This window comes from Perissodus microlepis, chromosome 7 (assembly GCF_051167445.1).
Source record: "Perissodus microlepis isolate ML-2025 ecotype Zambia chromosome 7, ASM5116744v1, whole genome shotgun sequence".
Lineage (NCBI taxonomy): Eukaryota > Metazoa > Chordata > Actinopteri > Cichliformes > Cichlidae > Perissodus > Perissodus microlepis.
Genome location: NC_140467.1, coordinates 30,737,447 through 30,809,535, shown reverse-complemented (window position 1 = coordinate 30,809,535; position 72,089 = coordinate 30,737,447). Strand labels below are relative to the sequence as shown.

Below are 72,089 nucleotides of genomic sequence, written 5' to 3'. Positions count from 1 at the left end.
GAGCGATAAGACTAAGAAATCAAGGGATTGCTCGAAGGCTAGCAGCTTGTCAGTTACACAGTAATCAATAAGTAACAAGTTGTACTCAGTACATCTATAAACCAGTGACTGAACCCATACCCTCATCAGGACAGTGTTTGCTCAGCTCATAGAGGAGCTGAGGGTTTTTCCACAATCTTCTTTAAAACCAGAAGAGTTGGCCATTAAAACAATAGAATAGAATGCCTTAGAATAGAATGCCTTTATTGTCACTATACAGTTGTACAATGAGATACAGAGCATCTCCTACTCAGTGTAAACATGCTGGGGGGGGGTACAGTTCTGCAGCGCTATGTACATATGGACAGTATTAACATAAGGAAAAACATATATATATATATATATATATATATATATATATATATATATATATATATATATATATATATATATAAAAAATGTACAATATACAAGCCGTAAGTAATATGTAATAAATAGTGTTATGTATATACAGTTGAGTTATTGCACATGGAATTGGTATAAATAGTTATGTATATACAGTTGAGTTATTGCACATGGAATTGGTATAAATAGAGTTATGTATATACAGTTGAGTTATTGCACATGGAATTGGTATAAATAGTGTTATGTATATACAGTTGAGTTGTTGCACATAGGATTGGTATTGCACAGTGGTGGTCCATAGAGGAAGTGGGAAGTGGGGGGGGTTTGATGCTGGTCACCGATGTCTATGAGGCTCTGGCGGGTGTAGCAAACTTTGAAAGTAGAGCCGATAGTGCAGAAAAAAATAAGAAAGACATATAAACTAAGCAAACTAAACAAAAAAAAGGAGTACTGAGACGGAGAGCCGTAAGCCGCTGCAACAGTGTGCGCCGCCAAATGTAGGTTTAAGACACATCTGCATGGACTTCACTTTTCAGACCCAGAAGGTACAGCCATCTATTACGGAAAGACCCATCAGACCTGCTGGAGACACAGAAGTCTGCATTCACTTCCCAAAACCTGAAGACAGACTTTGTCACGTCTCACTTTCCAGCCACCGAAAACTGCTATCGACAGCATGAGACAGAGATAACAGCATCTGTCAAAGCTTCTCACACCGACACACAAACAAACATCACAAGTCTCCTCTTAGCAGCCTGAAATCCATTATTACAGATCGATGGCAGTCTGTGAATATGCAGGAGGTCAGAACAAAAACCCCGAAAACGGACACAAGCTGTATTCCCACAGTCTGAAATTGTAAAACAACGCACACACACACACACACACAGACAGTAACTGCTGGTAATCTGTGTCATAAAGCAGAGTCCGACTCATTAATAATGCACCCTGTCTGCTCGCAGCAGGATGCATAAAATGGAAAATATTTAGGTTCAGTCACTCAGATTTTCAGCACAATTTGACTCTGAGTGGATTCATTCTCTTCTGGAAACATTAAGGTAATCCCTGGTGATCATATTCTGTATTTTATTTTCCGCTAAAACAACCAAGCCAACAATGACTGTATCCTATTGATAAATAGACTGTGCTATCTAGAAATTAGTTTCCCTTTCTACCTAATTTCCTGTTTTCTGAGATGCTTTTAATGTGAAAAACTCCATAGGAAACAACTTCACAGTGCAAAAGAGATGCAATATAAATACATGTTGAATTTGTGGTATGTAAAAGGAGAAAAGAGGGATCATTGTTGTATCATTACATGCATATTACTCTGAATAAACCATGTGAATAGCGGTTCGTTGATTCAACACCAATTTGCCCATCATTTTCCTGTCATCCATAATTCAGTCGCAGTCACGGGCGGACTCTGTCCTCCATCCAAACAATGGACTCCTCCTCCTCCTCTCTTCCTCTCTCCCTCTCTCCCTCTTCCTCCCTCCCTCCATTTTGCCTGGTTAACCCGGCTGTGAGGTGAAGAAGAAGTGAAGTGAGCAGACCGAGGCGGGTCACGCTGAGATTCCCATCAATAATTCATCGGGCCGCTGCTGCCTCTGCTCTTGTGTTCAATTCCCCTGACGATCACATAATACCTCCACCCCCAAAAGAGAGAGAAGAGGATGGAGCGAGAAAGAGGTCCAGGGGACGAGAAAATGGTGAAAGAAACAGATTCAAAATGAGGGAGAGGATGAGGAGGAGGCGTCAAAAGAAACGAAGTAAAATATTTAAACAAGCACATTTGTTTTCTTTTAATATATTGTGAGTGTGCAAGTTTATATTGTTTCTTTAAATTTCAGAATTAGGATTTGTATGTGACTTCTCTTTAAACTGCCGTTGCAAAATGTACTTGCCTTTATAGAATGTGGACACAAAGATACTAGCACATCTGATGAAGAGCAAATCCAAAGGCTCTAAAATGTTGGAAATTGCCTTTTTTTTGTTCTGCCAGACAAAAGTGACTGATTCATCTGTCCTGACAATTACTTTTCAAGTGGAGACAGAGGTTAATAGGAACACATGACTTGGTTATTAAGATTTATTTATTATTCCAACCAAAAAAAGGTCCTGGTGGTTGATTTTCCATCCACCAATTGAAACAAAACCTGCTAAGGGGTTTTCGTGAATATAACGATTTTTGTCACCACCCAAAAATCCAAATCTGTGATTTTTAAATATTTTTTTGTGGGTTGTGGGTTCAATTTACACCAGCGTGAAATAAATACTTGTTTATTACATGACTGAGAACAGGGAAATGCACAGACTCTTTGCCTTAATCCAACCCACACAGGCCTCTTTAAAGGCAGGAACTGTTTTCTTATATGAAAATGTACAAGTACAGGAACTGGGGCGTCCAGTTACATTGTTACACTGACAGTCATGTCAGTGTAACAATGGTTAGAATTTTAGTTAATATTATTTTGAAAAAGTAAGGAGAAATTGTGACGTACAATGATTAATACATGCACTGATGCATCAGCATCAGTGCTGAAAGCTACTTAAGTGTCTCAAGAATACTTAATCTTAGTCCAAAACAGCAAACTCACTGCCTTTATTATTTTGTCTAATGTTTTTGACCACTCAAAATTCTTTACACAAAGCCACAGTCACTTATTCTGGCACTTATCCTACCGGACACTGGGAGGAATTTGGGGTTTCAGTATCTTACACAAGAACACTTCAAAATGCAGGCCAGAGAAACTAGGCTCTTTCTATTTCTATTTCTATTGGTTATTGAGCCACTCTACATCCTGAACCACAGCCAACACCAGACCTTAGCTCTCTCCTGCTGTACACAGAAACCCATCCGAAGCCCATTTACAGCTCAGTATCTCAGTTCCTTTCGTTGTGTGTGAAGAAAGCTTTAATAGTGCAATCAATTCAATTTTCAATTCATTTGAATTTTATTTATATAGTGGCAAATCACAAACAGTTGCCTCAAGGCACTTATTACTGTAAGGTAAATAATGCAAAGACAGATCACACAAAACGCAAAGCTAAAAATTATAGACAAACTCGGAACAATAAGAGTGATACGTACAGAAAGTTATTCATGTTTGCTGGACTTAAAATGTTTACATTTTGGCAAAAATTTGCTTCACACTAGGTTCTAAAAAAACCTTCTCCAATAATTTGCAATGCGGGACAAGCGTATGATCACTGAGTTGGGTTCACATTTGCAGAATTGTAGGCTGATTCACGCTACTGGTTATTCTCTTCCTCATCACATTAGCGATTAGGGACAAGTACTTAGAGCTTTCCAATGCAAATGTATCCACAGACATAGCACAAGGAAAAACTTTGTGGGCACTGGATCTGTGAAGTCTGTATCATTGACTTCCTTGTCACCGACTTTTCCAAACTGACCTAAGTGTATGTGCTGAACATTAACCGTCATCATTTGAATTTCTCTACCTACTTCTATGCAGCATGTAATACTTGTCTAACATCAAATATATATATACAGCATTACTGAAATTCTGCTTTCTATATCCATCCATCTATCCATCCATTTTCTTCCACTTATCCAGGGCCAGGGATACTTAAACACCTCCACTTGGGGCACTAACTCGTCCGACTGGGTAATCCGCTCTTTTCCGACTGAGGACCTCGCCCTCAGACTTGGAGGTGCTGATTTTCATTCCCCCTCACTTCACAAACCACTCCAGTGCAAGCTGGAGGCCACCACCTGATGAAGACAAGAGAACCACATCATCTCTGAAAAGCAGCGAGACCGCCCAAGTGGAAGCCATCCACTACTTGGCTATGCCTAGAAATTCTGTCCATAAAAATTATGAACAGAATCGGTGAAAAAGGGCAGCCCTGGTGGAGTCCAACCCCCCCGGGAATGAGCCCGACTTATTGCTGGCTATGCGGACCAAGCTCTTGCAGCGGTTGTATAAGGATCAAATGGCTTGAGGCAATGGGCCAGACACCCTATACTCCCTCCCGAAGCACCTCCCACCGAACACTCAGAGGGACAGAAGTCCACAAAACACATGTAGACTGGCTGGGCAAACTCAGATTCACCCAAGAAACCACATTGTTCCTCCTGTATCCGAGGTTCAACTAACGGACGGACTCCTTTACAAGACCCTGGCATACACTTTCCCCAGGAGACTGAAGAGTGTGATCCTCCTGGAGCACACCGTCTGGTTCCCCTTCTTAAAGATGGGGAACCAACACTGCGGTCTTCCAATCCAGAAGTACCCCACCTTATCTCCACGCAACATTGAGGATGAACCTCATCCACTCCCATGGCCCTTCCACCAAGGAGTTGTTTAACTGCCTCAGTGACCTCACCCCTGGTGATGGACGACTCATCCCCTTCATCCCCAGATTCTGCTTCCTCTATTTTAAGATGTAGAGAAGTTGCTTGATGGTTTGTCAGAATCTCTTCGAGGCAGTCCAAAAGTCTCTCTAACTGGCCTCTCCGAACTCCTCCTACAACTGAGTGCCGGGTGGCGGCCAGACACGGAGACCCTGGCGGACAGAGCCCCAGCTGCCAAGACTAGTGGTTGGGACATGCTTTTTAAAATTAGAAAAAAATGATAATGCTTTGTTTTTCCATGCCCACAGTCTCACAATAATTTCCTGCAAAAGACCCTGAACAAAAATATATTTATAGACTGAAAAGCATTCAACCCTCATTTATTACTGAAAACTTTAGTTTCCAAAGTTTAGCTGATGGTTTATTGTCGAGAAATAAATACAAAAAATAAGCAAATAAGTGGACTGAATGAGATGAAAGTGTATCAACTTCCTTCTGTAGTTTTCCTACAGTTTGTTCCGACCTGCATATTTTTTCCCCAGAAATATAATATGGATCATATTCAGAATTTACAGACAAAGGCATTACTAAGACATTTCTAGACAGAGTCTGAGATGATAGGGAGAGTAAAGAAATTGAAATATATGCTTAAAATAACCACATAATTATTATTGTTATTGTCCTTCATTGCTGTGACTGTAAAGACCATTATGATGGAGAATTTAGCTACCAGATAAACCTGTCTCCAAGCTCTCAATTCTTTTCTTTTCCCCGTGCATGCTGCTCCTCCCTCTCCTCTCTGCTCATCTCAGGGTCAAGGGAATATTTGCTCCATCTATTGTCTGAGTGTTGCAGCTCTGACCTTTGACCCCACCTCTATTGGTTGCTTGTAGCGTTGCTGATCTAAGGATTGCACCTCCCTGTTTCTGCGGTAATTTTAAAATCACCGTAGAGGCGAGAGAGAACAATGGAAAGAGCAAAAGTGCAACACCTGGCAAACACTCAAATAAAGAAACAAAATATTGACCCATTCTCTGAGAAACCACAGGATGCCAATTACACATCAAGAATCAAACAGAATTAATATTTAAAATCAAGGCATCAACATGTAACATCTCCAAAGCTGATTTACATTATACGGAGAGCGCTTTTCTATAGCCTAGCTTAGCCCAAAGAGCAGACGTCGCAGCCAAGTCAAACCATGATGTTTAGACTTTGTGTAAAACTACCATTACTTTCGTGTGCACAAGAAATGTAAGAAACAAAACAGGAGCTGGAAACAAAACAAGGTCAATAGATAACAGCAATTTAAAAAATGATGGCGCTGGATGAGCCACAAACCCCAGTTTCCTGAGTGAAAGTCCAGTGTGGGATGAGGCCAAAAGAATTTTATAGCCTTTGTTGTTGTCTCGTACATTTTATTCTGTGAACCAGCTTCATAGCTATTACATAATATTTATAGTAAGCCTATTGCCAGAGGAGGAAACTACTGGCTTAGCAAAAGAGAGAGAAAAAAACACTTTTCCACTTTTACTTTTACAGTACTATTATGTCATCAGTTCTAATGTACTAGTTTCCTACTTTAAACTGATTTACAGTAGAGAAGAATAACAGCAGTATCTGTATATTTCCCCACACTCTTTATGGTAATATACTGCGTAAAAGGTTATGCAGTATCTTACACATACTACAGTTGTTTAGATAAATGACAGTATGTTATCATAGGTTTCTCAGTATACAGCCATTTAAATTACATGAATTCCAGTGTAGCTTTTGACAACTGCTTTAGACAACAAAGACACTAATAAACAGAAAACTTAATTACCTTTTACTCTATAAATCAGACATTGTACACTTAGTTAACTACCTAAATAAAAAAAAGGATTATATTATATTTCTCAATGTTTAGAATTAAATAAGAAGAATCTTTAGCATTGGTATAATAAACTGCAGGCTTTGCAAAGATTTGAAGTTAAAAAAGACCGAGAGTGTGAGATATGCAGTTTAATCCTAGGGAAAGCAGATGAGTGCAGCTCACTCAGACAGAGGTATAACTGTGAGGCTGTCCTGTGACATTTTACAACACACAGGGGAGCACAGATCACATGAACACTCCCCTGCTCTCTTCCAGCTCCAACCTCCACCCACTCTCTCCTGTCATTTTCTATTAACCTGTATCGTCAAATACCAGCATCGAAAATCAAAGAACCCCTAATGAAATTACAGTCAAATCCTGCAGAGATAATCTCATCCACATCAGCAATCTACAGACAAATCCAGCCTGCTTAAATACTGATTTCCAATCAAATGTTAAAGAATCAGCGCTCCATGTTGGGCTGATGTCACGCATTGTTATAGTCAAGACCTTTTCTCTCTCTGCAAAACTCAGAAGGATAATGAACTGGTTGCATCATATTACAAAGTACATCATAGGATGTGTCAGATGAAACCACGGCAGATCTGAAGGTTTAAGAATAAGATAAAATCTTCTTAAACTCTTAATAAAAACCCTGCAAAAACACTGACATTCACAAGGTATAAAAAGGGTTATCACAGCGATAAAATAAGAGAGGACATAAGTTCATAAAATGCTGTTAGGATGTTATTATTTGTAGGAAAAACAACAGAAGATATATAGTTTTAGGAAAAATGTAGGAACACCTTTACATTGACATATTACTAATAAACAAGCTGTTTGTTTTAATTAACTGCGTACTCATTTCAATTTCTCAAGTGCAATTGTTTTTGTTATTTGGATAAATCTTTTAATAATATTTTGTTATATGACTGCATTGTATAGATGAATAAATACATTTTTAATTTCAAATTTGACCCAATCATTCATCATTTGTATATTTTTGCCTCATTTATTTTGATTTGTGTTCTTATTTGGTAGATTTTTTTCTTGACATAAAGTGTTTGTTTTTTTTAATCTCTTATCTCATTACAGCAACAATAATTAAACCTAATTAAAATATTATGATAATATGAGTATTATAAGAAAGCTGTAATGATATAAATTGAAAGACATATGGGCTGTATGATAACAAACATATTTTATTGGATTAGACCATATCTATTATATTTCTGGATAAATAGAGTTTATTAAAAAGGAAAAAAAATAAATGAATGAAAAACTGAAGAGACGCACACACATGACAAATGCACATATCCAGGAGTGAAAGGGATCAATTTCAATTTACTTAATTTCACCCACAAAATCCAATATCAATATCCTATATTCATGGAAAGTCCTGGAAATGTATATAAACAAAAGAAAACCCATAAACAGCCATGCTGAAGACTTATTGTTGGATATTACACCGACTCTATAAAAGCAGCTAGATATAACATTTAAAAATGTACTAATCTATAAACACATTAAGCCGGTGAAAACGATTTAATGTATTTATCTGTGACTTAAAGAAATGTATAAAATGATTATTTGAATGCTGTATGCTATCATCTTAGTGTCACTGTATGCGCTTATAATCATGCAGGTTTTAGAGGGTTCATTAGTCTGTGTGGGAGATTTTACAAACTTATAATGAAGCATGTAAATGTGCAACTTATCAAAACGTTATAGTTTTTATTACTTTTATAATGAACATTTTCAATTTACAGTGATTATTTACGGAAATTATGAATAAAAAATAAAATACAAAAGGTAAGAATTCCTTATAATGATCATTTTAATACAAAGATTTTAATTTAATACTACTTCCAGGTAAATCTGCATTTGTTCTCTGGTATCTTGTATGTACTTTTGTTTGTTTAGAGCTACTGAAATCAAGAGCATAATTAAAATGAAAAAGATAGTGATCCCCTAAAACAGAGTATTTACCAGATTTCTTTATTTAGACTAATTCGGTGCTGATTATTTCTCCTATGAAGGCAGCTGGGATTAATTAACTTGAGTCAACCAATAAAACTGAAGTGGATTTCAGCGGATAGCAAAATACAGGCAGACATTGTTCCTGAGAATCTTTTTTAAGCTTTTAAAGATTATAATATTCCCAAGTATCCCAAACTCTACAAAGTCTATTAGTCAGAAATCCTACCAAAGTAGCTGCGACTGAATGTTTCACAAATCTGTCACTTTGCTGCTCCACATGTCACTCTTTTTATTTGAAAGTGAAAGACGTGCCTCCCAAATTTAAAAACAAGGTATATGGTTTGTTTGTTTTTTATTAAAAAAACGAATTAAAATACAAATTGATGCATTTTGAAAACTATTTATTATTTAAACTTGAAACATAAAAAGTTGATGTTTAATGGTTTACCTAAGCAGTACAGTGAAAATACTACTACTACTACTACTAATAATAATAATAATAATAATAATAATAATAATATCCTTGTTGGGGCTGCCACACAGTTTTTACATCCATTTCATTCTTATTTCCTCTTCTTTCTTACTTTTTAATCTCATGTTTATTTGTGTTTTCTTTGGAATTTTGCATAAATAAAAACAATGTAAAAGCATATTTACACAGAGTGAGGCACTGACACTACATATATAAATTAAGCTTATAGGTTTAACACAACAAGGGTGAATGCACCACTGAAAATATGCAGGTTATAGCTTAAATATGCAATAATTACAAACTTCACACATCAGGTAACTATAAATACCGTTTCGCTTAAGCCAGGACACCATGACGATAAAGTATGCTTAGTATAAATGTAATAATTTGTAATATTTTGGATTGTCTTTGTGTTTTCTCAGCTTTTGAATAGTTATAATTTTGCATACATAAAAACAATGTGAAGGCACATTTCCTGCACCTAAAATATCTCAGCACAGAGTTTTGGCTTTCCTTCCAAAGGAAAATCACCAGTTTTATGATTAAAGAAAAACATTTTTAATCTGTGTTTTTAACAGGGCATAATTTACTGAAGTTTGAATTCATGTTTGTTTAACAAATGGTCAGAAATAAGAGGAAAATACAAAGATTTCTATCAGGTGAGGTAACACACACTTTTTGCCTTTATGTATATGCGAAGCATTTGTACTTATCTGCATATTTAAAACTTCAAAATGAGTTTTGAAGCCACAAGAAACTCTGGCATATATTTTTAAAACAAACAAAAAGAGAATAATTTTAACGATTTAAAGTCTTATGGTAAACCAGATAAATATAAACACTCATCATTTGTGCTTTTAATGGGACATAATGAAAGTAAAGACACAATTTTAACAATATGGGATCTTTTTTAACTTATATAAAAACAGCAAAAAGTCATATGTGTGAATGACTGTGCAAAAAAAGTAATTTTAAATCACTCACAGTGCATAAATCATGCAGTTTATAGCAAAAAAAAAAAAAAAATGCAGCCCTAATGAAAAACACTTTTTTTTTTCAGATTAACATGAAAAAAATCATTTTTAATGTGATTTAAATAAACTGGCCTCTCTTTGTTTTTTCTGTTTTTGCATGTAAAAACAATATAAAGGCATATTTGTATCGTGGGAGACACTAAAAAAAAAGTTTAATAAAAAAGCTGAAATGATGTGGAGCTATAATTTACTCCCAGCAAGCAAGCTATGAAGTATGCAGGCATTAAGACGTGGATGTGCAGTGGGTAGTTTAAAGTCGTATTCTAAACCACGTAAATACAAATACTGCTGTCACTTGTGCTGCGCTTTACATTTTAACATGAAAATAAAGAACCTTTGATATAATTTAAGACTCTAAAATTACTACATATTCAAAGAAAATGTCTCTGTTGTGATACATAGATGACCAAATCCCAATAGAAACATTAAACGTTTATCACATCTTGGTGTGAAATTAAATGCAAGCCTTTCCATGACCTGACCTTTAAAAAGGGGGAACTGGCCCGTTTTAGTGCTGCTCCTGCAGACAATAGAGGCTGGGACAGGGAACAGGTTCCTCACTAGAGGGGGCACCAGACCCACCGATTCTGCAGACCTTCGTGTGTTTATGTCACAGCTTTCTGATTGCTTCAAGCTCCACACAATCAAAAACAGATCCTCCTGAACGCCCCCATCACACTTCTCCACCCAAATGCTAATGCAATCGCAATGCAATAAGCATTTAAGGAGCTAATGACAGTAAAAACACCAGCATTATAAGAATATTCAACCCTGAGAATATATATTTACACCCGCGGATGCACATTAACAACCACAAATTATACCAAAAATATTGTGCGATGTTTAGCAGCTTTTATTGTTGTTTTATTTTCTTGGAATTTTAAATATATTTATTATTAATCTGGGTGTTATTTAAAGCAGAATAACTCGTAGATTTTTTGTGTTAGTGCAGCGTTTTCCTCGCTGCATTGGAGGGACTGGAAACTGAAAGAGGAGGATTGTTGGAGGGAAATCCCATGACCTTGTCATTTCCCATCGATCCTTTTGTGTTATTGATCAATAATGGTAATCATAACACCGGTGAGTCTAAATAAATCCCAGTCACCTAAATTGGAGTGGCGCGTGAGGAGCCACGAGGAGTGAGAAAGAGAGAGAAACCAACCAAAATAAAGCCAGTAAGAAGATTAAAAGTCAGCTAGTGATAAATGCTGAGGAATCATTTGAGGATATTTTGTTTTAATGTGGAGGATTTCTCCTTTTTCTTCTCGCTGTGGCACAAAAACAAAGCAAAGCAAAGCAGCAGCAGCAGCAGAACAGCTCAGGTTGTTTTCCTCTCTTACCTGCCAGTCTGAGCGCGGACATTCTCTGAAACTCGGGCTCCTGCAGCCACTTCCACATCCTCCTGAAGGTCTCCCGGCCTGACTTTAGTTTACTCCAGGGTTTGGGGTTCCTCAGCAGGTCCGACAGGGTCCCCTGGGAGCGGCACAGCACCCTCTGGGCGAAGATGGCCTGGGGGATGCTGTACCTCTTGAGCTCCGCCGTGATCCTCTGCGCAACCTCCTTAGTGTTGATTTCTTCCAGCTGTCCCGAGCTGTTCCCCCCCTGCGTCCCCGAGGAGGAGGGCGTTCTTTCCCGGGTGGAAGCCAACACGGGCCCGTGGGATGGAGACTGGAGGTGGGGGTGAGAGTGGGGGTGGTGGCCCGCCGAGGAAACGACCGGGTGTCCCGGGTGGTGCATTCCGTTCAGGTGCGGCATCATCCCGCCAGCCGGAGCGCCGAGGCCTCGGTGCTGGTGGTGGTGGTCCCCTCTGGCCAGCATAGAGGCTGTGTGGTCGAAGTTCAGCATCTTGTCGTGGCTCCCGTGCGTCGTGGTGCCGTAATTGTGGAGACCCTGTTGGGTGTTGTGGATGGAGCCAAGGCCGTTGCCCAGCACCGGGGAGAGGTTCTGACCCATCCCGGACATGTGGTCCTTGTGGTAGGGGCTGTAAATGTTGTTCATCCCCGGCAGTCCCCGCTCGTCGCGCATCAGGGTGAAGCTCCCGCTCACGTTCCCGGAGAGCCGCTGGTGGTGGTGGTGGTGGTGATGGTGGTGGTGGAACTTGTCGGACACGGTGGAGATGGGTGGCAGCGGCTGCAGCGGGGTGAGCGTGGTGTAGGTGCCGCTCATCCCCATCCCGGGAGAGGAGGTGTCGCAGGGCACGCTCATGGCGTGGTGCAGCGGCAGGGACAGCTCCGGCCGGTACTCCCCGCTGCCGTCAAGAATCGTGGCCATGCCGGACACCATGGCCGAGCGGGAGGACGCGGCGGCGGCGGCAGCCAGGTCCTGGTGTATCCGCAGGGTGGACGCCGCCGCAGCCGCAGCCGCCGCTCCGGGTCCCGACGAGCCTCCGCGGCCGTGGTGCGGGCTGTGGCCGCTCATCAGCTCCGCATCAGGGGCCACGGAGCTCACCGCCACCCCGCCATGCAGGCTGCCGATGCCGTCCATTGTCATGTCCGTGTTCATGGCGTAAGCGTCCAGGTCCTTGGCCAGGCATCTATAGGCGTTAGTGTAGGCAGTCTTCATTCATCTGTCCTCTCAGTCCATCAGGTCGAGCAGAATTATCTCTCCTTCTTCTCCTCCTTTCTCTCGCCGCTTCTCCCGTGATGCGCCGGGATGGGTCAGTAGCCGTGTCCCCGTGTTTCCTCCACTCCCTCGGTGTGTTTCCCCCCCGGTCCTCCTTAAGGCCTCTCCAGCTCGCTCTCTTTGTAAAAAGTGTTTTATCTCGATCATACGGGCCTGTGCGGTGGCTCCCCCATATCCAGCCCTCTCCTCCTCCTGTGTTGCTCTGCTCCTCAGACGGGAGCTGTCCACGGTCCCCTAGCCGACCTCTCAACCCAACCTGCTGGGTGAGGAGGCGGAGGGGGAGAGGCGAACTCGTATACGGGGTGACTGACGGTGGAAGAGATCAATTAGAGGGACGGAAAGGACTGTGGGGGCGTGGTTGGCTGAAAGATAGGCCAATCAGCGTTTTTAATGATTGCAGCTGTGGGCGGGATCACCGCTGTTATGATATCGGTCTAAAGAAGACTTCATACATATTTTTATGTACTAGTTTAACATTTTTGATTAAAAAATAAAGACCAGTCCCCTGCCATTTTATGTGCTTATTTTAATTATCTATTTATTTATTTTCTTTTATTAAAGTTATTGAGATATTTTACTCAATGAACTTTGTACACCACATTTTACTGTATTTTAGTCTGATTTCCACGTTTTGATCTTCTTACGTTGTGATACTCAGCTTTTACATAGCATTTTGCTGTATATCATATAATTGTTTTAAAATGATCGCGCTAGTGGGCTTCTTAATATTATATTTTCAGTTCTTTATATAATATTTAATTGTATTTAATGAGCTGTTTTACTCTATTTAGCTTTAGTTCTTTTTAAATGATAATTTATAGCATTTTACTTTAAATGTTTAAATGTTATCGAATTACACTAATCTTTTTGCATGGCCTATTGAGATATTTTATTTTGATTTTTACTCGTTAAGCTCCTTACTTTACTATATTGAGCTGTTTACATGATATTTGATTAAATTTGTTGAGCCATTTTACTTTATGGAGCCAAATTAGAGTTGAATACCAACTGTCTTATTTTCTTTAATCTGATAACTACTTATTGAGCTCTTATTATAATAAATAAACTTTTTTGCTTTGCATGTCATTTATTTACCTTCTTCAGATTTTTGGTTTTGTCATATCCTGCTTCATTTAAGCTTTTTTTTTTAATTATAGATTTTCTTTCGTGTTTTGGCTGCTGTACCGTTATTTGCTTTTTCCCAGCTTCTGGCATAAAGAATATATTTATCTTGTTTTCTTATCTAATTTTTTTTTAAATATATTTTAATGATGTCACCAAGAACATGTATGACATGTCTCCTCCTGAATTTATGGTATTGCAGTATTGTCTGTCTGTATATTACTCCCACAAACTGTGATAAATTAATTCTGAAATTGTAAAGACTGTGCTGTACTTGTGCAGTGCAAGGCTTAAAGGTCATTATTGACATTGGGAAGGAGTCTGTCTGTTCTGGGGCTTTCTGTCATGTTACACGGCCTTCAGTGGCACATCTTGTCCAGTTTTAAAGACACCACCATGAAGAAGTCCTTCATATTCAAATTCAATTTTTATTGTTAACTTAACTGACAGCCTGATCTACTGGTGACACAACCAGAATATAGTGAGACCTATTCCAACCAAAATTTGAAATATAAGGCTTTACAAGATTTAATTGTTCCTTCTAAACAAATCTGTTTAATTATTTATGTCATATAGGGCTTTACATTAGACATATAAATAATTTAATACACATGACTGAATAAACTAGAAATAAGGAAAGGAAAGAGTTTTTAAAAAAAAAATAAATAAATAAAGAGGTGTTGAAAATAATACAGAAAGCTTGCTCCATAGTTTGCCAAAATTACAAGTGCTAACATAAATGTGGTGTAAAATCATTATATGGATTTCTGAGTGTGAGCATAACGGCCATGAAACATTTCCACTGATATGAATGTGAACTGAGCCTTTAAGGCCAGTTTGGTTGAAGGTGTTCAGCATTAAGTGTGCAGATTCCCTAAATCACTTCTTCATCCTGCAGGCATTCGTCTTGGTGCTTTCCTGCGAGTGAAACCCAAAAAACAAAGACTTTAATCCGTGCGTTCTTTGTAACAAACCAAGGATGCTGTGTTTTCTCCTCAGCTCCTGCAACAAAAGATGCAATTTGCCCACAGGGATCATTAAAATTTGATCTCATCTCAGCTCTCATCGCATCACCTGCTGTCTCTGACTGTTCACCGTCAGTGTGGGGACAGGCAATAACACATGACAAAAACGTGAAGCACAGAGGAAGTGAGCCTTTATGCTTGTCTGATATTAAACAAGTGATGTTTTTGCAAAATACCACATGATTGTAACACTGTTTAATCTCAGCAGTCTTTTTGCAACTTTTTGATGCTGATATCTGAACGGACTGCAACAAAACGTAAAAAATGATACCTATAATTGAGACTCACCATGTATATTATATTTATTATCATTAAAAACTACCAGGTTAGTTTTAGCCGATAAATATAATAGATTAAGTTTGAACGAAAGTCATGGTTTGGGTTAAAATGAGTTTTTTCAATTTTTCCTCCGTCGCCAAGGTGATGCACCCCCTCTGAAGAGTCCAAAATGTAGGTATTTCATGCACTGAATATAAATATTCCATGTTCCAATTACCACTTTTTACAACCGAGAATCGGATTGTGAAGGCCTCCATTTCTGAATGCTGCTTTATCCAAATTGCAGCAGATCCCTACAGGCTCTCCTGAGGGTGGTACGCCTACAGGAGGGCTGGCCCACAGAGACCAATGAGCCACACAGACGAAGGCCTGGCCAAAAGGCCCTCACCGATTAGCTCCTCCCTCAGGCTTAACTCCAGGGAGGTTCCCCTGGTAACCCAGAGCCCTGGCTGGGCAAGGTAACATGGACTACTGTTGTTCTCTTCAAAGTGGTCTTCTGAATCTCACATAGTCCTTTCCCCTCATCCTGGACCATTTTACCTTTGGAGACCCCACAAGGAGAAAACTGGTGCTGAAGGACAACACAGCTCCTGGGATCATTCAGGCACACAAACCTTTCCGCCATACTAAAGTGGCATTTCATTGGACCATGGACTCTGAGAGGAGCCGGTACTCCTGCAAAAGGAGCCAGAGCCTGAGGGGTTTTGGGCATGTCCAACCTGGAGGAGCTCTCAAGGCTGACCCAGGACACAACACAGAGATCATGTCAACATGTACACAGCATAAGTTATCAGTCCCTAAATGCAGTATCAGCACCTTCAGCAATTCTAGAGCTAGTCACCATGCAGGATATAAAAGACATACTGACTGACTAATAGAAGATTTTCATTAACTTCAAACTATCTAAAACGCATTTGTGAAAGTAATTTGACCCATCACCCTAAAAACATGTACTTTACACAGTTATAGCAGAACAGGGCAGTTTAGCCAGCTAACTCAACTCAGCGCTGAGGTTCTGCAGACATTTGACCGCTAACCACATGACATTTACTTATTGGCCACTTTGGATGTGTCACAATGTAGGATCATCACAACTTTTACTTTGATGGCAAACCTTCTCCAGTTCCAGTGTTCGTTGTACTTTTTCAAGTTTTATTACCACGTGGCTAATAATTAGGGACTGTTTGCTGACAACCATGAAAAACCACAGGCAACGTTCTTTCCAGTGAGAACCAGAAACCTCCAGGAACCGCTGCTAATCAGTCAGTCAATGCACATCTTTCCCCAGAAACCAGTGGTTGTCCAGCATGGCTGACAAATATGGAACAATCTGCAAGTAATCTCACTTGAATTACCTCAATACAGGAAATCTAATGGCTTGAAGAAAGAATTGACAGAAAGAAAAAGAATGGGGAAGTATTACAACATAACATTACATGCTTTAATATTAAATGAGACCAGAAGTGTCTTAGACAAGGCATCCCCACCAAAGTCAATACTTTATTTTCTAACTTTAAAGAAAATTATCTCAAACCAAACCAGATCTTTATGACTTTTTCCTCAAACTCCACCTCTCCACCAAAATTCAGTTGGGTAATAATGAACCTATGTACCTCATTTAACTGGTAGATGAATATTGTGGGTGTTAGTGCAGCTGGACTGTAGTTTGATGCTGGTTGGATAGATGTTTGCAGCCGTGTAGCTCACAGTGTTGAGCGCTGGCTGCTGCAGCGTAAATGATGTGGTGGTGTGTCGGGACGTTATCGACAGACTCCGGGTGGAGTGATGAGCGTGGGAGCTGCACTGAGAGAGCATTATAGCCTGTAGCCAGTTCACTTTACAATTCATTACACTCCCAAGGACAAATGACTGCTAAATAACTCTGTCTGCCTCTCTGTCTCTGTGCCCTCTCCAACTGATCACTGCTATTGTTAGATAACAAGAAAAAAACATGCAGTTATTTTAGATCCAGTCAGTAAAAGTTCTGCTTTTTATGGCTATTTCTGTGGCTTCATGAATCTTCATGAATCTCATCAGTGCAACATTTTCTAAAGTAAGGTTTTGGATGGTGAGAGTGCTGATTGTTGGAGAATAGCTGCTTGGTGGAGCATTGCTAATCACTATTTTAGCTTTACTTTGGCTTTGAGAGAGAAATATCCAGCCTGTTCTCATTCTTGTGTCATGGATGGAGCTGAACAGGTAGAATGATTTTTAACACCGGCTGCTAAACAAAAATATCCACCTTTTTATTTCTCACACATACGATCGGACATTTAATCTGTGCTAACACCCATTCGTTTTTCTCACAGGGCAAAAAAGACATTAGCATTGTTCTAAGCAGCCTGCTAAGGAATTACAGTACTGTGCAAAAGTCTTGAGCCACCCCTTAGTTTCTGTACATTTTGCCAGGAAAATGTAAAAAGCAACAGTAGCGTTTGTTCAGTTCCAGTAAGCTTGAAAGTCTGCATTTGGCAAGACAACCTTTGTTCTTCAACACAGTCTGAACTCTCTCAGGTGAGCATTCTTCTAATTTTTTAAAGTAGTCTTCAAGAATAGTTCTTCAGGCTTCTTGAGTTACATTCAAGAGGACATTTTTAAGGACATGATTTTCAGACACTGCTCATCTGTTTTAGAGATCTTTTATCTTTTTTGTAAGCCTGGCACTTCTTTGCCTCCTCCACTTGTCCAGTTGATAAAGTAGCCACAGCTGGAGGCCCAAAGAAGAAGTGGGAGGACTAAAAAAAAAAAACTATATACAGCAGATGAAAATCACGTCTTTAAGAAATAAGAAAAATCCAGCAAAGACCTGACTTTCTGAATGTCCTTCAGAAAGTCTGGAGAATTATTCCTGAAGACGACTTAGTAAAATTATAGGAAAGCTTCCCTGAGTAAGTTCAGATTTTGTTGAAGTATAAAGGTGATATATTGAGATATTGACTTTCAAACTCATGAAATAGCAAAATGGATTTTAAAAAAGGGATAGCTAAAGACTTTTGCACAGTTTTGTGTATAATAGAAACATAATCTAAAACAATCTGCAGAATAATCCAAATAAAAACAGAAGTGGTAAAGTGTAGGAAACAAAATTTGTGTCACTGCCAAGACTTTTGCTCATGACTGTAGCTATACGAGACGGCAGGAAGATGTCGTACTTAAAGTAAATAAATAATAGTAAATGTAAGTAGGAAGTGTTTGTGTACACACTGTGAAATGTCTTTAATAGACACTTTTGATATTTCTAGTAGGGAATTATAATCACTCAACAATATTCTCAACGTAAACAATTATACTCAGAGCGTTTGTGATGACTATATATATGACTTTGTAAACATTTAGCACTAAAACAATATTACTAGTTGTTTCTATTCTCAGTGTATCTGAATAAATGACCAGGATTTGCTTCCACTTACAAAAAAGTCAAAGTAAAAGTTAAAGCTGCTCTAAACAGTTTTTTAAAACATGATTACTTATTTTCTTCTTTTTTGGGGTTTTTTTGGTTCTCTTTAGTGGACTATGGTAATTATATAAATTACATTTATTTAGTATTACTGGAAGTTTTATTCCCCACGAATATATATATACAATATTTTCTTTCCTCAAACCAAAGTTTATTTTTTGCAAGTTCAGCTCTCCGACTGGGTAAAAGTCTCCCTCAATTATTCTGTATGTTTTATATTTTTTCAGCTAAGGGCCCGTAAAATACAGATTTTGAGAATTCACTGATGAGAAGGAGGATGAACCACAGAAGAAAAGGTGGTGGATGAGACAGAGAATGGCGAGAGGAGCAGTAGGAGGAGGAGCAGGATGGGTAGTTGGGCAGATGTTGCTTTGTTTAAAGACTATTGTGTAATTAAGGCCAGAAGAACAGAAGCCTGACCCATTTTCTCCTTTTGATCAGTTGTCAGAGACTCTGCAGGGGGTCTGCTGAGGGATAACCTGTCTGTCTGTCTGTCTGTCTCTTCTTGAAACTTTCAGCTGTCTCGCTGAGGAAACACTGCAGGAGAAGCAAACTGTTTATGTTTTATGCTCCACTTGATATTTTTAACTGCACGGAGAGGAAGAAAAACCACAGAGAAAGGTGACGTGCCGAGCAGGATGAGCAAGCGAAGAAGAAGATGAAGAGCAGGAAGAAAGAGGTGAGGTAATAAGGAAGTTTGGGGTCGGTCAAGGAGATTGAGGAGAGAGGAGCAGCTGTAGGCTGAGGTGGTGGTGATGGTGGGTTGAGGGGGAGGGAGGGAAGTGACCGAATTTGGAGTCAATATGGGGGTGTAAACAAAACAAATCACTTCCCAGCAAAACTTTAAGCTCCGCCCCTTCTGAAAAAGTTCATATCAAAATTTCCGAAACATGCATGAACTTTTATAAATGACTGGCAGACACATTTTGTCTTAAAACCAGTAAACTTGTATTTTCCTCCAATAGCTCCAGCTCCCATGAGACACGTACGTGAATCATCTCAGAGGGGTACACTGTTGGCAAACATTAGCTAAAATAAATAAATACAAATATTTAGTAATTAATAAAATCAGTGATTAAAAGATACATGTGGTGTAATTCTGACTGTCAGTCAATCTGTCAGTTGTTTTCTGAGAAACGGTTTAACACCTCTGTTGTACTAGAACACCAACCCACTGGAGACTGACATTTTAACAATTCACAGATATGAAGTTTAATTATTAAAGTCTCAGTAATGTCCTTAAAGAACTGCGCACTGTACTCTTAAATAATAGTTGTACACCGTTTGATGATACGACACCATAAAGAACTATTTTGTGCAGGCGAATGATACACATTTTTTTATTCCTTACAATTTGAGTCCACAAATAACAAAAACAGAAAGAAACATGTACCAAATACTATAATAGGGAAAATCATAGATACACCACTGACCCAACCGGTCGCAGCAGATGGCCCCTCCCTGAGCCTGGTTCTGCTGGAGGTTTCTTCCTGTTAAAAGGGAGTTTTTCCTTCCCACTGTCACCAAAGTGCCTGCTCACAGGGGATCATTTAATTGTTGGGTTTTTCTTTGTATGTATTATTGTAGGGTCTACCTTACAATTTAAGTGCCTTGAGGCTGTTGTGATTTAGGGCTGTAGAAATAAAATTTACTTGAATTGAATTGAACTGAATTAAAAAGCATTATCAATAAAGTAAGAAAAAAGTAAAAGCATATCATTTCTGTGTGAATCTGGTCCTCACCGAAGAACAACATTTTATCATCAGAAATACAGAGTTCATTATTTCAAAGGCTCAGGAAAAACAAGCATTGCAAATGTTAAAAAAAAAAAAAAGTTTAAAAAGAAAAACAGGAGAAGGAAAGTCACGGTTTTATTGTCAGTCATTTCTTTAATACTTGTTTTGTATTCCAGTGAATGATGGACTGAGAGCACATTAAGTAATTTCCAATGAAATTATTTAACATAAATAAATAAATATAAATAATACTGAGCAATTAATTTACTGACTATAATTTTTTTTCATATACAAACTGCAGTGCTGCTGACTTGTTTTGCATTTATTACATTTTTTTTACATCACCACAACGTTAAATCTTACATTATTTAATAACAGTTATGTGATTGTATTCAGTTGCATGTTACATTATATAGAATTACAACTACATTACTTTACCTTCACAATGATAATAATACATTTTCTGTGATGTTTTACTGCATGTAAATGTTTTGTACATTTGGAGCACATTTTTGCTTCTATACACTAAGAAGACATCTTTCTGCAAACTCGAGGAGCTCTTTAGATCTCTGACCTGTCAGTGTTGCGCCTTTGGTGTCCCTGTACATGAGCACACACAAATCCCTCAGTGATGACGCATTTAATTATGAACTTATCTGGCAGAGAAATTACTACCTAAAGCAGCAACTTACTGAATGCTCTTTGCATGTAAAACAGAACATCCATACCTTTATTTTATAAGGAAAACGGTCAATTTTAGGTCTGGTGGTCGTCACTGTTCCCGAGACTCTTTTTCTTATTACTTTTATCAGAAAGCACTCTTATGTTTTATCAGAGAAACCTGATCTTCATCCTGTTATTAAATTAAACACACTACAGATTTATAGAGGCTTTAACACATCATTGCACATGTTTGACAGACTCAGTTGGCATCTTCTTGATAAAAGACTAATTCACAGTGCAATTTGTGTAAAGGCTGGGAAAACACAGCAGGTTCCTCTGCCGTGTTTCCTGGTGAGTTTTAGTGGCTACGGCTGGTTGTAAAATGTGAATGAAGCTGAAAAAAAAAGAAAAAAAAGCTGCAGGTTGATCTGGATGCTTCCTCCTCCTGCTTCCTCCTCTCTCTCGCTTCCTCTCTCTCTGTGTCCCGGGCCATCTGCTGTGCACAGAGCAGTAGTATTGATCTGCAGCTTTGTGCTGGAGACCACATGCTAATCTATAGTGTTAGTGACAAACACTGCTCCGCTTTGCCTCGCATCTGTCCCACTGACTCTCTCTCTCTCTCTCTCTCTTCTCTCAGTATAACTAGTGTCATCCTCCCTCTCCCTCTCTCCCTCTCTCCCTCTAAATGAGCCAGCAGTTTTTAAACGGGGGTCCATCTGTCCGGTTGTAAACTCTTCCTCCTCCTCCTCCTGCTGCAGTGGTTGGTTGCTGGTGAGTCCTGAGTCGGTAGGCTTGTGTTTTGGTGTTTCATGGCAGCCATTTTTGGTGTTGCATGTAAGACCTGATGACGAGCGGAAGCAGAGGTAATAGAGACATGCTGTTGTACATATGTGCTGCATATAAATAGATGTGTGTTTATTTTAAAAACAGGGATATTTCAAATTAACATTTCTCTATTTACAGGCATATAAAGGATTTTTGCTCATGTATGCTCTCTTAAAACAAGCAATGATTTCATACAAAGATTTACATAAGTGCATACATGCATATAGATAAATAAGAAACTATTAAATGTAAACCTAAATGTATACAAACCAATAAAGTGGCACTTTTAAGACACAAAGATTCAGCTGTTTACAGATTGTCATGTATATAAATGGATTAATGGAAATATACAGAGAGAATACGTCTAGAAAAGATACACAGGAAAAACTGTAGAGCTTGAAGCAAAATGTAAAGACTCAGATATTTCTGATGTAAGTTTAGAGATTTACTGAAACAATGTGAAGGTTGATATGCATAAAACAGATTAAAGCAGATTATAGGAGATTTGAATTAATTGTTGGTTCATAAAAGTGATACACAGTACACAGTATAACATTTAACAGTAGTAACATGTTTTAAAGTAAGATTCTGTAGAAATATATACAGCATATGCAATTTAAAATTAAAGGCACACACAATCAATATAATATGTAACAATTTGTGTAGCTGATGACATTTTGTCAGGTGATTTGCATTTAAATAGCGGTTTCTATTCATAATATAGAAGAGGCATAGACAAACATACACAGTATTTGCATATTTATATGATTATAAAAATACAATTTCTGCCATAAGTCCAATTCATAATTAAATGTGCATAAAAAGACACCAGGATAGTATCACCACAGATACATCCATAATTTGTGTAACTGATGACATTTATTTAATTGTTTTGCAATAAATTGGATGTTTATATGAGTATTTATATCCAAAAAGTTGAAATATGAACAAGTTTAAAATGAAAAATAAACACAATATAGACATTAAAACCAATATAATTTGCATAAATGTATCAATACGTAAAAAGACTATGCATAGATTTTTATGCTTAGACCTATTGTTGAACTTCACAGCATCCTTGCTCTCAGCATTTGTATTTATAGTGCAGTGATACAGCCTATTTTATGCTGCATGCATTGTATTTTTACAGTTTTTCTGAATTGCTAAAACACATTTCCTAAAATCTCATCTCTTTGTCTCAAAACACTAAACACAAACTCCAAAATTCAAGCTACACACGCAAAACCTTCGACTTGTCTCGCAAAACCAAACATTTGACCCAAAACTATTTTAACTTAACTCAAAATCAAGCACTACTGTCAAAAACCACATAAAACCAGCCAATGTGCAAACACAACTTAGCAACGATTACACACTACAGAAATAAATACAAAACACTGTGAGATAGCGGAAAATAATATGTAGTTATTCATTCATTTATACTTGTACTCACATTTTAACAAAAAAAGAACAGCAGCAAAAACAAGATATATATATGCATACATATTCTATATTTTTACAGCATAATCAGATTATTTAATCTGCCTCAGCATCAAGCCTCTGTGCTGGGTCAGGCCACAGGACTTCATCCACATCACATGTTATGGTCTCCCTTGCAAGGCAACGAGGAAAGAATCCTTTAGCATATTGAATCCAGCCCTAGCAAGATTCCAGTCCTACCTCACAACTTGCTCCATTCAATGCTTGAAGTAGATTTTCCTTTGTGTAAGGGTTTCGGTCGTATACTTTCCATCACCATGCTGAGAAAAACTCCTCGATAGGGTTCAAAAAGGGAGAGTATGGTGGAAGAAACACATTGATAAAATGCTGCTCATTGTGAAACCAATTGCGTATTCTTGGACCATGGTGAAAGCTCGCATTGTCCCAAATGATATGGGATGCTCTGCCTACTCGCGATCTCTTTACTCAAGCAAAGCATCCAGGAATCTAACTAGAAGTTCGTTGTTGTATGGCCCAACAGTAACATGACTGTGGAGAACCCCATAGCTGCTGACGGCAGCACAGATAGTTACATTTCCACCACGCTGACCAGGCAGTTCAATAATGGCACGTTGACCTATGACATTGCAACCTTTTCTTTTCCTTTTTGCTAGATTCAAAATGTATGTTGTCTTCTGCTGCATTTCATGCAGTCAAATTGCATTATGCATGTGGCCGTCTTTCAATTCTAAACAAAATACCATTTTGTTATAAGTATACTTGTATACATAGCACATGTATAGATTATACTATTTCATTTACAGAACTAAAATTAGTTTGTTGTGTAAAGAGAATCTTTGAGCTTGACTCAATGGTTAGGCCTCATGAACACATCTTCGTGGATGAAGCTGTATTCAATCTCGCAAAAAGCAGAAGAAGAGGTTACAATATGTGTTTTCAATTTGTGTGTTAATCATGAAAACAGTGTGTTAGTTGTGTTTCACTTCTGTAGCCTGTGTGCATCGTTCTGGGTACAAGTGCACCACACTGCTAAATGTGTGTTGTGTTTGAGAATGTGTTTAGAGTTTTGGTAAATGGGAGATTCAGATTTGCAAATGGTGTCCTAACCAGATGAATAGTGTTTAAGATTTTGGCAACTGTGCGATTGATTTGATGAAAGAGTTTTCATAGTTAACAGTTTAGTTTTTACAATGGGATTTAGTGTTTCAGCAATTCAGAAAAACTGTAATTTTGCATGGCTGCAAATAGAATAATAATAATAATAATAATAATAATAATAATAATACATTTTATTTATAGGCACCTTTAAAAACCCTCAAGGTCACCTTACTTTAGTACAACAAAATTAAAAAAAAAAAAAAGGGTAAAAAAACAAGTATGAAATATAAAAGGTAAAAATAGACTCAGAAGGAATCATGATGAAGGATGTGCAGTTTTTGCAGATATTTTGAGTTAGTATTGAAAAAATGAAACAAACAGCTAATTTAGAGTTATGTCAATAATATATAATAATTATAATAATAATATAGATCTATACATGTACAAAGATCATATATGGACAAACATATAATGATAAAACAGAATATTTTAATGAGAAAATATGAATGTATGAAGCTAACATAAATATAATGAACATATCTATGGACACATAATACATTCTGAAAAATCCTTTTTTTCCTAATTTCTTTATAGATATATAGAAATGTAGGCATGCAAGGTTGTATGAGATCTATAAAATACTGCTGTTTTTAACATGATATTTGTTGTAATCTGCTAAGATCATTTATAAAGACAAGAGAAGAGATGGTTTAATTATGGTTAAATGTCTACATTATGAAGTGATTTATAGATGCAAAATCTGCAGCACAAGTCCGCGTCTTTATGGAGAGAAGACTCCGTCCATGGCTGCCTGTATAACAGCATTGATAAATGTTTTAGAGGCTTTAACTTTCTGCTGTAAAGAAAAAAAAGAGCTTTCTGTGTGTGTTCTGGGGATAAAAATTCGAGCAAACTTCAAATATCTTCCTTCTTATTTTCTCCCATCTTCCCCCTTCTCTTCTCCTCATCCCTTTTCTCTTCCTCCTTTATTCTCCTCAAGCCTTTTCAAACTTTCGGGACCTGCTGCCTCTTTTGTTGCGGCTCTGTTGGCCATGAAATCAGTCTTTGATGGGAACACAATGGCCGCGTGCAGAGCCGACCCGCTGTATTCAAATGTGACCGCACGCCATTATTGCTGCATTTCCAGCTCTAAATAAACACTCCCATAACAGCCTTTTATCTCATGCTTTTATGAATTTCTATATTAGCTGTTGGGCATTCTTGAACTGCTGCTAAACTCCAGCCGAGTGCAACAAATCGGCCGTTTAAAAACTTGACACTGATGGTCAGGGTTGGACCGACGCGCCTCGCAGTTTTAACTGGTAAAAAACATGTTATAAGGAAGTCAGCCTTGTTTTTAGAAAACAAAAAAAGAAGCAAATGAGCAAACTTTCATAAATAAAAGATGCTGGATTCATTATTTTTTAATGGAGAAGGGCAAGGCATATAAATGAGTATTTCTATAAATGTATCACTGTTAGCGAGCTAATTATCTCTTGCAGGCAAATGGCGGGAGGTTCTTTAAAAATTAAAGTGGGAAAAACACAAAACAAGACACCGAAATATCATCAAATTGTGTGCAGAGGCGTGAAGGAGCAACAATATAATGAAAACATCCACTGTCCATGAAAAACAAAGACAAGAACAATAAACTGCAGTTATGCCAGCCTCACGTGATGTGTAACATTAAAGGAAAACAGTGACTCAGATAAAAGTATGAAGTATAAGAAATATAAAATATAACAATAGTAAACAAGATATTCCCAAAGGGACAATTAAAGAGGGTGTGAATGCATCAGCAGCAGTGCAGTAACGGACAGAAAGTGTAAAAATACAAAAAAGATTGCCGCTCCATGTCGTCAATGTTTGTTTGTTTTTTTTAATGGACTGTTTGCCTTTGTTTTGCAGCTACAGCACCATGCTGTCATGCAACATCAGCAACACGCTAAAAAGATCAGAGCTGCCATTAACCACTCTTTATTTAAACATGCGGATATAAAAAAAATGCATAAAGGTAAGGAGCTTCATCTTGTATCACTATATGATGACATGTTTTAAAGGTAAAATGATTAACAGACATATACATTAAACCCGTGCATAGCACTCTTACACTATACACTCTTAACTGAATATTAGAAAACATTACAGCTTGGAAAGTAAAGCACACAAATGCAGGAATTCAACCAACACAAAGCCAAAGAATCTTTATCAGGTCATGTGATGAGTCCACTACAAAGTCCAAAACGGGGTAAACAGAAATACAAATCTTCACAGGGAGAATGAGGAACAGACCGAAGCGTTTCCACACATAACAAACCCAATAATTAAACCTGCACTACGACATGAAGTGAAAGCTCAAAATCCCAGCACGCATAAAAATCAAATCTTCAAACAATGAGCAGAAACAAAGTGAGAACTCAGAATCATGATAAAGCTGAACAGAAAAAAAGCCCTGAGAACACAGAGTGCAAAACTCCAAAGAATCCACACTTTACTCTAAGACCAAAATTCCTTTACAGAAGATTCAACAATATACCCAAGGATCAAATTCACCACACACCCAAAAATCTAAACTTTACAGTTTAGACAAAGCCCCACTGAGCGTGACAACAGAATTTTGTTGTTTCAAGGGGTAAACACAAGGGTGAGGGTGTTTATTAGTTTTTCCCGTAAATGTGAAGACTCGAGAGAAACATTTTAAAGGTGAAATATTTGAATCTGTAAAGTTCTTTAACTCTTTTGAATTAAATTAAGTGAATTTATGTTTTTTTATAGTATTTACCATCTTTCTAGTATTTATATATAGTACAGACTGCCTTGAAAAAAATGATGTATGTTACTTGTGTGAGTATTATAGTGCTCAGTATTTTTAAACAAGGGGACGAGGTAAAGTAGAATCAGGAAGTAAGTTGATAAGTTGGTAAATTATATTTTCTGCTTATTTCTATTTAAATTTTAAAATTAGTTTTCAAAAATGTGCACTCACAGTAAAGATAACATAACCTCAGTCTTCACACATTTTACAATAATTAACTTCCATACTGTTATTCTATCATCTGCAACTCATAACATACATTTGAAAATGTACAAATCATAAAGTTTTAATAGCGCTGCTGCTCGGATAAGAGAGGAAACAAAGAGGGCACAAATCAAACAAAATGAAATATTATTAACTCGTCTTGTCTTTAGTTAAATATTGAGCAAGTAGATATTTTTACATTTTTTAACCTGCACATGGAAAAGGAAGAAATATAGTATTTTTCATGATTATTAATGCACTTATCATTTCTACTCATTAACTAGGTTTTATACACACACGCGTACACACACACACACACACACACACACAGATTTGTGTGTGTTTTAGCAAACATCAGAGGGAACATGGCCACAGGCAGCGACAGCTCATGCTAATTCAGATCAATATTGGTGATGAACTTCCATGTGAGCTCAGTTTCCTCTCGGTGATCTGAGGGCAGCTTTACTTCTCATCTCTGCACTTTGGTTCACACTGCATGACCTGGTGTGTGTGTGTGTGTGTGTGTGTGTGTGTGTGTGTGTGTGTGTGTGTGTGTGTGTGTGTGTGTGTGTGCAGTATAATGCAGTACACAATGTATAAACAGTCTTGTGATCAAGGTTGTTTTTGTTGAGTAAAGTGTTGTTTACATTTTATAATTTACAGGTTTCTTTTTTTCACTCTGAAGAGAAGATGAACTTGATTTTAACCTAAAGTTAAACAAAACGTTTTGCAGTGCGTTTCATCTGTGCTTTCTCTGGTTTTGCTGACAGTGCACAGTTTGACAAACAACACGTTACTGTGTTGGCCTAATGGAGGAAAAAATCATTTGTTTTATTAGTTCAATTATTTGAAATAATAAAATTAAAAAAGATTTTGGCAGGCACAGTAAGTATTATCTGTTTGAGATTTGCTTTTGTTTAAAAAGTTTTAAACAAATTTCTGTGATAAAGACTGTGATGTTTTGATTACCAGCTTTAATAAATCTTTAGTTTAAAAACAGAAAATGTGACCCTTTTTTTATGTGCAGTGTTTTAGAAGACCCTGTTTTTGAATACCCCCACATGTGTATTAATTTCAAAGCCAGACCAAGTTTTTAAAGTTTGGTATTTCTGTTTGAACTATTTGGAGCCTTGTGCCATTGCGATGCAGGGTTTTCTGAATGTTCCTGCAGCAGGGCTCGTTTCACAGAAATGTTGTCATTTTTGATTCTGGACTGGTATGTTCTATTTGTCCATATTGTACTTACTGTAGAAGTCAAAACCAAGAAATATATTCTGAAAAAATTGGAACCTTAATTTTTCAATTTCTTCCCTTTACGTCTTTTCCCTTTTATCTTTATCCAGCATTTTATTTTATTTTATTTTATTTTATTTTATTTTAGCGTTATTTGTGTCTGTGTCATTACAGTTACATCAAAAACAATAAATCAGAACTGAACACCAGATTAGATCCTAGGACTAAAAGCTTAATTGTTCCTGGATTCTGGGTTTATGTTGTGTTTGATTCTTCTTTCATATTATTGAGTTTTGGTTTCAGAGGTCTGCACTATGAGGCAGGAATTGGGCTTATCCTGGTAAAGGGTAAGGGATTCACTGGGGTACATCGCTACGTTAAATTATGCTGCAAACCTAACCTGCTTCATAGCAGAGACCGACGCTGTCACTGCCTACTGACAAATCAGTTCTCTGGAAAACAGCATCACCATTCCAGGAAAATCCTTCAGACCTCTGTGTGTGGACAGTAGGAGGGTCTAAAGTCTTTGTGTTTCCTTCATAAGCATCAATCATGAATAGAAATTCTTAGATAAAACTTGATTCCTTAGTATTTTTTTTCTGAAAACTGCAATTTTATAACAGTTTCATTGTGCTATATGCACTAGCACCATTGTTGCTAGTGTCAGTATTGTCTGTTGTCTATTCTGTTAAACTGAGAGCAAAGAAATAGCCCAATTCCTTGTATGTGACATATACCTGGTCAATAAAGCTGATTCTGATTCTGATGTCTGTCTAAATCTATTTGTACTTGTTGACCTTATAGCAAATTTGCATATAGACTAAGCCTAAGACTAAAGTCTGATATAGACTTGTGCCGATGATGTATCCTATGTAAGTGTCCCCATGTTTCTAATGCAATGCCAGCCGAGATTAAAAAAATGTCATCCATCCATTCATAAAATCCTGGGATTTTTTCCTCCTGCTCTTTATAATGGTTAGTTTTTTGATGTCGTTGTTTTTCATACATTCCCATCCATTTGGGCAGTTTCTGAAATCTCCCTCCAGAAATCTGCTGACATTTTTTAGGCCTTCTATTTACACTACAATCATCGTACTTTATACTGAGGTGATGATTGTTATTCTCTCACTGATTACTGCAAAAACTACAGTGAAAAGGTAGCCGGAAATGCAGGAGGAATCGACGATGCTGAACTGGCCATTGTGGGAGGGTCACGTGTATTTACATTTGCAACACAAACAAAAAAAACTGACACACAGGACACCAAAATAAATAGACATAAACACATAATTTTACACAAAATACATGTAAAAACATTACAAAAGTAAGTAAAAAATTGGACTTCCAAGGAATAACCTGCCTTATAAACCAGCTGTAACACCATTATAAAGACAGAGGGCACACACACACACATTTTAAATGCCAAAAATAATTTTAAATAATTCACAAAGATTTTCCCCCTTCTTATCTTTTTTGTCAATAAAATGGCTCATTTTCCAAAATCTGAGCATCTGAAGCTGATTTCTGCAGAGTATCAGGTTTAGTTAGAGACTCGCCCATTAACTACAGGACTGAAAGAGGGGGAGGGCTCTTCCTCCTCCTCCTCCTCTCCTTCCTGCATGATTATTTAATGTCCTCTGGCATGTTGCTCTTTTAATCATAGCATTTGATTTATTGATTTCCACTCGTCAAGAAGACGGTTGAGCGTCTCTGAGTTTTCACAACACTGATCAAAGAGAGGAGAAATAAGGGAAAGAAGAGCCGAGTTTAATATTTCACGAATCGACACGTTTGAATTGGAGACGACAGCTGAAAAAAAAAATCATCTGAGGATTTCAAGACTAATTTTTCTCTTTTTGCTCTTTTTATATATTTACAATATATATATATATATATATATATATATATATATATATATATATATATATATATATATATATATATCTTTGGCTTTTTATTCTTATTTTTCTCATCTGCGCGATATTGGCTTTCGTTCTTCTACACATGATGTAATTTTTTTTATCTGTCACTTTGAATTTTATGGGTTTATTTTGGTTGGGCAAATAAAAAGATCTATATATCTCACTTTACTTCAATGAGACAGACCTGGTTAATCATTTTAGCCACTTTTACTTCTTTAGGAAGGAAGGTGATTGGTGCCAAATTTATCCTGACGAAGACGTCCTGAATCGGACTCAGTGAGAGATTAAAAGAATAGAGGGAGGACATTAAAACAGCCCTACTCTGTGGTAATAGAACAATAAAATACACCAGCATGAAAATCCAACTACTAATATACACAAAGTGCTTTAATCACTGAAACTGAGATCGACTTTTATTTTTACAGTATGTAAAAATATGAGTTCATGTTTCTCAGTTGCTTCTTCGTTTTACTATGAAAATTTAAATTTGGGCCTCTGAAGCCATCAAACGTCAGCAACTAGTGTTTATTAAATATGCCTTCAAATTTTCTTTTATTCTTTTTCCAAACTGCATAAAAATGCAGACAATCAAATAAAACAAATTCCAATAAATTTCAGTTTATTAAAAAAAAAGTTTTGATTCTAAAATAATTTTATTTCCTTCAAATCTTTCAGGAGTTTTAAAGACAGAAACTAGCGCCATCTGAAAGTAGGTCAGTTTGCATGTAAATGAGACGGGTCAGATGGCGTGCGCCGGTGGTGGCTAACCTCTGACCTCTGACACTTTCAGTCCTCCCTGCCCCGTGTGAGCAAAGCCTAACAAAAGAAATTCTGCAGAAGTCAACAGCTGGATTTAACACACCATTGTGTAGATCGTTAATCGGTGTGAAAAAGGGATTATTAATTTAGTCATAAAATAATCAAATGGTGCTTTAAATAAAATAAAATAAAAACAACTGTTTGTGTGATTAATGTTTAATTTGGTATGAAATCTTATCTTTTTTTTTTCACATCTACTCTCGAGCTTTAAAAGTCATCTGGGAGCACAGATATTTTAGATGATCCAACTTTACTGACCTGCTTCTGAAGATGCGTCAACAGTCAAAGACAGCTTAAAAAGAAAAAGGTCTTAGGGGAAAAACCTTTATTGATTCCTGCAGAGAGTTTATATAAATAGATACTCAACAAACAAATACAAAATTAGATAAACCAAAAATCAATAGATATGCAAATCGCTAACTGAGTTAATGAATACCGACATAACAAAATGAATAAAATATCTTAATGTTTTTTAAAACATTACAAAAATAAAGAAAACAATAAGTGGGTTAGTGTTATAAATAAAGACCAAACATTGATCAACCACAACATTAAATACACTCACTTCCACCTAATTCTGATTTAGTTACATTATAATAACAACAATTAATAACTACTAAAGTAGTGGTTAATTAAGTATTACTTAACACCTATTTTCTGCCTTATTTTGTGGAATCAAAATGTATTTATTTTTTTGTCTATTTGAGTGAGTGGACTGTTTTTGTTTCATACAGAAATACATTTTCTTATTGGACCTGTTATTGTTCATCATACCTAAACTTTGTCTGTGGCAGATATTCGAAAAAGCTCTAGTGCAATTAATCACAGTTTTATTTGTTTCCTGAATCCTGATTCATCTCAGATGAAAATGTGTCCTAAACATCTTCACAAGTATTTGTGGCATATCTGTAAATGTGCAGAAATCTTTCCTGAAGCAGAGCTTTTAAAATCCAGCTGTTTTCTGAGGGTCCTCTCAGCAGCTTTGCAGTCGTTCTGAAGACCCTCGACAACCTTTGACCGCTGCTGTTCACAGAGTATCGGCCTGCAGGGCGTCGCAGCCTCGTATCACTTCTGTTTGCATTGTGTGTTTGCCTTTGAACTGTTAGTGCTGTGTGCATTTTAGACAAATAAAATGACAACACTTTGAAAACATCGGATCCTGCAAATGTGATGATATTTTAAGTAACTTTCATCAAATGTATATCTTTATAAATGAGGACACTCCTGAAGTACAGGACATTTTGGAAGAAGACATTTCTAGGGACAGAGGGATACGCTGTACAGCAGTTCTCTGCTCCTACTGTGGACTCTTGCTTTTGGAGACTGATTCATTCACACAGCACTTTATTTTTCAATGTCTTTAAACACTTTTAAACACACCAATCAATGATCAAGCCAATTTAGGGTTTGGGATGTTGCTCAAGGACACTTCAAAATGGGGATTGCAAGATTTAAACTACTTCCCTTCTGTTTAGTAGATGAAAGAGGCCTGTTTAGCCTTCACAAGAAACTGTGCGCCTGACTTTAGGTTGGGCTTTGTAACTCACATGTTACACACAAATAAAGGAATTATGTGATGATGGTTGAAAGAGAATAGGGTCCCAAACATCTGGATCTAAAACATTTTTTTAAAAATCCAGTTGGAAATTTTATGCTGAAGGAAGAGAGAACGAGGCTTCAGTTTAGAAAACTCTGGACTCAGAAGTGTGCTGCAAATCACTGATGTCATGACTTTACTTGGTCCGAACAGGTTGAATCATTGTCACTTTTACATTATCCTTATGGTCCATGCCAGACTGAATTCAGTGATTAAGCAGTTGTGCTGAAAGTTGAGTTTCTTTGTGGTGGCTGCACTTACTTTTCTCAGGCTTCTTCGAGAGGAAACTCCAGAGCCGAAAATCCAGTGATCAAAAAGTGAGTGAATCTCCACACACCTCCAGATTAAAATGTCCAAATTTACATCATCTAAAAGCGTATTTACAGCCTAGTACCAAACGGTTTGGCCTAAATAGTTTCATAGTTTTCCATAGTTTTAACAGGGTTGTTGTTGTTTTGGTTTTTTTTACTATTTTTTATAAACATGCCATTATAACCCGCAGTAATTGTAATTGTGTTTATGTTTATGTTTATGTTTGTCATGTTTTATGGTAAATCCTTATGTTATAATTTGATCCATCCTTTAAGTACACCTAACCTCATTTTGAGTATGAATCTCATGTCTTTTGCCCGAGTGAAATGATTGCACAGCATACATCTTCAATGACTTTAAAAAACAAGATTTGGATGCACAATTTGGAATTTATTTGGGTTTTTCTGCAATCCACACAGGGTCACAAGTAAACATACGGCCTCAAATATATACATACATTCACATAAATATGAGGCTTTTGCATCTTTTGTTTTCTTGTACTGTTTATGCATTTCGTGGGACAGACTGTCAAAGGAGACTTTTTAGTTATTCCAGACCTGGGCTGATGTATGAGATACCGGCAGGCTTCAAAACTATTCAGGTACCCATGAACAAGGCGAGGATTTGTGCACAGTTCAGTCACCATTGCAGTGCACTTTGAAAACAGTCCAGAAACAAAGAGTATTGTCTAATTAAGCTTTAATCAGTGATTTGATTGCACTTTGACAGGTAGTGCACTCACAGTGGCCGAGTGAAGTGGACTTTCTCAATGTCTGAGTGACTGAATACGCTTTTTTATCATTAAATCAAATATTCATTATATCAGATATTTCTATTTGGCTTCTATGTTAAACATAAAGCATGTGACACATAAACTCTGTGTAGATACACAGCAACAACAACAAAAAACAATTTCAAAAACAAAATGATAAAATTGTAATAACTCTGGATCAGAGACACGGGCTGCTGGAATGAGTTGCAGTTTTGTTGTTTAAGCAGAGGTAAGTTGGTGCAGGGTTTTGTATCCATCCACTCATTCACTTTCTACCACTCATCTGATTCAAAGTAGCAGTGAGACTGAAGCCTATCAAAGCTGTCATAAGGCAAACGATGGACCCTGGACACGTCGCCGGTCTGGTGCAGGGCTAAAAGAGAGATTTAGAATCACTCATTAACCTAGCATGGATATCTCCGAACTGTGGAGGGAAGCAGACAGAATGAAGAACTTCCAAAATCCCAGGCCCAGGATATTCCTGCTGGGAGGCAACAAAGCTATCCACTGCATCTCCATTTGTTGCCCTGTTTTGCATAACAGTTATAAAAATTTCACTGGAAGGCAATGATGTGCAGTCACATCAGCGTTAGACGTGTCGACGTGTGATGGCACATGTCCTCCCTCGTGTAGATTAAAGGTCACTGAGCGGGTTTTACTCTGTGCGACGTGGACAAATCAGTGTTTACTGCTGATAACATTGTGCAGATTATTATTCCCAAGTCAGCAGCTTCCAGCTTTAGGATGATTTCAGTTTGTGCTGACTAAGGAAGGAAAAAGATGTTTTCATCTTTTTAACAAACAAAGGAGAAGAAGACACCACTCACATTGTCAAACTGATCATTTAATTCATTTAATGACTAAATAATGAAATAAATACAGAGTAGATATAGTTTCTTTCAAGTACTGGATGACTTAAACTTATTATTAAATCTACAGCATATTGTTTATGATATCTAAAAGTGGTTCTAGTTTATGTTATTCCTGCACGAATCTTCCTCCATTGGTCTCTGAAGACATGGACGTGAATGGAGCCGGCCTCAGTTTCATTCACAATGCGAAAAAATACATTCTGTAAAAGCTGTTACCTGATATTTTACTATTATTTTACACTATAAAAATAAAAGATGACAAAAGAAAGAAGAAAAAAGACAAAAATAAAACATGAGAACATCTTGTAAAACTCAGCTCAAGTCAGAAAATAGCATAACCTTCACAACGACAATCTCTATGTCTTTAATTCCCTAAAACATCATATTTAATCTTTCTGGAATAAAATTTTAGGACACTAAAAGGAAAAAATAAGTGAAATCCAGCAAAAATTGAGATGCAGATTACAAAATTAGTCCCAGTTTCCCTCATTTTTGCAAAACACAAAAAAATTTTAAAAATTAAAAATCCACAAAGACACAACTCTCCCTTGGAGATAAAAAGCATGTAAAAAAATTAGAATTCATATTTGATGTGCCTAAAAACAAAACATGTTTATGATGGAATTCCTCTCATGTAGCATGTGGTGTCTTAAATCATCTCTAATTAACTACAAATGAAAAAGTATTTGATGGATTTGTAAACACACATACACAGAAGCAACAGCAAAAAAAGAGAAAAAGATTAACATACCACAAAACACTCAGGGAAGTAATGATAAAAGAAGTTTGTCCAACTGTACCTGTTCACAAAAACCTGAGTATGTGGATGCAAATATGTATGGAAAGGCAAGAGTGCCAAAACTTTTACATCGATGGTGGATTTTTCCCATGAAATGAAAAGTGCCTCCTGGGATATATTGTGAAAAATGTGCACATTTCTGTAACAACTACAAACAGGGATTAATGACAGTAAGAAAATTGATATTTTAATTGTCTTATCTTTGTGCTTGTTATACTTTATAAAACCAATGAACAAGCCGACAAACAAAGACTTTGTTGTGTAAGCACAAAAAAACCCTTTATAATAACTTTATCTTATTTCAATGTTAAAGTCTCAACTCTCCACAATTACATCAACAGATAAGCAACAGAGTCTCGTGCCAGTCACGACCTTTAATCTACCGATTCTTGATCATAAATTGAGGTTAAAACCACTTCAGGCTCTCTCCATTGTCTTACTAGTATTTTCTAACAGTAAAGGTTCAAAATAACAGCGTCTCAATGGACCCACCAGTGGTCAGTCAAATATCTGGACTTGCATCATCGTCATTCTTTTAAAAAAAAAAACAATATGGAAGAGGGAACACATGTCTTCCTGCTAAAATGAACAACCTGTACATTTACCAGTGTTGTCCCTTTACACAAAATAAAATTTAGACATGATTTAAAAAACTAATAAATAAACACAAATATAAACACATCTTATTCTTATTCTTAAACTCTTTCCATTCACTTGTGGCAGGTTCACTGTTTTACTGAGTAACAAGGTAAATCTAAACACCACTGAGGAAATGTTACCACACAGCCCATTTTACAAAACAGCAAACAAGAATTTTAACATTGTGTCGATGGTGCTGACAATGCTAATTCCCTCTTGAATGTCTTCGTGGCTCAATCTGATTTTTTGAAAGTCTGTAAAAAGTCTCGTTGTTGCTGGCATAAAGTGGTGAATTGTACATGGCCCAAAACACGATGCTAAAGACAAGCAGCTAAAAGGTTCAAGTGATGTAAATTTCATCATCAGAGGGAGAAGGCGAGGCCCCGTGTGGTCATCCAGGAGGCACTACACTACAATGCCACAACTTCTATCAAAGTGGACTTGAATAAAATATAATAGGAACTATTTTCCATGTAAAAAGCAGAAGAAGAAGCTTTGCTGATGCATCTTAAATTAACTTTTTATTAGTCACCTTAAATTAATGTCTTTTTATTTCTTTCTAGCTGGGCTGGACTCTTAAACTGCATTTAAAAAAGCTGGACGTAGCTTCTGGGTCCATACAGAAGTACCTTAAATCTACATTACTTCTAAAAGCCAGTCGGGGGCAACTTCAGCAGTTCGGCTTTCTTGCCATGTGAAGTGAACACTTTTCTGATGACTTGGCTCAGTTGGTAGTTTCAGGTTATACTGAATTTATTTAAAAAAAAAAAAAAAAAAGAAGTTAATATGGTAAATTAGCTTCCTTGCCGCACTAATCAACTGTGACTTCACAATTTCCATCATTTAAATACAGTCTGTGATTGAACTTTACAGATCAGCTGGGATTTGGGATTGTTTGTAATTGTGATTATTTGATGTGATTATTGATTCAAGAATCATGCATTTATTTAATTTAATAAATAAATAAATAATTTTAAATATTTTAAACAGTTGTAGAGAATTGAATTGCTTTTGACTGCAAAGCAAACTCTGCTTTGTACCAACCTGCCTTTCAGAGCTTCTAGCCTTTCCTAAACCTTGTCATAACTTACTTCTACAGAAATTGTATTGACCAAAGTAGCTCTTTTCATCGTCTTGGCTCCATCTCCAACACTTAATCCAATTATCTTGTTTTTCCTAAATGATATTCAAAAGAATCACTCAGCCCTACTATCCCTATGAAACGTATAGTTATTTGTTTTAAAAGTAGATCTTTTAAAGTGACGTTCACTCCACGGTTTACTCTGTTTATAGCTCTAACATTAGCAGGAGGTTCACTTTAGAAATCAAAGGTTATCAAACCACTCATACGCAACAAACAAATAAAAACAGCAGGGTAGAAACGGGAATAAGGAATGAGCTAATGAGACTAAAAGGAGAAAGAAAAACTCAGATAGAGTTAAGTGAATATAAAAAATACTACTTCGTTTTTGGAGAGTGAAATACAAATGCAATAAGTTTTTTCATACTTTAGTGCTTGTAGCACAGGGCGTTTATACTATATCATACCTGCTGCTTAAATAAACAAAAAAGAGACTTCTCCAGGCACCGATTGCACTACTGTAGGATATACTATATCCTTTCACTGTGCTAAATATAGAGACTGAGCGTTCTTATATATATATATATAGCACAACAGCAGACATGGCAAAAGGAAAGACTGATAATGATGTTGGAGCTGTCAGGTGGAGCAAAGAAAGCCAAACCTGGTCCCTCCTTTTGTTCTCCTTTGTACGTGGCACTGTAGAAGTTTTGAAAACAGAAAGATATGTAGTCTGATAATGTATCTTGGTCAAAGGCAAAATACTGTGTATTTTGATCTCATCATCATCTTCATCAAGCTTCATCTTCTTTTCTTAATATGACTCTAATGTGCAAAAATAAAATCTAGGATATGTCAGGACCCTGCATACATCCAACCTCCAGACTTTGTCAGTGTGGTCCCTGACATGCGGATGATCCCAGCATTGTTGTTTTCAGACCAGAAACAGCAAAGAAACCAAAGAAATAAAAACCCCAAAATGTCAGAGCTCTGAGTTTGAGGGTTTACCAAACCCCAGCGCCACACAGCTGTTTATTATAATATATAACGAACGTAAGACAGCACTTTGCAATTTTTGAAAACAGCCACAAAATCATGTTTTTTGCCATGCCTGGATCTATGTGCTTGAATCTGATTGGCCTACATGCTGTCATTTCTGGATGGAGCTGTTTTATGTTGCATGTGTCTGCATTAGTTCTGTGAAAGACCACGATTGCAATTAAAACGCTATTAAATGATTCAGCACTGTGACACTCGTCTGAAGACCAGCTTTTGCATGACAGTCCACCTTTCTGTGGTAAAATGAAACTAAACGCGGTGCTGTTCAGCTGTAGATTTATGAGCAGTAGAAAATTAACACACTGCTTGTTTATTGAGCTGTCACAGTTCATCTTGAGCGCACGATTACGAGCCTTTGCTCTGGTATCTCAGGCTGATCTCCACTGCACCAACTCAGCCTTACAGTCAAGCTGTTGCCTTTGACTAAACGGCAGGAGTCCCAACTTTGCTTGTCTCACCCTTTCTGTAATTCCGGCCAGTGGAAGTGCTGGATCGGAGCCTGAAGGAGCACGGTACCTGCCACAGTTTTATCCCTAAGCACAGTGGGAGAGGGAGAGCTTCAGCAGTCCTTCTGTGTGCATCTTGTAGAGGAGTTTAAACTCGGCTGGCAGCTGGTGGGACTCCTGCCACTTGGTGGTGAATTTGGTGCCCTTCTTGTCGTAGTAGTGGTAGGGGAGCTCTTTGCCTGTGTTCGGGTCCCAGCCAAAGGGCCAGAAACCGTACAGGTGGATCTGGTCACACATGGAAGAAGCCAACGTGTACATCAGAATGCCTGTGCTCAGGCGCTTCGGCGACAGCTGCTTGGTTTTCCAGTAGCTGTGGAGTATGAATGACAAGAGACTAGTCACAGATTAAATTAATAATTCAGGCACTCACAACTTTATTTATTCACTCTTAAAGTGAATTATATCACTTTTACTATTAAACACTTGAAAAATGCTATGACCTAATAACTAAGTGGCAAATAAATGCAAAGCGATTATTAGAATGAAAGAATATTAGAATCAAGGATTTGCAACAAACCACTGAGTTTATCTGTGACATGTTCCTTGTACTTTTTTTGCAATGTTTTTGCTGCGTTTTGATCCTTTTTAGCATCGACTTCCTGCTTTTGTTCCTAGTTATTTCCCCCTTGTTTTGAACAGTTTAGGCAAAAACCTAAATTTTGGTAAACGGAGATAAAGGAATATCATCCTGTCCACTTTTTTCTGCTTTTTTCTAGAAATCATTCCCAAAAATTCTGAAAATAGGACTCTATTGATAGGACATAATCTGCTGAAGCTTTAATGTGGCAGTTTTGCTCTGAAGAATCACAAAGGGGGAAACTCTCCAAACTGGCCTAAACAAAAGCGGCTTCAAGAGTCCTTACAGCGCTGAAAGCTGTCTGAGCTGCTTAAAAGTGGTAATTCTTCCAGAGCAGGTAGACTTAATGGGATTGGTAAAGATTAGACTACTGTACGGGCAGCCCTATTCTGCCACTACAACACTAAGAACCCAACTTAAACCCCCCTCTCTCCACACACACTGTTACAGCTGTGTGCCATACCTTTCACTAAATAGCTGTTTCCTTATAATCCGGCTTTGGAGCCTAAATCTCCTCTTTTGACATATAGAATACAGCTCAATACAAAACAGCTACGTGTCAGCCAGTTTCTACTAGTTTCTTTAAACAGGATTGAGGTGGATGAGGGACATTTAAAAACACAGACAGAGAGAAAGCACAAATAGCTACAGCCTTTAAATGCTAAGAGACAGGGACGACCAAGCTAACCGGGCGGAAATGAAATCCAGTTGTGAGCATGTCCACTTTTAACAAGCAGAAAGCACCGAATTTGATCAGCTGTTAATCTTAATGAGCTATGCAATAAACTCAGAGACTAATTCAAGTAGTGGGTTGGACCCCATTTTACCTTCAGAACTGCCTTAATCCTTCATGGCATAGATTCAAAAACATACTGGAACCATTCCTTTAGATTTTAGTCTATATTGATCTAATAACATTATCAATAATGTGAAACCCTAGAGATGGTTGTTTGGAAAAAAATCACAAATCAGCAGTTTCCAAAATCTCAGAGCCCGTCTGGTACCAACAGCCATGCCACGTTCAGCATCAGATAAATCACCTTTCTTCCACATTCTTCCACAACTTCAACAGGTCACTTTGACAACCTTATGAAATGTGAGTATCATCATAGGTAAAAGGTAAATAATTACCAATGACAATGACAAGACATATTTAGAAAAAAGTTATCTAGTAAACCTACTGTTCACGTTGATGATGGAGATTTCCTTGTCAAACAAATCAGCCAACAACCCTACTGTTGTCCAAAAACTATTAAAGTCATCAATAAGTTGCGTTGTTGGACTGAAGAACATGTTTCCTCATTACTGTGAACACAAATATGTACCCTAGAACAAAATTTGTAAAAACTCAGCTACAACCTCAGAAAATAAAAGGCCAAAACTGCAGTTCATCTAACGGCCACTGGGGGGTTATATTCAAAAACAAATCTGTCCACACAGACTCCTGACTTAAAACCATCCCCCTATCTTCTTAACCATTTATTCCCTTCAGGGTACTCCACACAGAAATGATGGCCAGTCCTAATTTGGCCAGTCTTGGCCATCAGGGTTGCCTCCTTATGCAGCTCTGCTCCTCTTCCGGCTTGGCTTTTTGAAGTCTTCATTAATGTGAAACTAAAGTTGTAGAGTTTTTGTTTTTATAACACAATGAAGACAATACAGTGTACGTCACAGACATACAAATATAAGTGCAAATTCCTCATCTGGAAGAGGTCCAGAGGTGCACAGGGAGAAGACACTGAAGAGGAGATCAGCCAAATTTATATTAAGTATACATCTTTATTTTTAATGAGTAGAGTTATAAAATGTTTTACTGCTACTAATGACATAGTGATCACATGTGGACATGTGGACTGATGACGTACTAGACATTAATGATTTAACACCTGGATGTACTTTAATAGTCTGCTTTTTCTTACTTGTTGACATATTTCATGATGTTTCCAGGCCAGGCGAGCTGGACCTTGAGCTGACCTTTATGCTCCACAAAAAAGTCCACCAACGTTCTCGTCACTGTGGCCGACGTGTGGAAGAAAAACGCCGGGATCCACAGAATGGCGCCATCTAGCTTCTTCAGGCTAAGGAAGAAGTTATTTCTGTCCTGCACAGTTAGTAAGTTGTTATAGTATTTCTCCAGGATACTGGGGTTAAAGGTCGTCATGTTGGTGCGACGCCCAACATCTTTTTTAAAGATCTCAGTCGGCGCAAAATTGCAGCGGAAGACAAAGTCGTATTTCTCGATCTGGGGACCGCAGCGTGAGCCAGTGAGGATGCCGCTGTTGCCAATCACAGCACATACGTTATAGTGCTTGTTGAGGATTGGTGAGACCTCCGGGAGGAGAGAGCGAAAGTTGTCGCTGATGGAGAAGACGTATTTGTGGCTGGAGTAGTCATAATGCATCAGCTGACCGATTCGGACTGAGTCTCGAGTCAGCGTGAAGTTGTGGGGTATGTCGATGTACTGAGAGATCTCCTTCCTGCAAGATGGAAATATATTGCCTTGTTAAGATTTTTTTTAGCTACAACAGACAACACAGAGAAAGTCAGCCAGGTAGAACACTACAAAAGCATGTGCAGTGAAAGTGTGCTGGGAGTTGTTCCAGGTGGACAAAAATAAATAAACAAGACAAGGTGATGGCAGTAGGACTGGAAGCTGATATGTAGTCGATCTTCAGGAAGAAAGGCTCTCCTCCCTCCACTTTGCTGGCACCAGAGTTCTTACCCTGTATCTTGTATTTGTGTGGGCACATTGAACTCTATTTTGACACAAATAGATTTGGGTCTGAAAATTGGTGGTAACCATAGATAGTATAAAAGATGGATGTAGCTACATGATGTCAACCACAGTTCCAAAGTCCTGCTTTGATGGCTCTATCTGAGTGTTTTCATAATGACCATCTTTGTCTTTTGAAGCCAAATGTGAGAAGCAAGAGGCAGATCTGATTGTAGGATTGCCTTGAGTAACCTAAATCTGAGACTATTATTTGACTAAGCCCATAAACTCATCAAGAAACTATTTACTGAGGTCAGGTTAGAAGGCCAATTTCCCGGAGACTTCTATAGGACCAAAAATCTTTCTTGCAACCACAGGTATTGCCCCCTGGTGGCCATTAAAAAGAATCTTAAGAGGTTTAAGGTATATCTTCATTGGCTGATAGCGAACTCTACTAAACAGTTAGGAGTCTGTTGAGAAAAGTGCCTTCAGTTTTAGAGCAGGAGGTTGTATTTTAAAATGTGACTAAACACTTAACTGACTTAAGTGATACTCTAACTTCAGACTTGAAACTTCTTTAGATTAGCATCAAACTTCTGGACTTTAATGTGACTTGCTATGACTACACATAGCTTGGACTTGTATGTTTTTGTATTGTAGAATATAGGTCAGTAGCAGCCCTATCCACAAAGAAAAATCTACTAAATGAATTTTAAGTTCATGCTTTTATTTAGCAAAAAATATCTTGCACTAATCCAGAAGAGTTTCAAAATGGTCCACAATCAGTAAACAGAAGTGATACTGGGCTCGGATTCAGTGAAGTGTTTCTGAACAGCTACCCAAAGCTTTCACTAACACAAAAAATGTGGCAAACTTTTTCACAACTAACACTTGCTGTTGGGAGTGCTAAAAGCATGTTAAGCTTTCAAGACCATCAGAAACCAATGCAGGAGACAGTTTGTGTGTGTGTGTGTGTGTGTGTGTGTGTGTGTGTGTGTGTGTGTGTGTGTGTGTGTGTGTGTGTGTGTGTGTGTGTGTGCGCGTGTGTGCGCGCGTGTGTGTGTGTGTGTTCTACCTCTGCTGGTTAAAAGCAGTGCTGTTGTGCCTCCATTTAGATGAGTTCTGCAGGTCCTCGCTGAGAGCATTGGTCAGAGAAGTAAAAGCTGGATCCAAATACTTCATCGCCAACTGGGAGCTACACAGAGGAGGCAGAGACATGTCAATTAACTTGGTCCTCTTTTTAATAAAAGTAAATCATGCAGTTGCACTTAGAAATATTTTATGAAGCATTTTAGCTTTTTGGTAAACCATTAAGCAGCTTTGAATATCATCAAATGGACATAATAACAAAAAGTCAGGCAATCAGGCAGGTTTTGAACAAGCCAGGATATAAACACATTTTTATTTGGTAGTAAAAACTGTGGCTTAGTGGCTTCTGAATAAAACTAGAAACTGTACAATAGTACAGCAACAGTCTGAGAATAAATATACTAAATACACTTTTAGTGTGTCAGAAATATTCATCCTGTGCATATCTTTACATGAAGTCAACAGGCGTGTTTTTTTAAGAATAAGCTAATTATTAAAGAAATCTTTTTTTTTTTTCAAACATGCATATTATACTGGTATGAGTGCCCAAGTATTTTGAGATTTTTTTTTTTCATATAGCATTTAACACTTGCATGCTGGTCAGCTTTGTGCTCTGGTGGGTCCTCAGCACCATTCAGACACCGACAAGTGCCTTGAACTGCAGCTGGCGACTGTAAATGTTGTTCTGTTCTGGAGAGAGAGTGTCCAATACCACCAACTACAGAGTGTTGCCCAGTGATCCATAAAAGGTAAGGAGCTGATGCCACTACGCTGAGCTCACCAAAGCTGCAGAGCAGAACATGGATTACAGTCACTAGCAGCAGTCCAAAGCGGTGGAGTTGGAGCCCATCCAGAGAAGCAGCTTCTTGCACTGTTATGTTGTTATGTCTTCTTGCACAAAGTATGCGAGGTGTGATCAGAAAGTTCTAAGGTAGTCAATAAAAATCTAATTTGAACAATCTTTCCATCAAGATCAGCATGACTCCTTCTACAATAAGCACTTGATTTCTTTAACTGTGTCAAAACTTTAGTCATTCCACTTTTATTTGCATTTTTAAGAAAGTTTAAGAAAGATGAAGTTGCAGGGATGCAAATCTGGCCAGTAGTCCAGTTAATGAGTAGGGACTGCACTGATATGGCCAAGCATCTTTTGATCGCACCTCGTGCATGCAGCATGCATGCCAGCCTTTCTTGCTACAGCCACAAATATTCAATGATATTTACTTGGGCAAATACCTGGAACCAAAAATGCTGAATTGTTTAAAAACCTGTCTGATTGTCAGCTGGTGTTTTTTCACAACTTCTTTACAGTGATGTTTTAATAAAAGTAATAAAAACAATATGGCTAAAACTATTACATGAAAATATAAATAAGACAGGAACTGTAGATGGGAACTCTCCATTCATAAATCAGATTTTGTCTTTTTCTCCACAAAGCTAAAATGCTTCCAAAAGAAACTTACTGAAATGTGCAAGACTTTAAAGAGCCATTTTGCAAATATCTATCATTCTGTTCATTTGGAAATCAGCTGCAGTGAAAAACAGCTCATTCATTTACACTCAGCTCAATGTAAATGCAGACTTTCAGTCTCTTTCCTGCATGCGAATCTGGTTTAGTCAAAGAATAGACTCTTCGGGATTCTGTGGAAAACTGAGCAATAAGGCCAAACAGTTGCATCAACTCTGTCCATCTTAACAAGTTATTCATAGTGACATTGAGGAAATATTGACTGTTCAGCCTAATACAGTTTCATTCACTGTGTCTGTGTTTGGGATGCTTTTAAAACACTGATTCACATCAATGACAAAACAAACGTGTTAAGATGAACATTTTTATTTGCAGTGCAAGAAGCCTCAACTTTAATTTCTCGGTAAAACCTAGACTCAACAAAGAGATTCATCAGGTAAGTATTTTAAAAGAATTTCTATACACCGGGTTTTTGCAATGAAAACTCGACATTTTGTATATAGTGAATTAAGCCTAGACTAAAACAAAAATTCAATGAAGGTCTCCACTGGAAAGTTTTATTCCAAGGCTTAATCCCTGTCTGGGAAAACTGAGTCATTAAGACTAGTTTCCTGCCACAGACTAAACTTCAAAATGTCAAGATTTTAGGTCTCTAGTATGACATAGGCAAATAATAGTTGATCAAATACTGTTTGAAGTCCTTGATGTTTATCCTCCATGAAGAACCAGGTTTGTGCAGGTGACTGCATTAGGACAGTCCAGAAAGCAACAGAGGTAACTTGGACTGTCCTACCAGGCAAGCCAGTAATGACTGGTTGCTAGGGAAAAATATGCACTCCCTGACCAGTTGGCATGGAGTTGCTGGAGATTTTTGAAAGTCTATAGCTGTGTCACAAAACGTAGGCCGCATCCTTCGGAGGACCCAGCCTTTGCAGTCTACGTGGGCTGGGTCCTTCGAAGACCGAGAAGGCCGGAAGTGCGAGGCTGTGAAATAGGACGGTCTAGCCTTCAGAAAAATTACATTTTTAAGTTATCCGAGTGACTTATATATCATGTTTAACCTGAGTAGTGAAAGACAGCAGGGTCCGAAAACGATGAAGCTGGGAGTCTGCTGCTCTTGCCGGCTCGAGTGACCATTGAACCCCCCAGCTAGCTATCAAGCGGGTGGGTAACAGACATGTCCGAAAATGTCGGAGCACTTTTGCAAATATGCGATGTCTTGATAAACCAAGCAGATATTTGAAGTTTACATGGCTACTTTCTCGTCTGAAAATATGTTAAAAGTTTATTTTGTGACCCAGAAAGAGTAATAAGAGTAATATTAAAACTTAGTAGCGGCCGCCATTGTTGGAAACTGAAATTGGCTATTTATTCTGGGATATGGTGGGCCACGAAGGACACACCCGACCCATCCTTCAAATTCGGGGAAATGAAGGACGCATTTGTCAGCCGTATTTGAAGCAGTCGACGAATTGGGACAGCCTTCGTCGCCTGGCTGTCACGTAATTGGCCTTCAAATGTGGCCTCCGAAGGATGCAGCCTACGTTTTGGGACACAGCTTATGACTGCTTTCTTCACTAGCAGATGGTTGCCTGTAGTTTGAATGGAAGACACCAACCTGTCTGCAAACACTTGCCAACTACTCTCTGAGCAGCAGTGAAGCTAGACAGTGCAACACAAGATTTCCACAGCAGGTAGCTCTGCATATTTGTTTTGTTAGACTTTAAAACCAGATACCCTTTCTGACATAACCCCAAAGGTTATAAAAGTTATAAAAGTTGGCATCTTTCATGCAAACTACAGGCAACAATCTGCTAGCAACTAAAGCAATCATAACGAAGTTCTTTGCAGCCACCTAGTCACTTGCCACCAATTAGAGAATGCACATTTTCCCCTAGTGAACTGGTGGCTCGGCCTCTATTATGTCTGTGCAACTCAGGCGTTGCTGTAGCATCTGACATTTTTGCAGACATTTTTTGCAGTTTAGGAGTTGAATCTGAATCAGCATGAAATACAATTTTTACCATTAAAGCTCTACAAACTGGAGGTTGGAAAGGATCTAAGTTTGTATGTAAGACTTCTTATTTTTGAATGTATTTAGCTGTGTATGCTCAAATTATAATGCTCACAGATTACAATGAAATGCTGAATCATTTTGCAACCTCTGCTTAAACTGAGTAAGGTTACAATATACAAATATACATCTAATATATATATATATATATATATATATATATATATATATATATATATATATATATATATATATATATATATATATATATATATATATATATACGGTACATTTCTTCATGCCATGTCAAATTCAGCACCACAACATTAACAGGGCTCAAGTGAGCATTCGGGATCTTAATTTTGATTTGACTTGAAAGATGGTAAGTAGGCTGGCAGGTCAAGCTTTAACAGCAGTCGACTGACATACATATACCCATTTGATACATATGTGATTGACATAAACCCGGATATAAAAAAAGAAAGGATTGCACTGCATCCTTCCGTTTTTAGCATCAGCACTCTTTATTCACCTCAGGTCGGGTTTGCGAGGTGGCCTCTCACTGCAGGAGGGGCGTGAAACAAAAAGAAAAGATAAATAACTCACTCGTTCTTCATTGACATTTCAAAAGACACCCTTGACTTTGGAGCTGGAGACCAGGCATGCAGAGGCTTTAGTGCGTTTCAAATACTCACCGCAAATCATCTAAATGGCTCAACAGCACATTTATAACTGTGACAGCAGTATCAAAAATAAGAAGACCTCCAATCATCACACACAACAAAGCACAGATTTAAACAAAATACTTTCACTGTAATGGGAAAGTGAAAACAGGCATTTTCAATCAAGAACAGCGGTACATTTTTTTTTTCTAAGAAACTTCCGCATTGGCAAAATGGATCGGTTACAAGAGTCTGAAAGATGTTTTTAACCCTCTGATGTTTCAGCGAGTACAACTAAGAGGCTGGTACATGTGGTTTTGAGTGAGATAGCTCTTGGTTGAGATTACATCACATGTAGAGACTATGCAAAAAAAGAAAAGCTCCATAACTATAGCTCCCTGCATCTAGCTATGTTTGTTACTGTATACAAAGCAGGTGATTTGAGAGATAGCTTGAAACCTTGAGATTATTTATATCTTAACAAAACAGCTCATCAGAATGATTTACTTTCAGAAGCTGTGGCATTGCTTTCATTCCTCTTCAGAAAGAAAGCAATGACAAACTAGTGACATTTTCTGCCTGATTAAGATATAACAGCAAAGATAACTAATATCATTTGAATTGTAATATTGATTGGCAGGCAGAAAGTCCATGACATGGACTAAAACCTTCTCCATCCAATATGGCTGCACAGTGATCAGAGCAATCACCAAGTTCCTGATGGTAAATTAGGGCTCACGCTGCAACAACATGACAAGAAACTTGTCCACTAACAAACCACTTTCTTTTAAAAATGCTGCTCTGCTCCACATCTAACTCACTCTGAGCGTAACCTTGGCCTGCGATGGCAGCAAGCGAGGGGGAAAATTATTACAGGCGGGAGGAAAATGAATGCGGCACTCGTGTTGTAAATCAAATCAGCCAAGGACGGCCGGCCGGCCTACAGAGCCCTCATCAGACCTGCGCTGTTTGAACATCACACATGACCCAACATGTCGGACAGCAAAGATTTACAGATTTCTGTGGAGCTCAGCTGCACTGTCCCTACTAAAACCTGCGTCTTCTTCCTTTTTTTTTTTTTTTTTTAGCACAGGTGATTTCTGCCATCAGTCTTTGTGAAAAGCAGCTCCTGATGTTTTCTGTTCATATTCTAAGATAAATGACTGTCTGCTGCGTGACTGGACAGAAAAATGTCAACACCTTTTTAAGTGCATTAGACCTACTGATACTGTGGTTCATTGTTTCACACACACTTGTATATTTGGTGACTTTTTTATCATTCTTTCTTAGTTATATTTTTATCCATCAGGTCTGTCAATCAGTAGCTGCTGACCAGCCATCCCCGGTCCACACCAACTGCTGGCCAGGCCACTGTTGTGGTAGTCCTCGATATCATCCAGGTTTTTGTTTGCTACTTGTATGGGCTCTAGTTCTCCAGCACTGGTGTGAAATCTCACAAGGGGGATGCACACAAATGCCAATTAAACTATTTCAAATTTAGGAAACAAGGAAAGAACTTAAACTAACTGGTGTGTGTAATCAATGCAATCAGTGGTATAAATGATTGCTTGAGTAAAGAAATGGTGTATGAAATGTTGTGTAGTGTAGAAAATCAAATAAAAGACCAAACAACATCCAAAAGATGGCTGAGGGAGGAGAACCACACTGAGGGCTTAGAGCACTGCCAGACTGGGCCCAGGTGGCGCCAGTGTGACTGATTGGAAGCAAACCACACCACATCTCCAGTGTCTACAGATGAGACCTGCCACACAACAGGCTGAAAGGAAAGTTTAAGGAACCAATCAAAACATGAAACATAAGTCGCTAAAGTTGTTGGGAATCCAGTTTAGAAAACTGGGCACACCTGGCCACCTCCAAGGTCTGGGCTGTGTGGACCACTTTTTGTTCATGGGGTCGGAGGCAGAGTTTTAGCTCTAATCATCAAATCTAAGGCGAATGAATGGTGAAAAATGGAAAGGAGCTATGCAGGAAGCTGTGCAAAGCTGCACAAAGAGATGACCTGGAAGGGGACATCCCCCAAGTTAATCTCAGGTTTTTTCACTTCACTTTTTTATGAGCAAAGTTTCTGTACTTTTGCATCACAACTAATGCTAAAAGGAAATTGTGCTTTCAAATGCAGTTTTCAAACAGAACACTATAAATATTTGGACAGAGTGTGTGTGTGTGTGTGTGTGTGTGTGTGTGTGTGTGTGTGTGTGTGTGTGTGTGTGTGTGTGTGTGTGTGTGAGAGAGAGAGAGAGAGAGAGATGTCAAAAACTTGTTTAAAACTAAAAAAAATTATTTGAATTTTTTTTATGGCCGATCTCTCTGAAAAATTCCAAATTAATCACAAATAACATTCAACCACTAAAACATTTTTTTCTTTTCAGGAAGTAAGTAATCAAGTAAAACTGTAATCTTGATAAAATAATAATAATGTGCTTTACTATTTTTAGGTGTACATTTGAAATTTCAGGGATAGCAATAATAATATTTTAGAATTAAAAATATAATTTTGATTAACAGCTTGTGCACACAGGTGTATTGATTGTATCAGAAATATAAAAATGATTTTTGGTAATTACCACTACTGACAATTTAGGGCAGCTGTGGTATAAACTTTACATTTGTTGGTGGTTTAATGAATGTGTTAAGCACTGTATACAGGAGACCCTACGGTGGCCCCTAGAGAAAAAAACATGCGCAAACTCCAAAACACTTGCAAAATCCAAAACACATGCAAACCCCAAAACACATGCAAATTCCAAAACACAACGAAAGTGCTCCAGGACGCTAGGGGCAGTGTTGAGCTTTTGTTACCTAGTAATTACACAAGCCAGGAAGTACCAATGACCGGATTTGGGGTCTGCAGCCTTAAAGGCCGCATTTTAAGGCCGATTACGTCACAGCGACACGACGAAGGCTGTCCCAATTCAAAGGCTGCTCGAAATGCGGCCCTCAAATGTGTCCTTAATTTCCCTGAATTTTAAGGGTGGGTCGGTGTAGCCTTCATGGCCCAACATATCCCAGACTTCATAGCGCAGCGGTGGTGTGGATAATTTTGCCGAAAAAAAAACGGCGGAAGCGGAGCGGACGAAGAGTAAACTTTCAGAAGTAAGTACTGAATATTATGTCACTTATTTATGCGCAAATGTTTTTATAATGAAGAACATTAAAACATTACTGTTGGCAACATGTCGGGAAAGTTATGTGACATTAGCGACGTTTGTACTAACTTGGTTTTAAAGCCTTTACTTCAAAATATACGCCGTTCAATAGCTGACTTTAATCTTACAGAGAATGTGATGATTTTATGCGTAATTAAAGTCAGTCATGTCAGTCAGCTGACGGTTCACTCGTTAAGCTGAAAGAAAGATGCTTTAATCACAGGAGTCACACATGTGTCCACTTTACCATCTGGGAACTCTTCTTGTTTAGCACTCGTAATAACACAAACACTAAATCCTGCTTCTCTTGTGCTGTTTTGTAGCAGTGTATACACCTGAGACTGTCACCTGTCTGTCTGTCCTGCACTCTCTCTCTGTTTCTTTCTCTCTGATTGTGTAATAAAAGTATGAACATGTATTTATAAGTTATACTTGTGTTTGAATCCTGCAGCTTATCACACATTTGATTTCCATGTGTGACAACTGCAAGTGTCCAGAGTGAGGACAGACTGAGGGCCCCACTGCTGCACATCATCTGTGAGGCTTTGCACCCCTGATGATCCACCAGGACAAACTCAGCAGTATGTGAGGAAGAGGAGGAGGAAGAGCCAGCAGCAGCTGACAGATGGAGAGAATAGACAGACTGTTCCCTGTTTGTGAAGGACTGCTAGGAAAGCTTAAAATAACTAATTGTCTGTCCTGAATCAGTCTTATTAGGTAATGTTCAAATAATTTTATCATCCCAGTGTTTTCAGTGTGGGAGAAAGTACTCAGGGCCTTCAGGTTACACACTATGAAAGGCAGCAACAAGTTTAATGTTCAGAAACCTAAAGTATGTATCAGCAGCAGAATGGAGCTAAAAATAAATGTTTGTTTCAGTTCTATGAAGCTTTGAGTATTTTGGATTAGTAGTACTGCTGTGTTTGTTGCATCATATTGCTGTAATTGTTTATATGCTTTATATATTCTGAGGTAAGTTGATCTATAGTGTTACATCATATTCTATAAGGATGTTATGTGTTTGGATACTTTCTGCCCAGTTTGACCCATTTAGCAGAAGTCAGCCTGTTTAAAGCTCTGATATCTATTCTGTATGACTTAAAGCAGTTATGACATGGTCTGATTTTCTCACCCAATAAAGGAATATTCAATATATCAGTCTACTCTTCATTTTTATCAGAAACAGTTATCACAGCTCGTACATTTTCTTTTTACACATGTATGTAAGCATTGAGCCAAATTTAGTAATGCCAACATACTGAAGGAACAACATTTGTCTCTTATATATGATACACCTATATATGCACTGTCAATATACATTTTGAACCAGCTGCAGATGTCAGAGTAACAACTGACTGACCCCCACATGAAGTGCGTTACAGTAGTCCACAGGGGAAGAAATAAAAGCATGGATCATGGTTTCAAAGTGCTGCCTAGAAAGAAAAGATTTCACTCTTGCCAGTCGCCGTAAATGATAAAAATGGACTGGTCCAACTTAAAACCAAGGGCAGTAACAACAGGTTTAAAATAAACTTCCAGGGGTTCCAAATCAAAAGAAGAGGACTCACAGGGGCCACTGGGTCCAAACACCAACAAATCTGTTTTCTTTTCATTCAAATTTAAAAAGTTTAGAGCCAACCAAGCTTTAATGTCATCTAGGCATGTCAAGAGAGGTTTTATTCAGATGCCATCCTTCTGCTTCAGTGGCAAATAAATTTGGCAGTCATTCCTATATACTTGTCTTTGAGTGAAGATTTAAGGTGATAAGACATGTAAATAACTGCAACTTGAATCTGTACTGAAGCTCAGTATTTGACACAGAGTTCATGTTCACTGCTGTAATAGCTAATAATGATTAATATAATAACCATAATATTGGCCATATTATATTTACATTACCAAAGTGATATGACTTTAGTCTCATGAACAACATTAGCTAATTGTTATTTACTAGCTAATCTTAAATGACTGTTCAGTACAGAAATGAAGCCCAAAAATCATGTTTTACTGTCCTGTGGTCTCAGCCTCAGATACTTATCAAATCACACAAAGCTCTTGTAGAAACAAACAAACAAATGAAAAAAATATGTTCTCCTTCATTTCTGTCAAACAAAGTTGTATGACACGTTTCCAGCTGTTAGTATCATGGTTGCTAGGCAACCTGGGAAGCGCGATGGAGACTAGAGCCCATGTGTTTGCAACAAACTTGCCGTTTATTTTGCAAATCGAGCTCAACACTGCCCCTAGCGTCCTGGAGCACTTCCGTTGTGATTTGGAGTTTGCATGTGTTTTGAATTTTGCATGTGTTTTGGAGTTTGCATGTGTTTTGGAGTTTGCATGTGTTTTGGATTTTGTACGTGTTTTGGAGTTTGTGCGTGCTATTTGGAATTTGTAAGTGTTTTGGAGTTTGTACATGCTTTGTCTCTAGGGGCCACCGTAGGGAGACAGCTTATTTATTAGGATGTTTTACTTTCTGCACAGATGTTTCACTTTAAAAACTTTCCAGTGGCTCACAAAATACTCCCCACCCCCCTTACTGAATGTGAAACATCTGTAGGAAGATCAGCTTAACACTGAAGAGGAGAGATAATTTGGAAGCTACAGAGCAGCGAGTGTGACATGACTGATGACATGTTGTTGTACTGATGGAATTAATGTTGTGGAAATGCACTTTACATTGTATTTAGACTGTAAGTTCCTGCAGTAAATGTAACTCAAGCTAATCCTTAATGTTTATAATCAGTCTTTATGAGGAATAATGTTTTAAAGACAAACCTGACAGTAGCTGTAATACTGGCTTGTATGAGGATTTACATCAATTTTGCCACTTTTATACAATGAACACATTACTGGTGTAGAATTAGTATAAAACCTGGAAATTGGAGACAGATGAGGTCAGATCTGAGAGAACTTTGTAATCTGAGTGTGTCTAAATGACTGATGACTAAATAAACCACTTATGATGAACCCGCTGATGTCTTTGGTTCATATATTAGCCAGAAGTCCTGCATAAACACTGGGAATATACACTCCTTATTAGGTACACCTTGATATTGTAGTTTGGACACCCCTTTACCTTCCGAACTGCTTTAATTCTTTGCGGCACAAATGAGCTTTGTGACATTTTGCGTTATCCTGCTGGAAGTGTGGCAAGAAAATATCCACAACACTATTCCACCACTACTATCACCACCATCAGTCTGAACCATTGATCAGAGACAGGTCGGATCCATGTTTTCACGTTGTTTACACTAAATTCTGACCGTTTCATCCAGACACCACAACAGAATCCAGACTAATCAGACAAGTCAATGTTTTTCTAACATTCTGTGCAAATTGTAGCCTCAGATTCTTCTTATTATTTGAGAGGAGTGACACCCTGTCTTCTGCTGCTGGCATTAACAAGGTATTTTCACCCAGAGAACTGCCACTCTCTGGATATTTTCTCTTTTTCAAACCATTCTCTGCAGACCCTAGAGATGGTTGTGCAGTTAAATCCCAGCAGATCAGAACTTTCTAAAATACTCAGACCAGCCTGTCTGACAACACAAAAACCATGCCACATTCAAATTCACTTTATGACCTTTCTTCACCATTCTGATGCTTGGTTTGGATTTCAGCAGGTCATCTTGATTATGTCTACATGCCTAAGTGCACTGGATTGCTGACACGTAGCTGGCTGATTTAGATATTTGCATTAACATGTAGTTGATTGGGTGTAATAAAGTGGCTGATGAATGCAAATGGGTTTTTTTCATAAGAGCAAAACGTACGTCTTCCTTCATTAGAATAAAACTTATAAAAGTAAATGAGAGTGAGAAGTGCTGATCTAGTTCACAGCTGTGGGATTAAGTGACAGATGCCCTGTTTTTCTTCAGGCTGACACACACTCACACTGACTGGAAAACACACTGACGTGTACCACATTTAGATCGGTTTATTAGGACAAAGCTGTCTCCTTATTCAGTGGGGGGAAAAAACGCCTTCCACCAGTGATGAGTTAGGAAGCAGTCAGTGTCATTCTACGGTGTATTAACTGCAAATTGATCAATAACAAACGGACACTTTGATAGAAAATGTTAAGCTGAACCAACTCTGCAGTGTTTTGATCAAATTGCCACCATCATCTGTTTTCACCTAATCAGGGGGTGATACAGAAGTCCCACCTGCACTTGCAAGTACAGGAGTAGCATTAGCAGTAAACAGGATGTACCACGCTGTGTGGGCCTGTGGACCCCGTTTCGGCTTTTCTTAGTTTAGTTGACCTTAGAATGAAGACGGGGAAACGGGAGGCTATAAATTTAATCTGTAGCAACATCTGTAGTGAAAATAATTTTAGATTTTGGAGGAAGAGCATGCTGCTATTTTTGTTAAACAGGTGCTAGAAACTGTAGCCTTGACTTCCTGGAAATTTAACAGAAGAGAGAGGAAGTCATGCTCCTGTTCTTTCACATATAGATAGATGTTCTCTTTTCAGTTATATAAATATATTCATTATGGATCTCATGTGGGTTTTGTTTTTGTTTTTTTCAACTTTAGGGAGATATGTCAGCTGTTTCCTGTGCTGGCTGTCAGACATAAGTGGCATTAATCTTATCACATAAGAGACAAAACAGAAAAGGTGAGAGCAGTTTATAAAACCCAAAACTGAGAAGTCGCCTCAAGCAAGGGAGTTGCAAGGAAGTTCAAGTATCTTGGGATATTATTCTCAGGTGACGGAAAGGTAAGAGGTTCAGACTTCCAGAAGAATCTTAAGTACAGCGGCTGCTCCTGCATGTCAGAAGGTACTGGCTAAGGTGGGTATGGCATCTCAATAGGATGCCTCCTGGGCACTGGGGTGAAAACCCGGAGTAGTCCTAGAACCTTCTGGAGAGATTATATTTTGCGTCTGGCCGGGGAGCACCCCAGGATCCACAGGAGAAACTGTGGCTGGAGAAAAATATGTCTGGAATACTGTCACCTGATGGATGGATGGATGGATGGATGGATGGATGGATGGATGGATGGATGGATGTTTTCCATATGTCAGTTCCCAGACAGTTACAGACCAATGTTAAAAGTAGAGGGGATGCTACAGAGTTAAGCATGACCATGAGACATGTTCCTTCCATCAAATTCAAAATGAGCTAATATGTTTCTTATCCAGTCTTGGATCAGTTTAAACATTAGATTAGATTTGTGTTTATGAGATTTGTAAATCATGTTATTCTTTTTTTATTTACACTTTACACAGATTCACAACTTTTGAGGAATTGGGGTTGTATAACTGTGTGCTTTAACACTGGGGTCCGTCACTGTAAATCAGGATCTCAAGTCTAAACCAGAAAACAGTGCAAGACAAGCTAGACTTAAGAAGTACAACATGTTTCAAAAACTAAGTAAAGGTCACCCGGGTGAGTTAGAGTATCTTCTTTAATTTGAATTCCTTACATTAATACACACAGCTACAGTTTTGAACAACAACATGGACACTCTCTGAGACTGCTGAGTCATTATAAGAGTTTTGTTTCTCGTGTCTTTAACAATGTCCTTACTGGAGTTATTACTTTAGCAAAACCGAAAAGACTGGAGTCTCTCCTTAAGCAGACTGACTCCAAAGTCAGCAGTTACTTAAGTAGGAGGAACTGCAGATTTTAGCACTTCCTCCTTGGTTTTAAATGCTTCCCCTCTGACAAAGACCCACTGCACTGATTTACTAAATTACTGAACCCAAAGAGGAAGTCATAAAAACTGCAGTTATTCATTACTCAGAAAAAAATGAAATGAAACATTTAAAGCTCAAGTGTGTGGACACAAAAATGAGTGAGAAGGTTAAGGTGCAAAGATGTTTAAGTGTATTAATTCAACTTTAAATTCGTGGACATTGTTTACATTTACAATGTAGGCTATTCTGGACATTCTTGAGTGTAAATTATGGAAATGAGCTTGAGTAAAAATGAAAAAGCAGGCAGGCCTCACCCAGCAGAGAGGCCTTCGCCTGAGTGTGACCAGCGCCAAAAAACGGTTTCCTACTGATGGAAAAATAAAAAGCAAACACTCAGCTGCCGTGATCCAAACAACCTGCAGGTCCACAGCCTGGCCTGGACTCACCGAAACCCCGCGTGGAACATGTACATCCTGGGTCCGCCGTTGGGTCCATATCTCGGGGTGCTGAACAGGAAGTCCTTCTTGATGGAGACATAGCTGATGAGAGACAGGATGAGCAGCGCCACGCTGAATATGACGAGCCCCAGCGCGCTCACAAACCGTACCATCCTGCCCCGATGGAGGAGGCTGGCCCTCCGGCCCAGAGGATCAGGAACCGGCCAGGACGAGGAGAAAGCGAGCACCCAGGCGCACCGCATCAGCGGCACGGCGACGGCGGGGACGCGGAGAGGACGAGGCGCGCTTGACGCAGGTCTCAGAGCCCACGCGGGGAGGAAGCGCAGAGGCAGGGAGTCGGGGTTTCATCTGCTGCGTGCGAGCGGAAAAGTACCGGCGGCGAAACAGGAGTGCAGAAACACAGGAAGGCCGCCAGCACAGCAGAGAGGACGCTCACACGCTAACCTAAAAACGCCTTCCATAGATGCCGTGCAGGCTGTAGGGACGCGCGTTTGCTGCCAGTTTCATCAGCTGAGGGTGATTCAGAGAGAAAGCGGAAGAAAAACCCGCGTGACGCACTGATCGTGGATGTATCCCAGGATGGAGAGGAGGAGGGAGGAGGAGGAAGAGGAGGGGGTCTTCCTGCTGGCATGCAGGGTCAGATTACAGTTTCATAACCTCGAGGCAGGAGATGAAGCGGCGGCTCGCGGCATCCTGCAGGGAGGAGGTGGGCGCTGCATCCTCGGCGTCTCTCTCTCCTCCTCTCCTTCTCTCTCTTTCTCTCTCACTGGCAGTGTAATTAATTAAGGCCAGGGTGTCGCTTTAAGGAAGCGCAGCTCGTGTATCTGGTAATCAGATAAACAGTTCCAGCAGCATCCGAGGCGGAGCTCCGTGTCCTGGTGGAGGCAGAGATGCGGAGAGAGAGCGAGCTGGAGAGAGGAGGCAGCTGAGGCGTCATGTGTCGGTCTGTCTATAGACGCAGATCTGCAGACACGTGACAACATTTCACTGTTTTCAGCTCGTGACAAAGCAGCCGTCAGTTTAGACTGAGTGTTAGTCTGCTACTGCGTAGACTTTCAGTATTTGTTAAATAACAGAATACGTGACTCATGAGTTTCTGCGAGGGTGTCGCTTCTCTCCTCTGCTGCAGCGCAAAGGGTCACTTGAACTCGCTGTCCACTCAATGTGTCCTAAGTTTCTAAATGCATCACTGGGAGTTTTAATTTCCTTTTCTGACACACGGTCATATGCAGGACCGCATGATGCGTGGCTACTTTAGAAACCTTATGACATGAATCCCAAAAGGCTGATTCTCTTCATCTAGACGTTTTCCGTGGGAGAAACGTTTCGTCATAATCCAAGTGACTTCTTCAGTCTCAGCTGACTGCAGGTTTCCCCAATCTTATAAACAGTACATTTCCACAATATCTGAAACCAGCCCACTGAAGGAACAATGGGCTGTGAGGTCAGTTCCTTGATCATAAATATGCAAGTTGTCATGACCATTGATCGAAGACCACTGATCAATGGCCATGAGTACCATTCACAGAGAGTTCGGGGATGGCTGCAATCACAGTATTGTAAGATGGTGAAAGATGTACCCTTAGGCCCCCTCCTCGATTCAGAGATGGTCTTTCCCTTTTCACGTAAATGGCCTCCTTGACTCTGCGCTCAAACCAGCGTTCCTCCCTGTCCAGGATGTGTCCATCCTCATCATTGAAAGAGTGTCCACTGGCCTGTAGGTGTGAATAGACTGCAGAGTCCTGGCCTGACGAGGTGGCTCTTCTGTGTTGTGCCATCCGCTTTGCCAGAGGTTGTTTGGTTTCCTTGATATATAAATCCTGGCAATCCTCCTGGCACTTAACAGCGTACACTATGTTACTCTGTTTGTGTCGGGGACCCGATCCTTGGGGTGGACCAATTTTTGGCGCAGCGTGTTTTGGGGTTTAAAAGCCACAGAGACGCATAAAAACACACAGCTGCAGTTTTAGAAAAAGTGTGTCTCAGCTGTTCTGATACTCCTGACACATATGGGATCACTACAGGTTTTCGCTTAGGCAGTGGTTGTCCTTCTCTCCTGGATCGGTTGGAGCTTTCTTTAGGCGCCTTCCCAGCTTTGACAAATGTCCAGCTGAGATAACCACATTTACTCAGGGCCTTCTTGATGTGCTGTTCTTCTGCTTCCCTGGCCGCTGTCTCTCTGTCAGTGGGGATGGTGTTCGCTCTGTGTTGTAGCGTCCTGATGACACTCAGTTTATGCTCCAGTGGATGATTAGAGTCAAACCTTAAATACTGATCCGTATGCGTAGGTTTATGGTACACATCAGCTTTTAAATGTAATAAATGTAATAATTCAGTGGGCTAGTTTCAGGCATTGTGCAAATATACTGTTTATAAGGTTGGAGAAACCTGCAGTCAGCTGAGATTGAGGAAGCCTTTATACAGAACATTTTACATTTTGCATATTTTGAAATTCTGTTTCAGAGCACTATAGTGAGTACTATTCAAACTGTAATATGTTAGGATGTTACACTACTACTACTACTGATAATAATAATAATAGTTATCCTTAAGCTACAAAGTGCTTTCCAGAACCCAAAAGAAGGTATGACAATCAAAAATCAACCAAAACAACTAAATTACTTTGGCATCTCCGGATGTGCAAGACATAAAAAAATAGTGCAAATGCAAACATTTAATATGCACATAAAGAACAAAGAATGTGCGAACAGATAAAAAAAAAATAGTGCAAAGACTACAGAAGTACTATACTCCACTGTATTACACGTTCTATACAAGAACTATATTACCAGTTGATGTGAGAGAAGGAAGACAGGATAGAAGACCTGCTGTGGAAGAGAGACAAAGATTAATAAGTATGAGTGTGATTGTGAAACCTTTTTATTGAGGATGACTGTATGAGCTTGGTCACTTGTAATGGTATGTATCTGCACAATATTTGATCTTAATGTAGGTATTGTTATTTTAATTTAACACATTTTCAGAGGAAAATGGTCTCAAGAATGTTCAGAACAAAAAAGCTGGGGTGCAACTGAACTATTTTTTTTTAAGGTTTCGAGCTGAGTGAAGTGAGTCAGAATAATCTGCATGGTAGCCAGAGTAGGAGCTGGTCAGTGCTAGCTGTTTATATTACTGTCAGAGGGTCTTGTCATTGCTGTTGACGGAATTGAGATTAAGTCAGCACAAATGTTTCCATTCCTCCATGATGCAGAAGTCATCCAAACCGCTGTGTTGAATAAACTTGGGTTTTTAATGCAGGCAGAGTGTAATAATTAGCAAAGAAAGGTGCTCCAGAGCTTCCTTTATTGCTTCTTTTTTGCAGAAGATAAACTTCCTTGATGAAAGAAACACAGGAAACCCTCCCATAGCAACGCAACATCTGATGGTTCAAGAAAACAATCAACAGAACTGATACAAATCTTTATATTACACTGCGGTGATAAAAAATATTCTACTGAGGTGTTGTTTTTCAGTAAGAACACATTCATATAAGCTCTGTAAATCAAGATTGTGAGTTTTGTTAACTGATTTAAAAGGTATTTACAGTTCACTAAAGAAAAAGCTGTGACTGTGTCACAAAAAAGATGAAGCGATGTGTTGACCAACAAAAGGCAAGTTTTAATCACTGTTCCAAAAAACAAGGAAGTCACAATCAAGCTGGTGAATAAATAAAAACACAGATATGCACAAAGGCAACTTGACAATGACAAAAAAGAAAAACAGGTCTAGAAAGGAAGCAAAACTCAAAGCGAGGCACGTGCGATACTGTCAAAGTCAGAGAAAACAGGAAATGATCAAACACCCAATACTGAAATATAGTCAGTAATGTCTGCGTAATAGTCGAATCACTGAATAACTTTGAGGTTGTTAAAGCAGGCCTGTTGTTCTGTTAATTTAATATTTTCTTTCCGATAGATAGGTGGTGCATGATCACATTAAACGTGGTAGGTTCAGATAATGTGTTTATGTAAGGCCCAGTTTAAGCTAAATAAGGAATTTTTTTTTAACTGAATCATGCAGTTAATAGCAGATCATGCTATCTCTTTATCCACATTTCAGTGCAGCCTTATAGGATTACAGACATAGTGTAAAGACTGGTTTAAGATCACCTCCTCTAGACAGAAGTAAAGAAACAAAGATTAGGGATTCCTCCATGTCAATTATTTTCCAACGAAACAAAGAAAGATTAGACGAGGCTCCACAAAGCCATCACACAGAGAGAAAGACTGGCTGACATGGCTGCTGGCATTTCAGCAGTGACCTTTATACTGCTATTGAAGCCTGATAGGACATAAAGCAGAGAGGGAGACACAGAGAGATCCAGGCAGTGTTAAAAAGGAGGTCATCCATCTGATTGGGGAAAAAAAAAGACCAAGTACAATTCCACTACTTAAATACTTTAATTAATAATTTTAAATATTTAATTTCCTATTAAAAAGATACAGAAAAACTAAATATTAGAAGTATACTATAAATGCTGTATTCATGTTCCACACCTAAACTACCCACTGCCAGTTTTTTGGTTTTTTTATTTTTGCTGACAAAAAATAATGATTACAACGTGCCAACAGACACATGACATTAGTAAAGAAGAAATGACATATTTTATACAGACTAATGAAGTGATATTACCTGTAGGGTAAGGCACTTTGAATCTATCAGCAGCCCCAAACTGAACTTTAAGCTTCACCGGCATCAAATTGAAAACTTCTTAAAAAAAAAAAAAAAGATTTTAAGAAGGGATAAACAATCCATAGAAACTAAGATGTTTTTTCATAGCAACCAATCAATGTGTTTATTTCTGCTGTACATTTCAACATGGGTGTCTGTGGAGACCGACTCCCTTTTGGAACCAGCGTCAAGTGGCTGTTAGAGGAACTGCTGTATTCGCCACTCAAATTTTTCAGCATCAGAGGTTGCCGCTTGCTATATTAGTGAGCCCTTAACATCACTTTATTTCACTGCACAGCACTGTATTATGCTTTTCCATTGATATCTTTTTACAATATTTTACAATAGCCAACAATATTTTTTAATAGAAATTAAAGGGGGGAATTAAAAAATACTTTGATCAATGGGCTTTGATCAGTGGTTGTTGATCAATGGTCATGAGAATTTGCATATTAATGATCAAGGAACTGACCTCACAGCCCATTATTCAGTCAGTGGGCTAGTTTCCACTGATGTGCAAATGTACTCTAAGGTTGGGGAAACCTGCAGTCAGCTGAGACTGAAGAAGTCACTTGGATTATGACGAAATGTTTCTCCCACTGAAAACGCTACGTCCAGATGAACAGAATCAACCTTTTGGGATTTACTTACCTGGATGATTTGAGCATCCATGAAGACAAATTAAAAAAGAGGTTATGAGTTCAGCTAAGACAATAAGATGACAGAAGAAAAGTGTTGAGGGTGGGAGACGCGAATGTAACAGACAAGAAGCAAAGTGACACTGAAAGAGAGGAGAGGAAGAGCAATCCAGCATCAAGATACTGGTGTATCAGCTTCCAGATAAAGCAGGCCATCGGGGTTTTTTTCTCTTCACTGATTCGCTGATTCTGTCATGGTCCTCCTCCGTCCATTTAAGCCTCAAACAGACACCAGCTGCTACTACTTTATACTTCATCAGCAGGACATAATGTAAAAGATGTCATGGATGTCACGTTCCTGGGTCTTCTGACCTAGTGTTTTAAGTTTTAGTTTATTTGGGTGTTGATGTTTATGTTTAAGTTCTTTAGGTTAGCTAAGTTCATTTGTTTATTAGATTCCCTCTGTGTTTTAGTCCCCGTCCTATGTACAGTGTGTCTAGTTTTGCTTCCCTTTGTCTCGTTAGGTCTGATTTTTCCCAGCTGTGTTCCCACCTGTTCCCCATCCCATCATTATCTCTGTGTACTTAAGTCCTCTGTCCTCCTTTGTTCAGTGTCAGGTTGTCTGTTGTGCCACGTTTCCATGCGCTATATTTTAGGTAGCTTTGTATCCATGCCAAGTTTCATGTTTTGGGTTTTTCATGTTTATTTTTAGTTTCGCCAGTGTAGGTTAGTGTTTATTCTCGACTTTGTTTGCCTCATGTATTACTTTGTTTTTCTCTTTCAGCCATATTAAACGGCTCGCTTTTTGTTAATTCGAGTTTTGTTCGGCTTGCCTTGGTGTCTGCATTTTGGGTCCTCTTCGTCACTCCATTCAGTCTGCCTCCGCCAGACTGTGACAAAGGAGCACCTCTCTGCTGGTCATATCGTAACATGGAAACCTATCTGTTCTAATTTTGTGTGCTGTAGATGTGACATGCTTCAAGCACTAGAAACCTAGCAAGTCCAGACAATGATCTACCAAGTCAAGAGATTTCTATAATTGGTAGGGAAAAAAGTAAAAATGAAGGGATAAAGAGAGAGAAACAAAGCAACAGATATGAAACATTTAAATATATATTAGTTAACATTAGGTACACTATGGCTGTTTCCAGTGTACGTGGGTATTTTGCTATTTAATGTTTGGCCTTTTGTCCACGTATAAGCAACATTTTTCATCTGAGCTCAAAAACTCCTTCCAGGGTGAAGATTTTTTGAAAAAGGGGAAAACAAAGATTTTGTCTAAGATTTTGCAACATTGCAGGTGTGCACCTTTATCTCCTTTTTGGATATCAGATTGTGCATTGCATCACTGTTTTTAGGGTTCAGACTAGTTAGAGAAGTATCACCACCTATTGCTTAGATAGGCTCGGTGGAGGAGTACAAATACCTGGGTGTTCAACTCAATAACAAACTGGACTGGTCCACAAACACAAATGTACTTGACAAAAAGGGTCTAGGTCGTCTCCACCTGCTACGGCTGCTGAGATCCTTTGGGGTGAACAGGACACTCCTAAGGACATTCTACGACACTGTGGTGGCATCTGCTAATTTCTATGCTGTGGTCTGCTGGAGTGGTGGAATGGCAGGAACGGACAGGGGGAAACTCAACAAACTGGTCAGGAGGGCCAGCTCTGTCCTGGACTGTCCGCTGAAGTCCATCGAGCAGGTTGGGGAGGAGAGGATGTTGTCTAAGCTAACATCCATCATGGGCAACAACTCCTACCCCCTGCATGAGATTTTACGAGCACTGAGCAGCTCGTTCAGCAGTAGACTTTTACACTCACATTGTAGAAAGGAGCGCTACCGCAGGTCATTCTTACCAGCAGCTGTCAGACTCTATAATGCAGCTTAACATTCTTTTGGTCATCTTACTCACCAGTTTGTTTGTTTACTGTACATTTTATACATATCGCCGTACAATTTTTTTCAATTTTTCTATACATATTCTGTACATTGTTACCTCCAAAAGTTGATTCTGTTCATCTGGACGTAGCGTTTTCAGTGGGAGAAACGATTTGTCACTCATCCAAGTGACTTCTTCAGTCTCAGCTGACTGCAGGTTTCCCCAATCTTATAAACAGTACATTTGCATAATGACTGAAACCAGCCCACCGAGGGAACAGTGGGCTGGGAGGTCAGTTCCTTAATCTTGATTATGCAAATTCTCATGACCATTGATCAACAACCACTGATCAAAGACCACTGATCAATGTCCATGAGTACCATTCACAGCATTATAAGATGGTGAAAGATGTACCCTTAGGCCCCCTCCTCGATTCAGACATGGTCTTTCCCTTTTCACGTAAATGGCCTCCTTGACTCTGCGCTTAAACCAGCGTTCCTTCCTGTCCAGGATGTGTCCATCCTCATCATTGAAAGAGTGTCCACTGGCCTGTAGGTGTAAATAGACTGCAGAGTCCTGGCCTGATGAGGTGGCTCTTCTGTGTCGTGTCATCCACTTCACCAGAGGTTGTTTGGTTTCCCCGATGTATAAATCCTGGCAATCCTCCTGGCACTTAACATCGTACACTATGTTACTCTGTTTGTGTCGGGGACCCGATCCTTGGGGTGGACCAATTTTTGGCGCAGCGTGTTTTGGGGTTTAAAAGCCACAGAGACCCGGTGTTTAGAAAAAGTGTGTCTCAGCTGTTCTGATACTCCTGACACATATGGGATCACTACAGGTTTTCGCTTAGGCTGTGGTCTCTCCTGGATCGGTTGGAGCTTTCTTTAGGCGCCTTCCCAGCTTTGACAAAAGTCCAGCTGGGATAACCACATTACTCAGGGCCTTCTTGATGTGATGTTCTTCTGCTTCCCTGGCCGCTGTGTCAGTGGGGATGGTGTTCGCTCTGTGTTGTAGCGTCCAGACGACACCCAATTGATGCTCCAGTGGATGATGAGAGTCAAACCTTAAATACTGATCCGTGTGTGTAGATTTATGGTACACATCAGCTTTTAGATGTCCCCCATTACTGATGTTGGTCAACCGAGTTAATGTGATCCGTGAATTGTGGTACGTCCTGAGATTTGATTTTCACCCAGGTGTCGTCCACATACCTGAACAATGGCTTGGTGGTGTTCCAGGGTAGGATAGCAAAGCCCTCTTTTCCACTTCTTCCATGTACAAATTGGCCACGATGGGTGAAACTGAGGAACCCATGGCACACCCATGTTTCTGCCTATAGAACTGACCCTTGTATGTGAAGTAGGTGGAATGACGACACCGTTCCAAAAGCAAACATCCTGTAATCTCTTACGAACTACCTCCAACGCTTCCGTGACTGGGATGCAAGTGAAGAGAGATGTAACGTCGTACGAGACAGTGGTTTCATCTGCCTCCATAATGACATCTCTCACCTTCTCAACATAATCCAAAATGTTCTGGATGTGGTGTTCAGAGCCAGTAGTTTGAGGATCGAAGCCAGAAACTTGGAGATGTTATAGGTGACCGAGTTGATCATACAGACAATCGGTCTTAAAGGTGCACCCTGTTTATGTATCTTCGGTAAACCATACAGACTTGGTGTAGATTCACCTGGGTATAGCCAGTGGTATGAGATCTGGTCAATAGCCTTGTCTTGTTCTAACTGCTTCAGACAGACCAGATGAACAGAATCAACTTTTGGAGATCTACTTACCTGGATGATTGAGCATGCATCAAGATGCACATTGTTACCTGTATATACCTGTATATACGAACTTCGGTTGCTTATGTTTATAGGAGCACTCTGTGTCTTCCTTTTATATTTTATTTTCCCTTGCTGTAAGAGCTCTGTAACACCACAATTTCTCATCTGTGGGATAATAAAGGTTTATTCTATTCTATTTCATTCTATTCTATTCTTAGCACAGCTGTGACATCGGTTTTTGTCGTTTCATGGGGACAGAAATAATTTTCAAAAGTACAAAATCCCCATTAAGAAAAAAATACCCATGGACTGTATATGCAGACGTAGCCTAATGTAAAAAGTGAGAACTGTGGATTGATTTCTATGTACTTGGGTTGAATTTTCAATGAAAATCCAAAGGGTGTGATGCTTATGCTCTTTTTCAAGTGCCTCTCTTCCACCCCCAGCGTCCATAAGCTGCTAATGTCACTACACGACCAGTTCTCAGCACGACACACACTCTACATATAGTCATCTGAAAAACATACTACACACCAGGATTCAGCAGCAATAATTTAAAATAATGATTTTCTGTATGACTTTATCAGTATTTCACATCATGGTGGAGAAATTTTGTTCCATTCATTTTTACAACGTTGCCTCAGTTCATTGAGATTTGCAGGAATTTGTTTATGCATAGCTCTCTTTGACTGACCACTGCAACACCTTGATCCTTGATTCAGTTTGGGGTTTTTTCAGCCATTCTGTTATCGATTTGCTGCATGACTGACTTTCAGGCAAGTCAGACAGATGACCTCACATTTAACTCTAGAATACTTTGTATTCTTTATATAGTCCAACCAGTTCATTAGTAGAATCATGAAAACTGCCATGAAAATAATGACCTAATGCTGACCGTGCCCGACTATCTGCTTGCAGCAAGGTATGAGCCTCGGGTTGATTTTAGTACAATTTAACTGACTCCAAATGTGATTTATTCAGAAAAAAGATGGTATAATAAAAAGAACTTAATTATTATGATCATTACAGCAGAACCACTTACTTAGATATTAAAAAACACCATGACTGCACTGAGAAATTTAAATTTTATTCAGTAATACTGGCAGTGAAACAAGCAAAAATATAAGCTTTTACTTTGAAAGGATGAGATATGCTGTTTTCCTTTGTTCTCGCAGCAGTTCACTGAGCACCTCAATAAAACCAGAATGAACTCATAAATCAGACTGATCAGATTTTCATGTGAACCCCGCGATATGAAACCAATCAGAGGAGCTCGCATCTCATGAAAGAGTCAATTAATGATCAATAGTTATTAGAGCAGAGAGGTGGGTGGACGATCAGAGTCTGCAGCACCGCCTGAGCCGGGGGAGCATGAAATGAATGCACTGTACGCGCACGAACGTGCACACATCAACACACACAGACAAACACACACAGAGTCATAATCAAACCACAATACTTACCCCAGACTTACCAAAAGATAAAACGAAGTTTCAAGGCACACCAGTATTCAAATCTGTGGAGATTAGCCTCCATATAACCGAAATGGTGTGTTGTTGTTGTTTTTTTAATTTTATATTTCAAGGCATGTTTGATAGAACATTTAAGCAAATGGACACAACAAGCTATCTGGTTTTAAAGTCCTGATTTAGCTTGCTTAGCACCATGTTAGAACTGGGCAAGCCATAAAACAGATACTAATAGGGTACATTTATTTATTTTTTAATATAAATAAATAGAAAAATAATAATACCTTCTTTTCTTTCTTTCTTTTTTAGCATTTTAGCCTTTATTGGAACGTGTAGACAGACAGGAAAGCAAGGAGAGAGGAGAAGACACATAGCAAAGAGCTGCTACTTTCTAGCCATGCAGCACAGGGTTGCCTGCTGAGCAAAACCGCTGCCCTAACAGGGTACATTTAGCTTTCATTAATTATTATTTATGTGGTTACAGTGATAATTAAAGATTTTCCCTTATACATGATAAAGTATTCCTTTGTTGTTGTTATTACTAATGAGTTGACACAAAATCCCAAGACAAGCTTGGACTTACCATTTGAGAACCTCTGTCCTACCCTAAGCTCAACCTAAACTTAAACCCTTAAACCAGATCTTTTTCATGAATTCAGATTTAATCCTAGAATACACCTAGCATGGCCACTGAAACTAATTGCACCAACTTAAGACAACACTTGCATTTCCACGAAATGCATCGTTCATATAATTCTCCCGGAAGCCAGAAGCTGTCCTAAGTTGCTTAGAGTGGCTGAAGAAGGCATGAAGTCACTCCCAGTGTGATTGAAGCACTCAGAAAAACTTAACCGGACACATGACTTCAGACACATACTCCTGGGTTAAACCAAACCAAGTAGTATCAGTGCCTAATTTAGTTTTATGAAGTTTTTGATCCCTTTGTTTTATTCTTGTGATTCGTTTTAGTTTGTTGATTGTTAGATTTTGGTTTCCGCTTGGAGTTTATTAGTATTATTACAGCCCACCCAGTGTCCCAGTGTTAAGTAGTGTCTGTAGAGGTATTTACTGTTTCACTTTGGTAGTTATATTTTTCCTGGCGCTGTATTTTAATTTTGACTTCCTGTTTGTCTGATTGTTTTCACCTATTGTTAATTACTTTCACCTAACGCCGCCTCCTCATCTAAATCCCCAGTCAGTTTTCTGTGTATATTTAAGCCTGTGCTTCCCCTTAGGACGTTTTCACACCTATAGTTCATTTACTGTTTTCCAAATCTGTTATTGAGTTTGTAAACTTTAATCAATCAATCAATTTATTTATAAATATATTTAAAAATAACATAGTTTGACCAAAGTGCTGTACAAATTGAAAAAAATAAACAAATCTCAAAGGCCCAGCCTCCTCTGTGTTTCAGTCTGCTTCTAGGAAATAATCAGAAGCAACTGATCAGCTGATCTAAGAGTTCTGTTTGGAGTATTTTTAGTTGAAAGATCGGAGAGGCACGAGGAGCTAATCCATTTAGTGAGTTAAAAACAAGCAATAAAATCTTAAAATAAATTCTAGAACGTACTGGAAGCCAGTGTGAACGAGCCAAGACTGGGGAAATATGGCCGCGTTTACTTGTCCCTGTGAAGAGTCGGGCTGTAGCATTCTGAACAAGCTGAAGACGAGAGAGCAGAGCCTGGCTGATACCAAATAAGACTGTTAATTTTCAAGCCTGGATGAAGTAAATGCATGAATCACTTTCTTGAAGTCAGCAGATGACAAAATGTTCTTAATTTTTGCAAGGGCCCTTTAAGCTTTTCCCCTTGGTTTCATTTGTTTTCACACAGAAAAATCCATGTAAACTCCAAGCAAACCGAAATGCTTCATTCCAAACCATGTGAGAACGTTCACTCTGCTCATTGGCCAGATGTTTATGTTGTGGGAGCGGCAAAAGTAAATACAGGAAGAAGGTGAACATGGAGAAGCCTTTTTACAGCTAGTTGCTAGCCCGTACAGACGTTTTCACATCTATAGTACCTTCTAGGATACAAAGCATACATGGCTGCGGGATGTTTTTTAGCTCACACTTTTAATGTACACCTGGTAGTTAATAATAATAATTCTTCATTTAAAAAGGGACAGTTTAACATAGTCCAAATACAAAACAAGTTTATTATTATTTTTATTTACATGAAACCAAAATACACCACGAATACAACTACAGTTAATAAACAATGTAAAAAAGAAAGATTAATTAAAAGTTGCTTCGGATTGGGGTCGGATCATGTTCACGCCAAAACTGGAGTTCTGGATTTGGGTCTTCTAGTCTTCAGAACTCTAAACAACCTATTTCTCATGTTTTCTCATATTGGAAATTGATGCTGAAGGGGTATCTCTGTGCCTTAGAAAATCACCCTGTATGTTAAATTATGACATAAACAATAGTAAGACAGATAGTTCGGTGCTCAAAGTTAACAATCCACCATTTGCTTTAATATATATTTCACTTTAATAGTGAAAATTGTCACTAAACATGAAAATGATATGGGGCCTGGTTGGTGATCCAGCCTTGGTCTGCACTTTTTCACCTAATTTTTTAAAATCTGCCATCTATGTATGTGAAAAGTGACTAATGTGCTCTGTTGTCAGTTTATTTATGTTCCACTGAGTGTTGGGTGAGATGGAGCTCATCAGGTAAAGAACAGAGAGCGACTGTAAATGAAGCCTCGGCCGAATGTCCAAGGTCACATTGAAGAATCCAGTTTCCACATTTCATAAATCATCATCCCCACCTGGAAATTGAACCTGTTCCTCTCTGAAGATGGAGTGTGTGTGTGTAAATGGAGTAGGAAGCAGTGCTTTGTTACGTCTACTGTATCGATGGAGGACAGCAGATAGACTGTATATCACTCATAGTTCAGACAGCGATGGCCTGAGCCCTCTGTTTCTGTGTGTGTGTGTGTGTGTGTCTAGACAGTACTATAGGACTGTGCCACAAAGCCAAATAGACCAAACTGGCCTTAGCGCTGCACAGACAGAGGTGGATTACATTGTGACTTGAATAATGTTCAAGTCTGCACGGTCACTCTTTTTTTCTTTTTGAGGTCACTGTGGCAAAAAGCTGGATGTAGAGCAAACTGAATCTCTTCTGTTGATCTCCATCTCCATCTTTTACTCTCAGACTCTGATGGATTAGCTTTGCAAGATGTAAAGTTAAAAATAATCCTGGTTTATTTTATCCAGCAGCTCTTCTGCTCATCCTGTCTGAAACAAATTAACATCTTTATGACATCATAGAGAGCCGACAGTAGAAATGTGGAGGATGTACTTTGTTAAAAATAAACTACAAACAGGACACAACTGTTTTTGTTTAAGAGCTGAACATAATGGCTATCATGAAACATACTTTAATACATTATTTTTTTTTATTAATGACATTCTTCCAGATCAAGTATAGGAAACAAAATATGGAATCACCTTGAATATTGCTTTTCTAAAACAAATACCTGTACAAATCAAAATATGCAAAAGTGCTGTCTACCGCTGCATCATGCCACCCCAACCGTAGATGGGAAACCCATGTTGTGACCATGATGTAAACTCAGAAAGAGCTTTATTGTTTTATTGGCTCTACGGGAATCAAAACACAAAACCAAGAAAATAGGCTAGACAATAACACGGGGCGCACAGTTAGATCAAATGAGGGTTGACACTAACTAAGAACTAGAAACACAGATGACAAAACTCAGAAGCACTGGCAGATAATACTACACTCAAAAGACTAAATAATGTTAAACAATGTATAAATCACTTCATAAACCCAAAGAACCATGACCACAACAAGCTGGAGTTAGCTGGTCCTCCTGGAAACATCCTGTGTTGAAATAGATACATCGAGTGGTGGTGACACTAACATCATGCATCCTTTGTGTAGTCTTTCATAGCCTGATGTTGCTCTTTAAGTATTGTAAACTCGAATTAAATTTATAGTATTGTTTTACATGGTACTTATACTTTGTAGTGTATGTGGAAAAATCCCCTTAGCTTTTTATTAAAGGACATCCAACATGCAGGTTTACCTACAAACAACACCACCCTCTCACTTCTAATTCACATTTAAAGAAATAACTTAACACCAGCGGCTGGCGGGTTACTCCTGTGCTGAACTCTCTGTTCAAGGCTCTAGTTTGAACTCACTCGGCTGTAGAGCGAGTATAGCAGCTCGACATGTCCAGAAGCTGAAAGGTCAATTTCTTTCCATTTAAGAGCAGGTATGAAAGGTAAATGGGAGAATTAGGAGAGCGGAGATGGTCGCTGTGCTGCAGAACATACACTCCCTACTTCCACGCATCCCCCCAATGACGCCTTCCTTTCCCCCTGCAAGCATCCCCATATTTTACTTATCCTTTTGTCTCCCTTTTCTTCACATCCCTCCATCCCTTATTATATCTCTTCCTATTTCCAATCATTCATCTTTTTTTCACCCACCTTTCTCACCTCACACATCCACAGTACCATAGGCGAGAGCGAGGAGGAGAGAGAACAGCTGTTGCCAAGCAACTCGCCTGACCAACGAGGTGTGGAGAGGCAAATAAGGAGGAGGAGGGGCATGATGATGGTGGAGGAGATAAAGGGACTAGGAAGGAGAGGTGAGGAGAGAAGAGGAGATGGAGGACGGATGATGAGAAGGAGGAAGAGGAGGGGGCAGGGTGAGGCGATGGTCACCGCTCACTGATTGCAGGAGTCGCTCCGGCCAATCAATTGCAGCAGGTGCGTGACCACAGCTGACCAGCATCAATCAGACACACGAAGGAAAAGTCATTCATTACAGAGCAATTTGAGAAAGTAACAAGAAGAGGAGGAAAAATAGTGTTCGTGTAAAAGAGAACCAGAGAGAG

The 72,089-nt window shown here is 38.8% G+C and overlaps 2 protein-coding genes across 3 annotated transcripts in view; both read right to left on the bottom strand.

Annotated features, from left to right (window-relative positions):
* Positions 1-12,983, bottom strand: part of onecut2 (one cut homeobox 2) — a 44,193-nt gene extending 31,210 nt beyond the window's left edge. Inside the window, exon 1 of the mRNA XM_084934618.1 lies at positions 11,390-12,983. Coding sequence (XP_084790744.1) covers positions 11,390-12,611 — 1,222 coding nt within the window. The 5' untranslated portion in view covers positions 12,612-12,983. The remainder of the gene's footprint in view (positions 1-11,389) is intronic.
* Positions 12,984-34,834: 21,851 nt separating this feature from the next.
* Positions 34,835-57,734, bottom strand: st8sia3 (ST8 alpha-N-acetyl-neuraminide alpha-2,8-sialyltransferase 3). Of its 2 annotated transcripts, XM_084934616.1 has the most exons (5): positions 56,748-57,734; positions 47,361-47,390; positions 43,333-43,452; positions 41,464-42,021; positions 34,835-39,277 (listed from the first exon to the last, which is right to left on the bottom strand). In XM_084934616.1, the coding sequence occupies exons 1-5, from the start codon at positions 56,999-57,001 to the stop codon at positions 38,995-38,997; spliced, it is 1,245 nt and encodes a 414-aa protein (XP_084790742.1). In that variant the 5' UTR covers positions 57,002-57,734; the 3' UTR covers positions 34,835-38,994. The 2 variants fall into 2 exon arrangements, with proteins under 2 accessions (XP_084790742.1, XP_084790743.1); XM_084934617.1 differs by lacking the exon at positions 47,361-47,390 and having other exon boundaries at positions 56,748-57,732.
* Positions 57,735-72,089: the final 14,355 nt, after the last annotated feature.

Excerpts from the sequence above, each read along its gene's own strand:
- st8sia3 (XM_084934616.1), bottom strand. The coding sequence starts at position 57,001 with ATGCGGTGCGCCTGGGTGCTCGCTTTCTCCTCGTCCTGGCCGGTTCCT. Across the intron at positions 43,453-47,360 it reads CCTCGCAAACCCGACCTGAG|CTCCCAGTTGGCGATGAAGT; the intron begins GTGAATAAAGAG and ends TCCTCTGTGTAG. Across the intron at positions 39,278-41,463 it reads ATCATGAAATATGTCAACAA|CTACTGGAAAACCAAGCAGC; the intron begins GTAAGAAAAAGC and ends CATACTCCACAG.